We start from the raw sequence: 72,089 nt of genomic DNA, 5'->3' as shown, positions 1-72,089 counted from the left end.
TATGCTCAGAAACTTGGTCCTCACAGCCTGAATCAGAGTCACAAAGGTTCTGGGCATCACTGCAGACGATTTCCTGTTCTGTATTCACTGTAGCTTGGGAGCAGACCTCTGATTCCCAGGCTATAGTGTGACTGAACAGCTCTGCAGACTCAGCCATCTCAGTTCCACCATACTGTGCAGGGCTGATGGAGACTTCAGAGCTGGGAGAAATCAAGTGTGATTGGGATGACAACTCAGAGGACTGGTGTTTTTTGGATGCGGTACTTGAAGTGGCTGAGAGGGCACTTGTTGGACCACTTGAGATCCATTCAAGCATTTTCCTTTGTTGCCCATCATCTACCTTTCTTCCTGTTGTTCGTGTCCGTAAAAAAGGGAGCACATCGGATTGTCCACGGTAAGTAGTAGACATCTTACTTTTGCTGGTAGATGGTCTATCTTCAGCAGATGATAATGGAGCTTTGCCACTTTCCCCACAGACAAAACCTTTTTTGCCTTTTCCACCACGCCTCTTCCCCTTTCCACCAGCATCTGTCATTTTGCCACTCATGTTGATTGCGACAAGATTGTGGACTGAAAATGTGGTAGTAAAAATTGAGAGGTGGTGAAGATTGCAGTGGTGGTCTAGCTTTATTAACAGCAGAATAATAAAGAATAAATATCCCTGACAATGCAACTTATTTATAATGAGTTGGAGTGTGCAACGCAGGCAGATGCGCTCTGCAAATGTCTTGGCACTAGTGGGACTATAGCAAAGTCCAATAGCCACGTATAGGATGCCACTAGGTACACTGAGTGTTTGCTAGTATAATGGCTAAGTTAAAATTAGTTGGAGTGTGCAACGCAGGCAGATGCGCTCTGCAAATGTCTTGGCACTAGTGGGACTATAGCAAAGTCCAATAGCCACGTATAGGATGCCACTAGGTACACTGAGTGTTTGCTAGTATAATGGCTTACTTATAATTAGTTGGAGTATGCAATGCAGGCAGATGCGCTCTGCAAATGTCTTGGCACTAGTGGGACTATAGCAAAGTCCAATAGCCACGTATAGGATGCCACTAGGTACACTGAGTGTTTGCTAGAATAATGGCTAAGTTAAAATTAGTTGGAGTGTGCAACGCAGGCAGATGCGCTCTGCAAATGTCTTGGCACTAGTGGGACTATAGCAAAGTCCAATAGCCACGTATAGGATGCCACTAGGTACACTGAGTGTTTGCTAGTATAATGGCTTACTTATAATTAGTTGGAGTGTGCAACGCAGGCAGATACGCTCTGCAAATGTCTTGGCACTAGTGGGACTATAGCAAAGTCCAATAGCCACGTATAGGATGCCACTAGGTACACTGAGTGTTTGCTAGTATAATGGCTTACTTATAATTAGTTGGAGTGTGCAACGCAGGCAGATGCGCTCTGCAAATGTCTTGGCACTAGTGGGACTATAGCAAAGTCCAATAGCCACAGATAGGATGCCACTAGGTACACTGAGTGTTTGCTAGTATAATGGCTTACTTATAATTAGTTGGAGTGTGCAACGCAGGCAGATGCGCTCTGCAAATGTCTTGGCACTAGTGGGACTATAGCAAGGTCCAATAGCCACGTATAGGATGCCACTAGGTACACTGAGTGTTTGCTAGTATAATGGCTTACTTATAATTAGTTGGAGTGTGCAACGCAGGCAGATGCGCTCTGCAAATGTCTTGGCACTAGTGGGACTATAGCAAAGTCCAATAGCCACGTATAGGATGCCACTAGGTACACTGAGTGTTTACTAGTATAATGGCTTACTTATAATTAGTTGGAGTGTGCAACGCAGGCAGATGCGCTCTGCAAATGTCTTGGCACTAGTGGGACTATAGCAAGGTCCAATAGCCACGTATAGGATGCCACTAGGTACACTGAGTGCTTGCTAGTATAATGGCTTACTTATAATTAGTTGGAGTGTGCAACGCAGGCAGATGCGCTCTGCAAATGTCTTGGCACTAGTGGGACTATAGCAAAGTCCAATAGCCACGTATAGGATGCCACTAGGTACACTGAGTGTTTGCTAGTATAATGGCTTAGTTTAAAAAAGTTGGAGTGTGCAATGCAGGCAGACGTGCTCTGCAAATGTCTTTGCACTAGTGGGACTATAGCAAAGTCCAATAGCCACAGATAGGATGCCACTAGGTACACTGAGTTTTTGCTAGTATAATGGCTTACTTATAATTAGTTGGAGTGTGCAACGCAGGCAGATGCGCTCTGCAAATGTCTTGGCACTAGTGGGACTATAGCAAGGTCCAATAGCCACGTATAGGATGCCACTAGGTACACTCAGTGTTTGCTAGTATAATGGCTTACTTATAATTAGTTGGAGTGTGCAACGCAGGCAGATGCGCTCTGCAAATGTCTTGGCACTAGTGGGACTATAGCAAGGTCCAATAGCCACGTATAGGATGCCACTAGGTACACTGAGTGTTTGCTAGTATAATGGCTTACTTATAATTAGTTGGAGTGTGCAACGCAGGCAGATGCGCTCTGCAAATGTCTTGGCACTAGTGGGACTATAGCAAAGTCCAATAGCCACAGATAGGATGCCACTAGGTACACTGAGTGTTTGCTAGTATAATGGCTTACTTATAATTAGTTGGAGTGTGCAACGCAGGCAGATGCGCTCTGCAAATGTCTTGGCACTAGTGGGACTATAGCAAGGTCCAATAGCCACGTATAGGATGCCACTAGGTACACTGAGTGTTTGCTAGTATAATGGCTTACTTATAATTAGTTGGAGTGTGCAACGCAGGCAGATGCGCTCTGCAAATGTCTTGGCACTAGTGGGACTATAGCAAGGTCCAATAGCCACGTATAGGATGCCACTAGGTACACTGAGTGTTTGCTAGTATAATATAATATAATTCCCATTGTAAGGAAGTGGGTCTATTTTAGTATAGCCCTTAGGCAGGGCAGCCAAAAATTGGGAGGCTCCACGTTGTCCCTGCATAGAGACGTGCATGAGGGCCTCAAAACATTGTTCCCATTGCAAAGGAGCGGGTCTCCTGTCGTTGTAATGTCCATTCTGCAAAGAATGGGCGAAAAAATTTACCACTGGGGGTATACCTGAAACAAAGGCCTAACTCTTGTAACGGTCATCCCTGCATTATAAAACCGGACATTTTCTTCACGGACGCCATTATCTGCCTTCTGCGTCTTTGGTGTCAGACATCACTGTCGCAGCTCCGTCCTCCTGAGTCCTATAGCCGATACAGCTGTATGCGCTGCATACACAGCGTTAGACAGCATAGGGAGAGCACTTTATAGCAGTCCTTTTAAGGGCTCAAACCGGCAGGGTCAGAGAGCCATAGGTGACAGGTCCTGCAAACAGCAACAGCATCTGTGTAGCCAAGGTCAGGGATTTCCTCCCTGCATTTCACCATTAGGAGGGAATAGAAAGGCAGGCTTCCATTCCTCTACCCAGAGCACCACAATCCTGCCACTGTACCCTCCTGTCCTCTGCACACTCCAACTCATTATAACTAAGCCATTATACTAGCAAACACTCAGTGTACCTAGTGGCATCCTATCTGTGGCTATTGGACTTTGCTATAGTCCCACTAGTGCAAAGACATTTGCAGAGCACGTCTGCCTGCATTGCACACTCCAACTTTTTTAAACTAAGCAATTTTACTAGCAAACACTCAGTGTACCTAGTGGCATCCTATACGTGGCTATTGGACTTTGCTATAGTCCCACTAGTGCCAAGACATTTGCAGAGCGCATCTGCCTGCGTTGCACACTCCAACTAATTTTAACTTAGCCATTATACTAGCAAACACTCAGTGTACCTAGTGGCATCCTATACGTGCCTATTGGACTTTGCTTTAGTCCCACTAGTGCCAAGACATTTGCAGAGCGCATCTGCCTGTGTTGCACACTCCAACTAATTATAAGTAAGCCATTATACTAGCAAACACTCAGTGTACCTAGTGGCATCCTATCTGTGGCTATTGGACTTTGCTATAGTCCCACTAGTGCAAAGACATTTGCAGAGCACGTCTGCCTGCATTGCACACTCCAACTTTTTTAAACTAAGCAATTTTACTAGCAAACACTCAGTGTACCTAGTGGCATCCTATACGTGGCTATTGGACTTTGCTATAGTCCCACTAGTGCCAAGACATTTGCAGAGGGCATCTGCCTGCGTTGCACACTCCAACTAATTATAAGTAAGCCATTATACTAGCAAACACTCAGTGTACCTAGTGGCATCCTATCTGTGGCTATTGGACTTTGCTATAGTCCCACTAGTGCAAAGACATTTGCAGAGCACGTCTGCCTGCATTGCACACTCCAACTTTTTTAAACTAAGCAATTTTACTAGCAAACACTCAGTGTACCTAGTGGCATCCTATACGTGGCTATTGGACTTTGCTATAGTCCCACTAGTGCCAAGACATTTGCAGAGCGCATCTGCCTGCGTTGCACACTCCAACTAATTATAAGTAAGCCATTATACTAGCAAACACTCAGTGTACCTAGTGGCATCCTATCTGTGGCTATTGGACTTTGCTATAGTCCCACTAGTGCCAAGACATTTGCAGAGCGCATCTGCCTGCGTTGCACACTCCAACTAATTATAAGTAAGCCATTATACTAGCAAACATTCAGTGTACCTAGTGGCATCCTATACGTGGCTATTGGACCTTGCTATAGTCCCACTAGTGCCAAGACATTTGCAGAGCGCATCTGCCTGCGTTGCACACTCCAACTAATTATAAGTAAGCCATTATACTAGCAAACACTCAGTGTACCTAGTGGCATCCTATACGTGGCTATTGGACCTTGCTATAGTCCCACTAGTGCCAAGACATTTGCAGAGCGCATCTGCCTGCGTTGCACACTCCAACTAATTATAAGTAAGCCATTATACTAGCAAACACTCAGTGTACCTAGTGGCATCCTATCTGTGGCTATTGGACTTTGCTATAGTCCCACTAGTGCCAAGACATTTGCAGAGCGCATCTGCCTGCGTTGCACACTCCAACTAATTTTAACTTAGCCATTATACTAGCAAACACTCAGTGTACCTAGTGGCATCCTATACGTGGCTATTGGACTTTGCTATAGTCCCACTAGTGCCAAGACATTTGCAGAGCGCATCTGCCTGCGTTGCACACTCCAACTAATTATAAGTAAGCCATTATACCAGCAAACACTCAGTGTACCTAGTGGCATCCTATCTGTGGCTATTGGACTTTGCTATAGTCCCACTAGTGCAAAGACATTTGCAGAGCACGTCTGCCTGCATTGCACACTCCAACTTTTTTAAACTAAGCAATTTTACTAGCAAACACTCAGTGTACCTAGTGGCATCCTATACGTGGCTATTGGACTTTGCTATAGTCCCACTAGTGCCAAGACATTTGCAGAGGGCATCTGCCTGCGTTGCACACTCCAACTAATTATAAGTAAGCCATTATACTAGCAAACACTCAGTGTACCTAGTGGCATCCTATCTGTGGCTATTGGACTTTGCTATAGTCCCACTAGTGCAAAGACATTTGCAGAGCACGTCTGCCTGCATTGCACACTCCAACTAATTATAAGTAAGCCATTATACTAGCAAACACTCAGTGTACCTAGTGGCATCCTATACGTGGCTATTGGACTTTGCTATAGTCCCACTAGTGCCAAGACATTTGCAGAGCGCATCTGCCTGCGTTGCACACTCCAACTAATTATAAGTAAGCCATTATACTAGCAAACACTCAGTGTACCTAGTGGCATCCTATCTGTGGCTATTGGACTTTGCTATAGTCCCACTAGTGCAAAGACATTTGCAGAGCACGTCTGCCTGCATTGCACACTCCAACTTTTTTAAACTAAGCAATTTTACTAGCAAACACTCAGTGTACCTAGTGGCATCCTATACGTGGCTATTGGACTTTGCTATAGTCCCACTAGTGCCAAGACATTTGCAGAGGGCATCTGCCTGCGTTGCACACTCCAACTAATTATAAGTAAGCCATTATACTAGCAAACACTCAGTGTACCTAGTGGCATCCTATCTGTGGCTATTGGACTTTGCTATAGTCCCACTAGTGCAAAGACATTTGCAGAGCACGTCTGCCTGCATTGCACACTCCAACTTTTTTAAACTAAGCAATTTTACTAGCAAACACTCAGTGTACCTAGTGGCATCCTATCTGTGGCTATTGGACTTTGCTATAGTCCCACTAGTGCCAAGACATTTGCAGAGCGCATCTGCCTGCGTTGCACACTCCAACTAATTATAAGTAAGCCATTATACTAGCAAACACTCAGTGTACCTAGTGGCATCCTATACGTGGCTATTGGACTTTGCTATAGTCCCACTAGTGCCAAGACATTTGCAGAGCGCATCTGCCTGCGTTGCACACTCCAACTAATTATAAGTAAGCCATTATACTAGCAAACATTCAGTGTACCTAGTGGCATCCTATACGTGGCTATTGGACCTTGCTATAGTCCCACTAGTGCCAAGACATTTGCAGAGCGCATCTGCCTGCGTTGCACACTCCAACTAATTATAAGTAAGCCATTATACTAGCAAACACTCAGTGTACCTAGTGGCATCCTATACGTGGCTATTGGACCTTGCTATAGTCCCACTAGTGCCAAGACATTTGCAGAGCGCATCTGCCTGCATTGCACACTCCAACTAATTATAAGTAAGCCATTATACTAGCAAACACTCAGTGTACCTAGTGGCATCCTATACGTGGCTATTGGACTTTGCTATAGTCCCACTAGTGCCAAGACATTTGCAGAGCGCATCTGCCTGCGTTGCACACTCCAACTAATTTTAACTTAGCCATTATACTAGCAAACACTCAGTGTACCTAGTGGCATCCTATACGTGGCTATTGGACTTTGCTATAGTCCCACTAGTGCCAAGACATTTGCAGAGCGCATCTGCCTGCGTTGCACACTCCAACTCATTATAAATAAGTTGCATTGTCAGGGATATTTATTCTTTATTATTCTGCTGTTAATAAAGCTAGACCACCACTGCAATCTTCACCACCTCTCAATTTTTACTACCACATTTTCAGTCCACAATCTTGTCGCAATCAACATGAGTGGCAAAATGACAGATGCTGGTGGAAAGGGGAAGAGGCGTGGTGGAAAAGGCAAAAAAGGTTTTGTCTGTGGGGAAAGTGGCAAAGCTCCATTATCATCTGCTGAAGATAGACCATCTACCAGCAAAAGTAAGATGTCTACTACTTACCGTGGACAATCCGATGTGCTCCCTTTTTTACGGACACGAACAACAGGAAGAAAGGTAGATGATGGGCAAAAAAGGAAAATGCTTGAATGGATCTCAAGTGGTCCAACAAGTGCCCTCTCAGCCACTTCAAGTACCGCATCCAAAAAACACCAGTCCTCTGAGTTGTCATCCCAATCACACTTGATTTCTCCCAGCTCTGAAGTCTCCATCAGCCCTGCACAGTATGGTGGAACTGAGATGGCTGAGTCTGCAGAGCTGTTCAGTCACACTATAGCCTGGGAATCAGAGGTCTGCTCCCAAGCTACAGTGAATACAGAACAGGAAATGGTCTGCAGTGATGCCCAGAACCTTTGTGACTCTGATTCAGGCTGTGAGGACCAAGTTTCTGAGCATAATGTTGACCCTTTGTCACAAACTGTAACACCTGTGGTTATAGACAATGAGGAACATACTGATGAAGATGAGACGCAGATACCCGATTGGGATGACAACTTAAATATTCGGTCAGGGCAAGAAGAGGCTCGGTCTGAGGGGGAGGGGAGTGCAAACACAACAATTGATGATGAAGTTCTAGATCCCACCTACTGTCAACCCCCAGTCAGGCACTCGAGGAGGTCAACAGAGGCGGTGGAGGAGGATGCAACCGACGACGAAGTTACCTTGCGCCTTCCTGGACAGAGTCGGAGCACTGGTAGCACGTCTACAACTGCATCCTCAGCCACCACTCTGCCTATGAGCATTATTCGGGGTGGATCAACAGGTCGCATGGCCTCTAAGCCTTGCCTAGCCTGGTCCTTTTTTGACATAGAAAAAGATCGCCCAAATCATGTGATATGTAAAATTTGTCATGATTCTCTTAGTAGAGGTCAAAACCTCAGCACTTTGACAACTTCTTCCATGAATCGTCACATGAATAAATATCATAGGTCCCGGTAGGAAGCTCACTGTGCTGCAATGCTGCAAGAGCGAACCATCCACCGCCCGCCCCTTCCAGTGCATCCGCGCGCTCTTCATCTTCTAGGACTGTGGGGACAGCTGTCACACCTGTTTTTCCACGCCAAACTTCCACCACTGTAACCGCAACAGGCAGTTTGCTTGTAAGGTCGTCAGTTGGTTTGGAAGGGGAAACAAGTGAGTGTGTACAGCTCTCTCAGACATCGATAGCACCAACGTTGGATGAAGGCAACATCATGTCTCCGCCTGCACTTTCCTCACAAACCTGCATTTTTCCAGGGACACCCTACTCAACACCGTCTACACACAGCAGCCAGATCTCTGTCCCTCAGATGTGGTCAAATAAAAGGCCACTTCCTCCGACCCATGACAAAGCTAAGAGGTTGACTCTATCCCTCTGTAAGCTGTTGTCTACCGAAATGCTGCCTTTCCGCCTAGTGGACACACAGGATTTTAGAGACCTTATGTCTGTCGCTGTGCCCCAGTACCAGATGCCTAGTCGCCACTACTTCTCTAAGAAAGGTGTGCCCGCGCTACACCAGCATGTCGCACACAACATCACCGCTTCCTTGAGAAACTCTGTGTGTGAACGGGTGCATTTCACCACCGATACTTGGACCAGTAAGCATGGACAGGGACGTTACATGTCGCTGACTGGGCACTGGGTAACTATGGTGATAGATGGTGAAGGGTCTGCTGCACAAGTCTTGCCGTCCCCACGACTTGTGTGTCAATCCTCTGTCTGTCCAAGTTCCTCCACAGCTTCTGCATCCTCCACCTCATCTGGGTCCTCCACCTCCGCCCCAAGCCTGCCTGGTCAGGCCACCAGCGTTCTCACTGCGCAGAAGGAATCACGCACGCCTCATTACTATGCTGGCAGCAGAGCGCAACGGCATCAGGCGGTCTTTAGCTTGACATGTCTTGGGAATAAGAGTCACACAGCTGAGGAGTTGTGGTCAGCTCTGCGGTCCGAGTTTAATAAATGGTTGTCTCCACTCAACCTGCAGCCTGGTAAGGCCGTGTGCGACAATGCTGCAAACCTGGGTGCGGCACTTCGCCTGGGCATTGTGACACACGTACCTTGTATGGCTCACGTGTTGAACCTTGTCGTCCAGCAATTTTTAACACACTATCCCGGCCTAGATGGCCTTCTGAACAGGGCACGAAAACTGTCAGCTCACTTCCGCCGTTCAAGCGCCGCAGCAGAGCGACTTGCATCGCTCCAGAAGTCTTTCGGCCTGCCGGTTCATCGCCTGAAATGCGATGTGGCGACACGCTGGAATTCAACTCTCCACATGTTACAGCGACTGTGGCAGCACCGCAGAGCCCTGGTGCAATACGTCATGACGTATAGCCTGGGCCAACGAGATGCAGAGGTGGGGCAGATCACCCTGATGGAGTGGTCTCAGATCAAGGACCTATGCACCCTTCTGCACAGTTTCGACATGGCGACGAATATGTTTAGCTCTGACAATGCCATTATCAGCATGACGATTCCAGTCATTTACATGCTGGAGCACACGCTAAACACTATTCGGAGTCAGGGGGTGGGACAACATGAAGGGGAGGGACTACAGGAGGATTCATATGCGCAAGGGACAACAACATCACCAAGGTCCAGACGTTCATCATCACCAACGCAGCAGGCATGGGACCATGGGGAACAGGGATCGACAAGGGCGCATAGTAGCAGGCGAAATGTTGAGCAAGGTGCAGGAGAACATGAAGAAATGGAGGACGAACTGTCCATGGACATGGAAGACTCAGCGGATGAGGGAGACCTTAGTCAAATTTCAGTTGAAAGAGGTTGGGGGGAGATGTCAGAGGAAGAAAGAACGGGTAGCACCTCTATGCCACAAACACAGCGTGGACTTGGTCCGCATGGCTGCGCAAGACACATGAGTGCCTTTTTGTTGCACTACCTCCAACATGACAGTCGTATTTTCAAAATTAGAAGTGATGATGACTACTGGATTGCCACACTATTAGATCCCCGGTACAAGTCCAAATTTTGTGACATAATTCCAGCCATAGAAAGGGACGCACGTATGCAGGAGTATCAGCAGAAGCTGTTACTCGATCTTAGCTCGGCTTTTCCACCAAACAACCGTGCAGGTGCAGGGAGGGAATCTCCCAGTTGTAACTTGACAAACATGGGACGGTCTCGTCATCTTCAACAGTCTACCCGTACCAGTAGGACCGTATCTGGTGCCGGTAACAGCAATTTTATGGAATCTTTTCATAATTTTTTTAGACCCTCTTTTGCAAGGCCACCAGAGACAACAAGTCTGACACATACTCAACGGCTGGAGAGGATGATACAGGAGTATCTCCAAATGAACATCGATGCCATGACTGTGCAACTGGAGCCTTGCTCCTTTTGGGCTTCAAACCTAGAAAAATGGCCAGAGCTCTCCAGTTACGCCTTGGAGATTTTGTCGTGTCCAGCTGCCAGCGTTGTCTCTGAACGTGTATTCAGTGCTGCTGGGTGTGTGCTGACAGATAAGCGCACGCGTCTGTCCAGTGACAATGTCATCAAAATGAACAAGTCATGGATCCATAAGGAATTTACTACCCCTGTGTCATCCTGGGGAGAGTAAATGCTTGTTGATTTGGAATGTGCTTGATGCAAATCAAAACATCCTGTTTGCAACTAGGGCCCAAGTGCTGCCACTGATGGGGTGGGTGTCTGTGTGGCCCAATTTTTGGAAAAAAGGGAGACTCCGCTTGGAGTAACCCTTGCTTGCTGTGTTTTTAAAAGAAGCCAAGATGAACAGAGCTGGGATCAGGAAAGACTTTGCTACCTACCCCGGTGTCATCCTGGGGACGGTTAAGAATAGCGTATTTTTGAATGTGCTTGATGCAAATGTAGCTGTGAAGTGTACAACTGGGGCACAACTGCTGCCACTGAAGGGGTGGGTGTGTGTGGGGCCCAATTTTTGGAAAAAAAGGGAGACTCCGCTTGGAGTAACCCTTGCTTGCTGTGTTTTTAAAAGAAGCCAAGATGAACAGAGCTGGGATCAGGAAAGACTTTGCTACCTACCCCGGTGTCATCTTGGGGACGGTTAATTATGGCGTATTTTTGAATGTGCTTGATGCAAATCAAAACATCCTGTTTGCAACTAGGGCCCAAGTGCTGCCACTGATGGGGTGGGTGTCTGTGTGGCCCAATTTTTGGAAAAAAGGGAGACTCCGCTTGGAGTAACCCTTGCTTGCTGTGTTTTTAAAAGAAGCCAAGATGAACAGAGCTGGGATCAGGAAAGACTTTGCTACCTACCCCGGTGTCATCCTGGGGACGGTTAAGAATAGCGTATTTTTGAATGTGCTTGATGTAAATGTAGCTGTGAAGTGTACAACTGGGGCACAACTGCTGCCACTGAAGGGGTGGGTGTGTGTGGGGCCCAATTTTTGGAAAAAAGGGAGACTCCGCTTGGAGTAACCCTTGCTTGCTGTGTTTTTAAAAGAAGCCAAGATGAACAGAGCTGGGATCAGGAAAGACTTTGCTACCTACCCCGGTGTCATCCTGGGGACGGTTAATTATGGCGTATTTTTGAATGTGCTTGATGCAAATCAAAACATCCTGTTTGCAACTAGGGCCCAAGTGCTGCCACTGATGGGGTGGGTGTCTGTGTGGCCCAATTTTTGGAAAAAAGGGAGACTCCGCTTGGAGTAACCCTTGCTTGCTGTGTTTTTAAAAGAAGCCAAGATGAACAGAGCTGGGATCAGGAAAGACTTTGCTACCTACCCCGGTGTCATCCTGGGGACGGTTAAGAATAGCGTATTTTTGAATGTGCTTGATGCAAATGTAGCTGTGAAGTGTACAACTGGGGCACAACTGCTGCCACTGAAGGGGTGGGTGTGTGTGGGGCCCAATTTTTGGAAAAAAGGGAGACTCCGCTTGGAGTAACCCTTGCTTGCTGTGTTTTTAAAAGAAGCCAAGATGAACAGAGCTGGGATCAGGAAAGACTTTGCTACCTACCCCGGTGTCATCCTGGGGACGGTTAATTATGGCGTATTTTTGAATGTGCTTGATGCAAATCAAAACATCCTGTTTGCAACTAGGGCCCAAGTGCTGCCACTGATGGGGTGGGTGTCTGTGTGGCCCAATTTTTGGAAAAAAGGGAGACTCCGCTTGGAGTAACCCTTGCTTGCTGTGTTTTTAAAAGAAGCCAAGATGAACAGAGCTGGGATCAGGAAAGACTTTGCTACCTACCCCGGTGTCATCCTGGGGACGGTTAATTATGGCGTATTTTTGAATGTGCTTGATGCAAATCAAAACATCCTGTTTGCAACTAGGGCCCAAGTGCTGCCACTGATGGGGTGGGTGTCTGTGTGGCCCAATTTTTGGAAAAAAGGGAGACTCCGCTTGGAGTAACCCTTGCTTGCTGTGTTTTTAAAAGAAGCCAAGATGAACAGAGCTGGGATCAGGAAAGACTTTGCTACCTACCCCGGTGTCATCCTGGGGACGGTTAATTATGGCGAATTTTGGAATGTGCTTGATGGAAATCAAAACATCCTGTTTGCAACTAGGGCCCAAGTGCTGCCACTGATGGGGTGGGTGTCTGTGTGGCCCAATTTTTGGAAAAAAGGGAGACTCCGCTTGGAGTAACCCTTGCTTGCTGTGTTTTTAAAAGAAGCCAAGATGAACAGAGCTGGGATCAGGAAAGACTTTGCTACCTACCCCGGTGTCATCCTGGGGACGGTTAATTATGGCGTATTTTTGAATGTGCTTGATGCAAATCAAAACATCCTGTTTGCAACTAGGGCCCAAGTGCTGCCACTGATGGGGTGGGTGTCTGTGTGGCCCAATTTTTGGAAAAAAGGGAGACTCCGCTTGGAGTAACCCTTGCTTGCTGTGTTTTTAAAAGAAGCCAAGATGAACAGAGCTGGGATCAGGAAAGACTTTGCTACCTACCCCGGTGTCATCCTGGGGACGGTTAATTATGGCGTATTTTTGAATGTGCTTGATGCAAATCAAAACATCCTGTTTGCAACTAGGGCCCAAGTGCTGCCACTGATGGGGTGGGTGTCTGTGTGGCCCAATTTTTGGAAAAAAGGGAGACTCCGCTTGGAGTAACCCTTGCTTGCTGTGTTTTTAAAAGAAGCCAAGATGAACAAGTCATGGGTCAGCAAAGACTTTATCTACCTACCCCGGTGTCATCCTGGGGACGGATAAGAATGGCGTATTTTTGAATGTGCTTGATGCAAATCAAAACATCCTGTTTGCAACTAGGGCCCAAGTCCTGCCACTGATGGGGTGGGTGTCTGTGTGGCCCAATTTTTGGAAAAAAGGGAGACTCCGCTTGGAGTAACCCTTGCTTGCTGTGTTTTTAAAAGAAGCCACGATGAACAGAGCTGGGATCAGGAAAGACTTTGCTACCTACCCCGGTGTCATCCTGGGGACGGTTAATTATGGCGTATTTTTGAATTTGCTTGATGCAAATCAAAACATCCTGTTTGCAACTAGGGCCCAAGTGCTGCCACTGATGGGGTGGGTGTCTGTGTGGCCCAATTTTTGGAAAAAAGGGAGACTCCGCTTGGAGTAACCCTTGCTTGCTGTGTTTTTAAAAGAAGCCAAGATGAACAGAGCTGGGATCAGGAAAGACTTTGCTACCTACCCCGGTGTCATCCTGGGGACGGTTAAGAATAGCGTATTTTTGAATGTGCTTGATGCAAATGTAGCTGTGAAGTGTACAACTGGGGCACAACTGCTGCCACTGAAGGGGTGGGTGTGTGTGGGACCCAATTTTTGGAAAAAAGGGAGACTCCGCTTGGAGTCACCTTGCGGTGTTTTACATGATTTTAGAATGGCGTGCCATGCCTATATCTGTGTGTCCTCCTCTTTTTCCTTGTCCAGCTGTTTTGTTTTCGCATGAGTATATGTCCTTGTCACTTTCCCATGTGTTTGTGTTGTGTTGTGAGTTGTTTGTCACCTTTTGGACACCTTTGAGGGTGTTTTCTAGGTGTTTTACTGTGTTTGTGATTGCCTGCCATTGTTTCCTATTGGCTCGAGTTCGGTTCGTCGAACGTTCGACGAGCCGAACTCGAACGGGAGCTCCGTTCGGCGAACCGACCTCGAGCCGAACCGGGACCGGTTCGCTCATCTCTACTCCTGGACATAGCATTCGAATTACCAGGTCCCTGAAGGCTGAAATGCGTAGTGGCCGGAAATCATGAACAATTACAATGGGCGTATGTGCTGTAGATCCTGCGTCAGTTGTAGCTTGGAACTTTGTCTTTTCACGGATTTGCCCGTCTCTCATGGTGTTGGGCTATTTTCGGATCAAAATGGTGTGTCCCTCCTTGGCCCGTATCATGGGTTATTTCAGGGGCAAATTTAACTCTCTTAGCACTTTTCTCCTTAATTGTGGCCGTTGAATTGTGGGGTCAAGGTCTATCCAACCAGCATATTTGTTGTTTTTCAGACAATTTAGGGCTCGTGCATAGTAATAATAACACAGGTTTCCAAGGGTAAAAATTTTTGAAAGATGTGATTTTTTTCATACTTTTGATCATTGGACTCAGTAAAAATATTGAAAAAATATCATCACGTACAGTTTTTTCACAAACACTGATTCTATAGGTGTTAGGGCCAGGTGGACGGGCAGACCCAGGAGGTGGATCCACTGGGCCGAACACCTTAATGAAGGCAAGGGGTCCGGTAGCCGGAGCACTACGGGTAGCAGGACAGTCCGTGCAAAAGAGTGGAATGGAGAAGTCCCTGGGACCACGGAGTCACTGATGGTAGTCCGGGTGACGGAGCTCAGGTTCGGAGGCCGAGATGTCAGGCAGAGTCCGGAACCGATGGAGCGAGAGGACGGGTCACCACAGGGATCAGAGATGGTACGGACTGACGGGATGGCAGATAGTCAGCGTTCGGGGTTCGGGAATCGGCAGGACCGGATGGCGAGGCAGGAGCGGCTCTAGAAGAGAGATAGGTAAGTATATCACAGAGACACAAGGAGACCTGACTCCTAGCTTAGGAAACACGAAGAACAGGCCCCGCCCACTTGGACATTAAACCCCTTTATACCCTGTACCTGTGTGTTCAATTTCCTGTCAGTGGACGCTGGCCCTTTAAGAGAGGGTCAATGACCGCGCGCGCGCCCTAATGCGCATGCGCGAGGCCCGGGTGCCAGAAGCCAGGGCAGGGAGCGGTGTATAGGAAGCAGGGGAGCCGGCCTGGAGCAGGGCTGCCGACGGGCGCCGGGAGCGGGGACCGGGCCGCCTGGGGACCGCAGGTGGTGGAGGCTGGAGACCGTGGAGCGGGGGATGTCTGCCAGAGGAGCCGGGGAGCGAAGCAGGGGACCCGGAGAGCGTGACAATAGGTTTCCAAAAGGTTAGAATTCTGAAAAGATTCCCTCCATACTTTTCTGAAGATGGTGCTCTAGTGTATTCAAGCGATGTTCCTGTGCTGATGGAAAATGTAACATTAAGTACAATGTGAGCGAGTGGAGACACGTCATTGTTTCATCCAAAAAGTCTGAAAGCTGTGCTACTGCTCAATGGCAGTAAGTATTCTTCAGTGTGTGTAGGGCATGTGTCGCGGGCAGAGGGGCCACGCACGCTACGCTCGGGTTCGGGGACTTCTGCTGCTGCTGCTGCTCGGTGGCTCGAGCGGAGGGCCAGATCCGGGGACTCGAGCAGCGCTCCTCGCCCACGAGTGAAAAGGGGGTGGTTTGTTTGGGGAGATAGTTAGTGACGTCACCCACAGGTCGTGGTGATAATGGGCACCACCACTGCTGGTGACGGGGATCCCGGGAGCGATGGCAGGGAGCAGCTAGGATGTTGGTTCCCCCTCCGTGGGTAGGGGTTGGTGATCCCGGGGCCCGGTGGCGGTACGGGGAGGCTGGATGGCTGGGGTGTACGTACCGAGGGAGCCCGTTTGCCCGCAGGCGCTGGCCCTTGGATCTCTAGCCTATGGCGGTGGCTTTTTATCCTCACGGTGTGGACGGTTGCCTTCTGTCGGGTCTTGGGTGTTAGGGAACCCCTGGGATTCCGGTCACTCTCGGATTTGACCATTGTCGGCGGCTCCTAGCCTGGTCAGGGTCCAATGGCCCTGCCTTTGTGCTTGGTACAGATCCGCTCACCGGTTCAGTTCCCCTCGGGTCACCGCCCGTCCCCGGTCCTACGGTTCAGCTGACTTGTACCACCTCCTGCAGACGGCCACCACCGTCTGCCGACCTTGCTGACAGTGCCTGGGCTCCTACCCAGACACTAACAGTTTCTGTCCTCTCACTTTCCACTACAAAACTAAACTAACTGCTTTTCCCGCCTCCAGGCCTGTGAACTCCTCGGTGGGTGGGGCCAACCGCCTGGCTCCGCCCCACCTGGTGTGGACATCAGACCCTGGAGGAGGCAACAAGGATTTTGTGTGACTGATGTAGACTATCCAGGGGAGGGGGTGTGTGTGATTTTGTGTTTGTGACTACCTGGCTAGTCCAGGGCGTCACACATGCTATGCACTTGGAAGAAAGCTGTGAGAATTTAGACTTTATTCTCAAGAAACTTAACTACAAGGAGCATGGATGGTCAATATGTGGTGGTCTAAAAATGTTCTCATTGCTTCTTGGGCAGCAAGGAGGATATATTAAATACCCATGCTGTTCTGCCTCATGGCAGCCTGCTAATAGTCATTCATTGAAATTTCTGTTACAACCCCTAGAGGTCATTGTTATTCTTTTGAATTGCTGAGTTTCCCTTTAAGCTAAATGTATTCTGGGTAAGGAATGCCTCCCTGAGCTGAGAAGAAGCCTGCAGCCATTTTCTCTTTGGATTTGTCAGGAAAGGACATGCCGACTTACCTCTCTGTACATTCACCCCTGCCTAGTGTAATCCGGTGAGCAAAGCAAATTACATGTGTTAGTGATAGAATCCTAGATGGAAGAGTGTAGTAAATGCATTGTACATTGTACTTCTACACCTTTAGTGTCATCCCTGTCTTGTTTGTCTAGATAAGATTTCTATGTATTGCAGATGCAGTGACCTTTCACCTACATTCTCGTAAGAACTGCATCTCATGTACTGTTATGCTATGTTAACTCTGTATTAACACTGTACTGACTGTAATCATTTTCTTGTTATAGTTTTTACCCGTATAAAACAGTATCTTGGATATACCGTATTCTGTCTTCAACTGCATCTTGGATATTCCTATATTCACTGTATATTCCATGTATACTGCAATCAAGTTCACGTTACCAGCTAATAAATCAAGGCTATTGAACTCCACAGTCTGTTTATTTGAAATGTGAACTAGGGTTTAGCTGTATGCTAGAGATTCACAGCATTACGTAAAAGAAGGCAGAACACATGCTTTTTGTGTGAATTGGAAAGCCAGGTTAGGACTCTTCACTGGAGCAAAAAAAATTGGCCAACAAGAACATCTTTGTAACCGGGACTCAAGAACATTGTTGCATAAAGCTTAGTTGATCCCACCTAAAGTTCTCTTGCCACCACTCCACTGTAAGCTTGGACTGATGAAGCTGTTTGTGAAAGCGCTACTGAAAGAAGGAGAGATGTTTAAGTACCTGTGTACCAAGTTTCAGGGACTGTCAGAATCAAGTCTGAAGGAAGGTGTGATGCCCTGGCAAAACCAGGTAGTTACAGATAGGCCCCCGCACAACACCTTTCCTCACTTAGGAAACACACAGCCGACCTGAAACCCTAGTCACCTAGGACCCTGAAGCCAGGACCGAAACCAGCGGCCTAGCTAATTAAATGATTGAGGGCAGGATTATAGGTCCTATCCCACCTAAAGTCCCTCAAAGAAGACAACAGCCCACTGATAGGGATAAGGCCACCGCCAGGGCCCTTAGATCCCACGGGCCAGCGCCTGCGGGCACGGCTCCTTAGGCCATATCCAGCCGGGAGCGGACTCCTGAGTTCCAGACCAGGCAGTCCACCATACACAAAAACAAGTGCAGAGTAAAGGACAGCGACCACCAGCCTGGGTGGGGGACCTGAATGCAACCGGCCGGGGCGGCAGGCCACCAGCACCTTTGGTTTACCGAAAGACTCGTGTGATTCATTTACTGTGAGTAACCAAACATCCCCCTGCTTGCTCAGGCGCGCCGGCCCTTGCCATCTCCATACCCTGCACAAAGACACTGGGCCCCGGGGCAATCATCCCTACACACGGAGGGGTTAACATCCAGCTGCCACTACATCTCTCCCGGGTATCCCATAACGGCAGCGGTGGTGTCCCACCTCACCACACACCGTTGGTGGCGTCACAAACTTAATACGGCCTAGCCCATACATCTACATTCCTCCTTTTATTCGACATGTCCGCGAGACCCCCGGGTCGAGCCACTCTCTTAGAAGGTCTGGATCCGACCAACGGCGGCTGCTGGCACAGGGGCAGCACAAAAGCATTTTTGTGGGTTCGGATATTCAGAAACCCATGAATGAAGGATGACGTGTTTTAAACAATAATGAAAACTGTTGAAAAAAGGGCTTGGGACTCTTTGAAAGAAGCAATAAATACGTTTCTAGGTAACAACAAAGAATCAAAATTTAAGTCCATCGTGGAGAACATGCTGAAACGTTTCAAAGCCTTGGGTTGTCTAATGAATTTGAAGTTACATTTTTTACATTCCTATTTGGACTACTTGTCTGAAAACCTTGGTGCTGGTGGGAAGAACAAGAAGGTTTTCATCGGAATATCAAGGAGATGGAACGACGATACCAAAGTAAATGAAACGTGAACATGATTGCCGGATGCTTCACAGAGAAGATCCACAGGCCTTCTATAAGAGAAAAGGGGGATTTAGAGAAAAGGAAAAAGTGCAAGAATAAATTTCTAATAAAGTTGCAGAATGACTGTACAATAAATAAATGTATTTTATATATAAAATTGTGAATATTTTTGGTTACAATAAGTATTTTTCTTGTTCATGTCACTTGTATGTAACTTCACACATGGATTGTACAAAATCAATATTTGATGGTTAAAAAAAAATATTTATTTTTTTTTTAAATCAGGACATTAGAAAACATAATAATCAGTCACTGGATTTGAAGTTTCATAAACCAAAATTTTACATAGCTGTGTAATTTGTCGGGCACCCACCGACAATAGAATAGCGCCAGATTTAGGAAGCTGGCTGAGGTCTGCAAAGTCTGTAGCCAGGTGACAAAATTGTCCAACCTGGGTTTCTTCCTTAAGTAGTCTCTGGTATGATGATATGGCATAATCCTGGCAGCCGGAGTCGAAATCCCTAGATTGCGGTTATGATCTCCAATCGGAATTGGAGCCCCTAGATTGAAGCCATGTAGCCAAGTGATCCTCTAGTTGAAGCCAAAGTCCCTAGACCGAGTCCACAAGGCATCAAGCTGCATGGATAATGTTCATTTAAATGATGTGGATAGAAAGACTGAAGATATCTACATGTAGTCTGAAATCCATCATGAATCAATACTATTTTACACAGTCATAAGCAGCCCATGGGCATTCACCTGCATTCAAACCAATAACAGCTCATAGACCAGACAATCCATCTACCACTGGACCAAAGACAGGAAGTTAAATCCACTGCCTGCGGTAACCAACTTAATCCTATAGGCTACTCACACAACAAACCCAACAGAAAGGAAAAAAACATGGCTTCGATTATCCATCCAATGAAAACGCATAACCATTGTGAGCCATTGGACAATGCAATTGGACACTTGGTGACATGGTGCACGGCCCAATGAATCAAGTCTTTACTTCATATTCACGGTTTAAGCCCTTGGGTTCTAATATGCCCAGAGTACATATCCAGAAAGATTCTCTTTCTTTGAGCTAAACACAAGTCAACAATACATTGTAAGCAGATTCTATTACCAGTCCCACACCATTTTGTGACGCATAATCACACAGTGATCCAATTAAGATTCCAAGTCATCGAACATGTCCAAGCCATACGCAGAGGAGGCAATAGAATTAGGAAGCTCAAAGAAAGGGAATCTTTCTGGATATATACTCTGGGCACATTGGAACCCAAAGGCTTAAACCATGAATATGAAGTACAGACTTGATTCATTGGGCCATGCATGGACATAATGGACATAATTCTAATAGGCAGGACAGGTAATAAGGAGCACAAGTTATATGCTAAAATGTGTTGTGTGACAAGACAGACACAGGAAAGGACATGATAACAGGTGTAGGGACCAACAAGGTGAGACAAGGGGTATCAGGATAGGGTCAAGTAGGTATGAATGTAGTAATGGGGCAGGCATAGAGAATTGTATGTGAATGTGAATTACAATAAATCACTAAGGAAAGGAATATGTGAGTGTGTGCCTAATGTAAACTAATATTGTACTGGCAAAATTATAGATGGAAAGGGAGAAGGGGAGGGGGGAGAGAGGAGGCTGTAATTGACTACAAGGGTATGAGTTATGAGTGATCATAGGGATAGTGTTACATAAGTGGAAATACCTATGGAGGACCGGATGTGTAAGCGCATACCTTATACAAACCTATAGAGTGCTGATGGGTGAGAGTGTGATGTTAGATATAAGACATCCTATAGTGAATAGTGAGCCGTAATCAAGTGCAACAGGGATATTTCACGTGACTATGGGAACCTGGAAGGTAAAGAAAGGGGAGAAAAAACTGTTAGACAAGGTAATCAGACATAATGTAACCAGTTGATCAGACATGATCACCTGGTTTGAGACCCCCTGCCTTACACTATATAGATATCATGTTCATTCCCCATCTATCTTGCTCAGGAGAGCATCTCCCTCCCCCGGCACCAAGAGCAGCTCATACTGAATTGTTACATTGACTAGTAACACTGCACACAGAAATGCACCTTAATATTCCACTGTTAACCCTTTCCTCCCAGCAGTAACACACAACTCCTCACCTTGATATCATGGTGATTTATGGTCAGAATGACTTCAATGCGATCAGTGATTTCTATTCTAGCTCTGCTCACATAGATTTTATATCCACACTCAACTATAGGCCGTTCTTCATATTTTGGGGGCTTTTAGTCAGATATACTAGTTTGTGCCTGTATAGTATTGGTGTAGATGGGAGTGTAGGGCATGGGTTACATGGCACTGTGGTGGAATACTGATGGGAGGTATTGGTGCTGTGTTTGATGCTTCTACTGGGTATTTTCCTACAAATACTGGAACAGCTCACTGCTTAGAATGATCCTTCCCAGCTCTATAATATATTATATATACCCCACAATGCAGGCTCACACACACATTTGTCTCAAGTGTGTTGTAGGGACACAGATACAGTCTTGGTCATGTGACTAAAGGCTACTTTACACACTGCGATATCGGTCCCGATATCGCTAGTGTGGGTACCCGCCCCCATCTGTTGCGCGACACGGGCAAATCGCTGCCCATGCCGCACAACACCGACCAGACCCGTCACACATACTTACCTGCCCGGCGACGTCGCTGTGTCCGGCGAACCGCCTCCTTTCTAAGGGGGCGGTCCGTGCGGCGTCACAGCGACGTCACTGAGCGACCGCCCAATAGCAGCGGAGGGGCGGAGATGAGTGGCCGGAACATCCCGCCCACCTCCTTCCTTCCTCATAGCGGCTGGGAGGCAGGTAAGGAGAGGTTCCTCGTTTCTGCGGTGTCACACGGAGCGATGTGTGCTACCGCAGGAGCGACGAACTACATCGTTACTGCTGCAGTAACGATAATCGAGAATGGAGACCCATGTCACCGATGAGCGATTTTGCACGTTTTTGCAACGATGCAAAATCGCTCATCGGTATCACACGCAGCAACATCGCTAATGCGGCCGGATGTGCGTCACAAATTCCGTGACCCCAACGACTCCGCATTAGCGATGTCGCAGCGTGTAAAGCCCCCTTTAGTGGGAGTGGTGTACAGGGTCTTAGCAGTAAAGAGTATTCCATATTTCTGCCAGATACCCACAGAGATATTGAAATCTGAAAAAAGAGACTTCTGCTCATTGAAGGTAAGAACTACTCACATAGCGTTCAGCTCCACAGCAAACGAGTGCTCTAGCACTGGCATCTCAGCAGGGATATTCCCCTACTACACATGTGTGTCTAGGTCACTGTGACAGTTTACAGGACATAACTCAGGGCACCTAGACAGAAGGCAGAGGGACTACTTTCTATTTCTGGTGTAGAGCTTAGTACAATATATATATATTTATACTATTACATGGGACACATGTACCTTGTATTACCATTATTCGCTGTATATGAACCCCTTTTCTCCGGGCATTATTTGTCTATAGCATTTTTCACGAACCTGAGGCAACTGAGAACCCTTCAGTGAAGGAATTCCACTAACCCTCACAATACCTACCAGGGGCCTCCCTGCAGTAACTCAGGTAGTTGTACCCATTCTCTTTCCGCATTCTATGTGTTCTTCTTCTTTCTTCTTTTTTTTCTTTTTTCTTCTTTTTATTTCTATCATGTAGTTCAGGGGTTTATAGATATATGTCCTGCATCTCATATTTCCTTTAGTGGTGCTTCTTACCCATTCTCATATCATTTACCCTAGTATTTCATGATCCTGAGGCGACTGAGAACCCTTTAATAAAGGAATCCTTTTTCACCTGAATTGTCAAGTGATACTTACCAGTGACTATCACGTAATGTTACAGGTAGTTCCATTTTCTTCCTCTTCTTTCTCTCCTTTCTTCTTTGTCACACGGTCCATTGTGTTATAGCCCACGTGTCATGATAACACTTGTACCATCTTTTCATTTAGATTCCACCTACAATTATTTACCGATTCCAGTTCTGGAATAGGCTTTCATCATCTACTCACTAGAATTCTCAAGTTCATAAGGTACTGAGACATATACATGTTCACACCATTATAAAGAACAAAGTATAAACATTGAGGTTTTTCTCACACCCATGTTCCTGTGTTCTTTGATATGATATGTGTTCATTTCCTTCACTATATAGGATTGCAAGTTTTCCATTTGTACCTTAATGGCAATGACGCTATACAATTGAACACATATCATCCTGTTATCCATATAGGTGTGTATTTACCTGCTTGACTATTTTTGGCTGTTTGATCCAGAATGTTTCTCCAGATAGGTCATGTGGAAATTTTCTTTCCTCAGTACAAATGTTTTCACTATGGCTTTGGAAAATTTTTTTGTATGTGCATCATGGTCATTTGACCCATTGTACTCTCAAGTAGCAATATATTGTACTGTTATGTTGTACTATGTACTAATTACGTGTTTATATGGTTTTGTAACCCTTTATGATCTTAGATAACTTTATCCTTGATAAAGACCTAAAAACAAGCTCGAAACGTTGGATGAATTATCCTTTTGCACAAATAAAGAATTTTCAGCATTCTAAGAGTTCTTTTCTTACGTTATTGATCACTATAGTGTGCCAGAGCTATTTCTATTGAATTGACTCTTATTTTTTCTGACCACCTGCTATATACACAGTGAGCCAGACATATTCAATTTTCATTCAGAAGGCAGAGGGAAGCCTTAGCAGCTGAGCCTATATCTTGGCTTGTGAGCATTAGAACAGGCCGGCGATTACAGGGTAACATGAAAAATGTCCAGCTTGCATTATGACTAGAACATGACAATATCCTTTTAAGTACTAACCTATGATGCGTTCCTAAGCAGTTGATGTTATATGTTCTACATTTCATTTTCTGCATACTTTCCAAGTAGTAGAATTTGCAGAGCAAAAACAAGGAGAATGGTGCTTTTTGCAGCCGCCGCCCACTGCAATGAATCTGAATAACTCCTCCTTTTGGGCACAAGCACCTCCCCTCCCCCTTGCAGTCTTTCCAATTCATGATACAAAAAGACGGACGGACAGGACAGGACAGGACCATCTGCCTGACTTTCCGTCACTGCCACCCTTTGCCATCCTTGCCCGTAGAAAGCCCTTTCATCATCCCCAAACCCTAATCTTTTCCCTTCCCTTCCCAGCTGCGTCTCACTCCCTTTCATTAGGAAGTGAGCGCAGCCTTTTCTCCGTTCTGCACATGCGCGACGTTAAACACAAATGCGCAGGCGTGCGTTCCATTAGCCTCACTGCATTCCACTCCCATACAGGAAGTGGGCACAGCTATTACTACGGTCGCACATAAAAGAACCCACGGCCACCACTGCACATAGCTGACTCCACCACAGGACACCCACTTCTACACCAACGCAGGTAAGACAGGATCGGCACCTCTATGCTCCCGTTACAATCAGGCTCAGTCACCATGTGATAACGCTCTCAACTCTTTAGTTGCAGGCTCCCCTTGCTTCACCTCCACTGGCTGTGCTGCCATTTCCTCTCCCACCTGGAAGGTATACTTTATTCCACTATTTTCCTGTTTCTCTCTTCCCCCTTTTCCCATAACCTACTTTTATCTGCATTTGTGGGGTATCTATATGCTATTTACATCATAGTTTTATTCATTAATATGGAAGGGAAGAGTGCCCATGAGAGTGTTGAACTGCGGAGAGCAAAAGATTAAGCTGCTCCGATTTGCCACCATTGATAAGCTGTTCTCAGTAGATACACATGCTATCCAAACAGCAGCATCCACCATTGCTTCAGCCCACCCATTCAGTGACAGCTCACCAAGTCAGCCAGAGGAGTGGTGTAAGGAATTACACGTAGGCACTGACTCCACACCTTCACATCACAAGAAGGGGGTCTACAGGCTAGTGCAAGAATACGAGCAAGTCTTCAGCAAACATCCGCTAGACTTTTGAAAAATAAAAGGGGTCAAACACTACATCCCCACAAGTGCACACCCACCCATCAAAGAGAGATATAAGCCAAATCTACCTGCACATTACCAGTGTACCAAGGACATGTTGAGCAACATGAAGGAGGCTGGGGTTATCCGTGACAGTTGTAGCCTCTGGGCAGCTCCGTTGGTCCTGTTAAAGAAGAAGGACAGCACCACTCCCCTGTATTGAGGAATAGCTAGCTGCATTGACAACTGCAAATTATTTTTCTACCCTTGATCTCACTAGTCACTACTGGCAAGTGTCCGTTGCTGAGGCAGACCGGGAGAAGACCGCCTTTGCCACCCCGATGGGTCTCTGCGAGTTCAAAAGCATGCCCTTCGAGCTGTGCAATTTGCCAGGAACCTTCCAGAGGCTGATGGAATGCTGCTTGGGACACCGAAACTTTGAAACGGTACTGCTATACCTTTATGATGTTATTGTTTATTCTAACGCAAACAAGATTTTAGGGTGTATAAAAAGGGAGATTAGATCCGATGATCCCAACGTATTGTTACCCCTCTATAAATCACTTGTAAGGCCACATCTGGAATATGGGGTAAAGTCCTGAGCAGGTTGATAACCATTGGTTTGAGCATGGTAGGGTGTAGTACGCATCTTCCTGCATCGGTAAAAGCTGCAGAAGTCCTTGAAGATTTCCGCTTCAAAGGCAGTGCCTTGATCTGTGAGGACTCTCTCTGAGTAGCCATGAGGTCTGCATAAGTGTGCTTGGAAGACCTTCGCTGCAGTATGGGCCATTAGATCTTTGACTTGTACCACAACCATAAATCTCGAGTAGTTGTCTACCATCGTAAGTGCATACGTGAGCTCACCTCGATATTCTGCAACAAAACTCCCTTTTTCGATTTCAGTTTCAGCAAACACTCCTCTTCCTGTAGAAAATATTTATCATTACCTAAGACAGTCATTCTAATGCATGACAATATTAAGGCAATTTAGTTAAAACTTGTTTTAACTCACCTTTAAGGGGATTGATGTATTTCATGGTCAATCCAGGTTTGTCAGTGATGGCACTGACATAATGTATGGCGTCTTTTTCGGGCGTTATCCTTTGCCTTTTCATTGTGAAAATCCAGTTGCCTATATCAAAGCAAATTCTACTACTTGGAAAGTATGCAGAAAATGAAATGTAGAACATATAACATCAACTGCTTAGGAACGCATCATAGGTTAGTACTTAAAAGGATATTGTCATGTTCTAGTCATAATGCAAGCTGGACATTTTTCATGTTACCCTGTAATCGCCGGCCTGTTCTAATGCTCACAAGCCAAGATATAGGCTCAGCTGCTAAGGCTTCCCTCTGCCTTCTGAATGAAAATTGAATATGTCTGGCTCACTGTGTATATAGCAGGTGCTCAGAAAAAATAAGAGTCAATTCAATAGAAATAGCTCTGGCACACTATAGTGATCAATAACGTAAGAAAAGAACTCTTAGAATGCTGAAAATTCTTTATTTGTGCAAAAGGATAATTCATCCAACGTTTCGAGCTTGTTTTTAGGTCTTTATCAAGGATAAAGTTATCTAAGATCATAAAGGGTTACAAAACCATATAAACACGTAATTAGTACATAGTACAACATAACAGTACAATATATTGCTACTTGAGAGTACAATGGGTCAAATGACCATGATGCACATACAAAAAAATTTTCCAAAGCCATAGTGAAAACATTTGTACTGAGGAAAGAAAATTTCCACATGACCTATCTGGAGAAACATTCTGGATCAAACAACCAAAAATAGTCAAGCAGGTAAATACACACCTATATGGATAACAGGATGATATGTGTTCAATTGTATAGCGTCATTGCCATTAAGGTACAAATGGAAAACTTGCAATCCTATATAGTGAAGGAAATGAACACATATCATATCAAAGAACACAGGAACATGGGTGTGAGAAAAACCTCAATGTTTATACTTTGTTCTTTATAATGGTGTGAACATGTATATGTCTCAGTACCTTATGAACTTGAGAATTCTAGTGAGTAGATGATGAAAGCCTATTCCAGAACTGGAATCGGTAAATAATTGTAGGTGGAATCTAAATGAAAAGATGGTACAAGTGTTATCATGACACGTGGGCTATAACACAATGGACCGTGTGACAAAGAAGAAAGGAGAGAAAGAAGAGGAAGAAAATGGAACTACCTGTAACATTACGTGATAGTCACTGGTAAGTATCACTTGACAATTCAGGTGAAAAAGGATTCCTTTATTAAAGGGTTCTCAGTCGCCTCAGGATCATGAAATACTAGGGTAAATGATATGAGAATGGGTAAGAAGCACCACTAAAGGAAATATGAGATGCAGGACATATATCTATAAACCCCTGAACTACATGATAGAAATAAAAAGAAGAAAAAAGAAAAAAAAGAAGAAAGAAGAAGAACACATAGAATGCGGAAAGAGAATGGGTACAACTACCTGAGTTACTGCAGGGAGGCCCCTGGTAGGTATTGTGAGGGTTAGTGGAATTCCTTCACTGAAGGGTTCTCAGTTGCCTCAGGTTCGTGAAAAATGCTATAGACAAATAATGCCCGGAGAAAAGGGGTTCATATACAGCGAATAATGGTAATACAAGGTACATGTGTCCCATGTAATAGTATAAATATATATATATTGTACTAAGCTCTACACCAGAAATAGAAAGTAGTCCCTCTGCCTTCTGTCTAGGTGCCCTGAGTTATGTCCTGTAAACTGTCACAGTGACCTAGACACACATGTGTAGTAGGGGAATATCCCTGCTGAGATGCCAGTGCTAGAGCACTCGTTTGCTGTGGAGTTGAACGCTATGTGAGCAGTTCTTACCTTCAATGAGCAGAAGTCTCTTTTTTCAGATTTCAATATCTCTGTGGGTATCTGGCAGAAATATGGAATACTCTTTACTGCTAAGACCCTGTACACCACTCCCACTAAAGGGGGCTTTACACGCTGCGACATCGCTAATGCGGAGTCGTTGGGGTCACGGAATTTGTGACGCACATCCGGCCGCATTAGCGATGTTGCTGCGTGTGATACCGATGAGCGATTTTGCATCGTTGCAAAAACGTGCAAAATCGCTCATCGGTGACATGGGTCTCCATTCTCGATTATCGTTACTGCAGCAGTAACGATGTAGTTCGTCGCTCCTGCGGTAGCACACATCGCTCCGTGTGACACCGCAGAAACGAGGAACCTCTCCTTACCTGCCTCCCAGCCGCTATGAGGAAGGAAGGAGGTGGGCGGGATGTTCCGGCCACTCATCTCCGCCCCTCCGCTGCTATTGGGCGGTCGCTCAGTGACGTCGCTGTGACGCCGCACGGACCGCCCCCTTAGAAAGGAGGCGGTTCGCCGGACACAGCGACGTCGCCGGGCAGGTAAGTATGTGTGACGGGTCTGGTCGGTGTTGTGCGGCATGGGCAGCGATTTGCCCGTGTCGCGCAACAGATGGGGGCGGGTACCCACACTAGCGATATCGGGACCGATATCGCAGTGTGTAAAGTAGCCTTTAGTCACATGACCAAGACTGTATCTGTGTCCCTACAACACACTTGAGACAAATGTGTGTGTGAGCCTGCATTGTGGGGTATATATAATATATTATAGAGCTGGGAAGGATCATTCTAAGCAGTGAGCTGTTCCAGTATTTGTAGGAAAATACCCAGTAGAAGCATCAAACACAGCACCAATACCTCCCATCAGTATTCCACCACAGTGCCATGTAACCCATGCCCTACACTCCCATCTACACCAATACTATACAGGCACAAACTAGTATATCTGACTAAAAGCCCCCAAAATATGAAGAACGGCCTATAGTTGAGTGTGGATATAAAATCTATGTGAGCAGAGCTAGAATAGAAATCACTGATCGCATTGAAGTCATTCTGACCATAAATCACCATGATATCAAGGTGAGGAGTTGTGTGTTACTGCTGGGAGGAAAGGGTTAACAGTGGAATATTAAGGTGCATTTCTGTGTGCAGTGTTACTAGTCAATGTAACAATTCAGTATGAGCTGCTCTTGGTGCCGGGGGAGGGAGATGCTCTCCTGAGCAAGATAGATGGGGAATGAACATGATATCTATATAGTGTAAGGCAGGGGGTCTCAAACCAGGTGATCATGTCTGATCAACTGGTTACATTATGTCTGATTACCTTGTCTAACAGTTTTTTCTCCCCTTTCTTTACCTTCCAGGTTCCCATAGTCACGTGAAATATCCCTGTTGCACTTGATTACGGCTCACTATTCACTATAGGATGTCTTATATCTAACATCACACTCTCACCCATCAGCACTCTATAGGTTTGTATAAGGTATGCGCTTACACATCCGGTCCTCCATAGGTATTTCCACTTATGTAACACTATCCCTATGATCACTCATAACTCATACCCTTGTAGTCAATTACAGCCTCCTCTCTCCCCCCCTCCCCTTCTCCCTTTCCATCTATAATTTTGCCAGTACAATATTAGTTTACATTAGGCACACACTCACATATTCCTTTCCTTAGTGATTTATTGTAATTCACATTCACATACAATTCTCTATGCCTGCCCCATTACTACATTCATACCTACTTGACCCTATCCTGATACCCCTTGTCTCACCTTGTTGGTCCCTACACCTGTTATCATGTCCTTTCCTGTGTCTGTCTTGTCACACAACACATTTTAGCATATAACTTGTGCTCCTTATTACCTGTCCTGCCTATTAGAATTATGTCCATTATGTCCATGCATGGCCCAATGAATCAAGTCTGTACTTCATATTCATGGTTTAAGCCTTTGGGTTCCAATGTGCCCAGAGTATATATCCAGAAAGATTCCCTTTCTTTGAGCTTCCTAATTCTATTGCCTCCTCTGCGTATGGCTTGGACATGTTCGATGACTTGGAATGTTAATTGGATCACTGTGTGATTATGCGTCACAAAATGGTGTGGGACTGGTAATAGAATCTGCTTACAATGTATTGTTGACTTGTGTTTAGCTCAAAGAAAGAGAATCTTTCTGGATATGTACTCTGGGCACATTAGAACCCAAGGGCTTAAACCGTGAATATGAAGTAAAGACTTGATTCATTGGGCCGTGCACCATGTCACCAAGTGTCCAATTGCATTGTCCAATGGCTCACAATGGTTATGCGTTTTCATTGGATGGATAATCGAAGCCATGTTTTTTTCCTTTCTGTTGGGTTTGTTGTGTGAGTAGCCTATAGGATTAAGTTGGTTACCGCAGGCAGTGGATTTAACTTCCTGTCTTTGGTCCAGTGGTAGATGGATTGTCTGGTCTATGAGCTGTTATTGGTTTGAATGCAGGTGAATGCCCATGGGCTGCTTATGACTGTGTAAAATAGTATTGATTCATGATGGATTTCAGACTACATGTAGATATCTTCAGTCTTTCTATCCACATCATTTAAATGAACATTATCCATGCAGCTTGAAATCCATCCAATAAGAGAAGCAACCTTGTACAACCAATCTGATAAGGGCACAGTATATCCTAAGGGAAGGTTATGGCGGATGCAGGAAGATGCGCACTACACCCTACCATGCTCAAACCAATGGTTATCAACCTGCTCAGGACTTTACCCCATATTCCAGATGTGGCCTTACAAGTGATTTATAGAGGGTTAACAATACGTTGGGATCACCGGATCTAATCTCCCTTTTTATACACCCTAAAATCTTGTTTGCTTTAGAATAAACAATAACATCATAAAGGTATAAGATGACGCCATTATTAGCGTCACCATACCGCTACTCTGCCTTCTAAAACGGTCTCTGCTCAAAACCAAACATGATGCATTGCAGGCGGAGCGCGATGAGTTGCAGCAAGAAACAGTAGTGGGTGTGGGTGATAACACACAGCCCAGCCTCGTCTCATCACAACGTGCAGTGGAGGACTATGACGAGGAGGAGGATGAAGACATGGAGCAAATCTCCGGCCAAATTGAGGATATGACATGCACACCAGTCATATCCTCGGTTCAGCGTGGCTGGCCAGAGGACAGGGTAGATGAGGAGGAGGAGGAGGAGGAGGAGGAGGACAGCATGTTCAGTCAACGTGTTGGTCAGGCTACTGAAGTCCTGGCTGTTAAGAGTCTGGCGCACATGGCTGACTTTATGGTAAGCTGCCTGTCTCGTGACCCTCGCGTTAAGAACATCTTGGCCGACAATCATTACTGGTTGGTAACACTGTTAGACCCACGCTACAAGGAGAACTTTATGTCTCTTATTCCCGAGGCGGAGAGGTCAACCAAAATGCAGCAGTTCCGGAAGGCCATAGTCACGGAAGTAGGCAAAGCATTCCCCTCACAAAACGCTAGCGGCATAGGTCAGGAATCAGTGGACAACCAAGGCGTACAGCCGAGAGAGGCACAAGTCCAATCCGCCAGAGGTAGGGGAACAGTCTTTAAGATGTGGGACAGTTTTCTCAGCCCCTCACGTACCACAGCCCCTGAGGTGCGGGGTAGTGCCACAAGAAATCCTAAGTTTGCCCAGATGCTCAAGGAGTACCTTGCAGATCGAACAACTGTACTCCGACATTCCTCTGTGCCTTACAATTATTGGGTATCCAAGGTGGACACGTGGCATGAATTGGCTCTCTACGCCTTGGAAGTCCTGGCCTGCCCTGCCGCTAGCGTTTTGTCAGAGCATGTTTTTAGTGCCGCAGGTGGAATCATTACAGATAAACGCACCCGCCTGTCAACTGAAAATGCTGACAGGCTGACTCTGATCAAGATGAACAAGGGTTGGATTGGGCCAGACTTCACCACACCACCAGCAAATGAGAGCGGAATTTAAAGTTTGTAACGGGAATTTGCCATGTACCTCCAGTCACCCATGGGTACACACTTCTGGACTTTGGATAATCGCTGGACTGCTCCTCCTTCTCCTCATGCGCCACCATGATGACCGTTACAAGAGTTAGGCCTTTGTTTCAGGTATACCCCCAGTGGTAAATTTTTTCGCCCATTCTTTGCAGAATGGACATTACAACGACAGGAGACCCGCTCCTTTGCAATGGGAACAATGTTTTGAGGCCCTCATGCACGTCTCTATGCAGGGACAACGTGGAGCCTCCCAATTTTTGGCTGCCCTGCCAAAGGGCTATACTATAATACACCCACTTCCTGACAATGGACACTTAATGTTTTGAGGCCCTCATGCACGTCTCTATCCAGGGACAACGTGGAGCCTCCCAATTTTTGGCTGCCCTGCCAAAGGGCTATACTACAAAAGACCCACTTCCTGACAATGGACACTTAATGTTTTGAGGCCCTCATGCACGTCTCTATCCAGGGACAACGTGGAGCCTCCCAATTTTTGGCTGCCCTGCCTAAGGGCTATACTATAATACACCCACTTCCTGACAATGGACACTTAATGTTTTGAGGCCCTCATGCACGTCTCTATCCAGGGACAACGTGGAGCCTCCCAATTTTTGGCTGCCCTGCCAAAGGGCTATACTACAAAAGACCCACTTCCTGACAATGGACACTTAATGTTTTGAGGCCCTCATGCACGTCTCTATCCAGGGACAACGTGGAGCCTCCCAATTTTTGGCTGCCCTGCCTAAGGGCTATACTATAATACACCCACTTCCTGACAATGGACACTTAATGTTTTGAGGCCCTCATGCACGTCTCTATCCAGGGACAACGTGGAGCCTCCCAATTTTTGGCTGCCCTGCCAAAGGGCTATACTATAATACACCCACTTCCTGACAATGGACACTTAATGTTTTGAGGCCCTCATGCACGTCTCTATCCAGGGACAACGTGGAGCCTCCCAATTTTTGGCTGCCCTGCCAAAGGGCTATACTACAAAAGACCCACTTCCTTCCAATGGGCACTTCAGGTTTACAGGCCCTCATGCACGTCTCTATCCAGGGACAACGTGGAGCCTCCCAATTTTTGGCTGCCCTGCCTAAGGGCTATACTATAATACACCCACTTCCTGACAATGGACACTTAATGTTTTGAGGCCCTCATGCATGTCTCTATCCAGGGACAACGTGGAGCCTCCCAATTTTTGGCTGCCCTGCCAAAGGGCTATACTACAAAAGACCCACTTCCTTCCAATGGGCACTTCAGGTTTACAGGCCCTCATGCACGTCTCTATCCAGGGACAACGTGGAGCCTCCCAATTTTTGGCTGCCCTGCCAAAGGGCTATACTACAAAAGACCCACTTCCTTCCAATGGGCACTTCAGGTTTACAGGCCCTCATGCACGTCTCTATCCAGGGACAACGTGGAGCCTCCCAATTTATGGCTGCCCTGCCTAAGGGCTATACTATAATACACCCACTTCCTGACACTGGACACTTAATGTTTTGAGGCCCTCATGCACGTCTCTATCCAGGGACAACGTGGAGCCTCCCAATTTTTGGCTGCCCTGCCTAAGGGCTATACTACAATAGACCCACTTCCTTACAATGGGCACTTCAGGTTTACAGGCCATCATGCACGTCTGTATGCAGGGGCATTGGTGAACCTCACAATTTTGGACTGCCCTGGCAAAGGAAAATACTACAAAGACTCAGTTCCTCAAAATGGGCACATTAGACTCAGAGGCCTTTATGCACGTCTCTTCTCAGGGACATCGGAGTGCCACACAATGTTTTACGTAAAATCTTTCATGTATTGATCTCAAAAAGTAACATACATTAGCTCGATCTCACTATTGGGTATGTGCCCTTAACATTTCCGCTATGAAAAATCATTTTGGTGTCATTTTGGAAGGTTTTCTGGTGAGTCCGTAAAAATGGCGTAAAACGTGGACAAAATTATTCACAGCTGTGACTTTTGAGTGATAAATGCTTCAAGGGGTCTTCCCCATGCTGTTGCCATGTCATTTGAGCACTCTTCGGAGACTTTTGTGCCATTTTTAGGGTTTCTACATGCTGCCGGTGGTCATTTCACAAAAATACTCGGGTCTCCCATAGGATAACATTGGGCTCGGTGCTCGGGCCGAGTACACGAGTATCTTGGGAGGCTCGGCCCGAGCTTCGAGCACCCGAGCTTTTTAGTACTCGCTCATCACTACTAATAAACCTAAAAAATAAAAATAAATTGAATAAAAATCATGAATGTTGTGTTATAACAGGAAATTCGGTGTAAGAATGAATATCCGGGATGAGAGTTCAGCGAATGAGTTATAGAAATTGTTACAAAAAGGAGTGTGTACGGTTTATGCGTAAATTTTCAGAATGCGTACATGAAAATTATATGTATGTGAGAATGTCCCCCATGCTTTGTAAAAAGTTATTTATGAAAATGTAAATAAAATATATAAAAATGCCTAATTATTTATAATTTATGAGAAAGATATATATGTATGGAAGAATGTTATAAGGTGTCCAAGAACCATAAAGAAAAAGGGTGCATATATAATGTTAGAGGTCTAGAGTTCCACCAGGCTATATCACCCCTAAAGAAATAGAAAGAAGACCTTACTACCTGTGTACCCCAAAAAAAGCTATATTTCTTAGCCAGGATTATGGTGGAGATATGCACAAGTGAAATAAGAATATAAAGTAATACAATAAGATTATAAAACCAATATGTGTGCATTCATGCACCACCCGGTACGCTACCCTTGCCAAATTGTTCACTCTAGATCCCCACACGATCCATGAAGCCGTTCCCCCGGTCACACCGCCTGCTGCCGGTTCCCACTCATCCCTGGGGGAGTTAGGCGAGTGGTATCGAGAGCTACATGTCGGCACTGATGATACCCCCATACACCACAAGGAAGGGGTATACCGGGTGGTACAGGAGTATGAGCGGGTTTTTAGCAAGCACCCTCTAGATTTTGGGCAGATTAAAGGGGTTCAACACCACATCCCTACCGGTACACACTCCCCTATTAAAGAGAGATACAGGCCTATTCCCCCTGCGCACTACCAATGCGCCAAAGACATGTTGAGGAACATGAAGGAGGCAGAGGTTATTAGGGACAGCTGTAGTCCCTGGGCCGCTCCGTTGGTGCTGGTTAAGAAGAAGGATGGCACCATGCGGATGTGTGTGGATTACCGGAAGATTAACCAGATAACGCATAAGGATGCTTACCCTCTGCCCCGCATCAAAGAGTCCCTGGCCTCGCTGAGAACCGCTAACTACTTCTCCACCCTTGACCTCACCAGCGGGTACTGGCAGGTGGCCGTGGCACCGGAAGACCGAGAGAAGACTGCCTATGGGACCGTTTTGCTGTACTTGGATGATGTGATTGTGTACTCACAGACGTATGAAGCCCACCTGGAGCACCTAGCCGAGGTGTTCGCGTCCCTTGCCAAGTATGGGATGAAGTTGAAGCCCTCAAAGTGTCATCTGCTGAAACCCAGAGTGCAGTACCTAGGACATGTGGTTGGTGCGGAAGGTGTCGCCCCCAACCCCGAGAAGATCACCGCCATCCAAGACTGGCCGAGACCGACCACAGTGAGGGAAGTGAGGCAGTTTCTGGGCCTGGTGGGATATTACCGTCGCTTCATTAAGGGGTACACAAAGATGGCTGCCCCCATGCAAGACCTCCTCGTAGGACAGACCAAGGGTGGTAGATCCCTAGTAGCCCCATTGGTGTGGGAAGAAAAGCATGAGGAATCCTTCCGCCAGCTGAGAACAGCCCTGACCGGAGAGGAAATCCTAGCGTACCCTGACTACAGCCGCCCATTCATCCTCTACACCGACGCCAGCAATGTGGGCTTGGGGGCTGTTCTATCCCAGGTCCAAGACAGAAGGGAAAAGGTAATAGCTTATGCTAGCCGAAAACTCCGACCGACTGAGAGGAACCCTGAGAACTACATCTCCTTCAAGCTTGAGCTCTTGGCACTGGTGTGGGCTATCACCGAGCGTTTCCGCCATTACCTGGCAGCAGCCAAGTTCACCGCGTACACAGACAATAACCTGCTGACCCATCTAGATACGGCCAAGCTGGGCGCGTTGGAGCAGCGGTGGGTGACCAGGTTAGCCAACTACGATTTCACCATCAAGTACCGGGCCGGCCGTACCAACGTCAATGCCAATGCACTCTCCCGGATGCCCCACCTGTCGGAAGAGGGGCCAGAGGATGATGACCTCGAAGAGATCGAGTTGCCTGCATTTCACCGGCCATTCACTGAGAAGGTGCACGTCTACCAACAACGGGTGAACCTGGATCCGCTGCCCCGACAGGACTGGCAGGAAGCTCAGGACCAGGCACCTGCTGTCCGCCTGGTCAAGACTCTAGTGGAACAGGGTTCTGCTGGGATAGACCCTGCTGCCCCTGCCGAAGCCCAACGTCTGTGGCAAGAACGGACCCGGCTATACCTACACCAGGGGAAGTTGTATCGCGAGCTGATTAATCCAAAGACTCACGAGAAGATCCGCCAGCTGGTGATTCCCCAGGCTAAAGTGCCCACCGTCCTGCAAGCATACCATGATGGTGCAGTGCACTTCGGGTGGAAGAAGCTAGAGATGTTGTTAAGAGAGCGGTTCTATTGGAGTGGAATGCGGGAATCTGTGGAGGCCTGGTGCCGAGAATGTGGCCCTTGCGCATTGAGAAGGAAGGACGAGGCCAGCCAGAAGGCACCCCTACACCCGATCATTACACACCAACCGCTGGAGCTGGTTGCCCTTGACCATGTAAAGCTCACCCCCAGCCGAAGTGGGTACACCTACGCTCTGACCATCGTAGACCACTACTCGAGGTTCCTGGTGGTTGTCCCAGTTAAGGACTTAACCGGCCGCACCGCTGCTAAGGCTTTCCAGGCTTATTTCTGTTGACCGCATTGGTACCCGGAGAGGGTGCTTACCGACCAGGGTCCGGCCTTTGAAGCAGAGGTATTCCAGGAATTCTGCCAGTTGTACGGCTGCAAGAAAATCCGGACCACGCCTTACCACGCCCAAACCAATGGCATTTGTGAAAAGATGAACCACTTGGTCCTGGGCCTCCTCAAGACGTTACCACTGGAAGAGCGGAACCTGTGGCTGGAGAAGCTACCTGACCTGGTCGATATGTACAACAACATCCCTTCCAGCTCTACGAAATGCACTCCAGCATACCTGATGAGAGCTCGTCCCGGCCGGCTACCAGTGGATCTGGAAATGGGCTTGGAAGCTTCAGAAACACTCCTGTCGACAGCTGAATGGGACACTCGGCGGAGGACACAGTACCGACAGGTCCAGGAGTATGTTGAAAAGAACTTGTGCCGGAGTCGGGGACAACAGGAGCAGTGCTTCAACAAGAAGGCGCCTGCCGGTTCCTTCCAACCTGGGGATGTAGTGCTGAAGCGGAAAAGAAGGGCCCACAAGCTGGATGATCAATGGGAAAAAACCCCGTATGTAGTCCAGCCCACAGGATGGGAGAATGGGAAGGCCTACCAGATCAGCCGTGACCAGGGGGGGACTTTGGCCACGGTTTCCCGAGACCACCTGAAGAAGTGCCCACCAGCATTGAGAGTAGCGGATGAGGCTCCAGTTCCCAGTCCAGTGGAGAAGGAAAAAGAGGTAATCCACACCATGATGGGTGATTTTCCAGCAGACTGGCCTACACAGAACGGTGCGGTGATCCTTCCAGTGATACTGTTCCCACAACCCGTGGATGAAGAAATGATGGAAACGGTTAACCGCGAGCCAGTGCCCAGGGATGTACCTGTACCCAGCTCCCCTACGCCTCCGCCTGCCCCACATGATAGCAGGGAGGAGGAACTGACTGTTCCCTCTGCCCCACTGCCTGTCACCACTGACACCGGACCCCGAAGGTCCACTCGCTCCAACCTAGGTAGACCCCCACTTAGGTACAGGGAAACTACTCTTTAAAAGGGGGGGGCTTTATGTGTTGAGTGTACCAGTTTGAAAGTTTTAAATGATAAGTAAAGATGATCAACCTCTATAAATCACTTGTAAGGCTACATCTGGAATATGGGAACCAGTTTTGGGCTCCACATTTTAAAAAGGACATTCAGAAGTTAGAGTCAGTTCAAAGGTGGGCAACTAGACTACTACAAGGAATGGAAGGCCTCCCATATGATGACAAGTTGAAAAAGTTATTAAGTGATTATTGGCTGCAATGGGGCTTTCTGGATGGTGCCAGCCTCTCTTCTTAGCACACAGGAACCACAATCCCTACACCATGCTTCAATGGATTCTCTCATCCCAGCCCAGTAAAACTACATATTTTACACAGTCATAAGCAGCCCATGGGCATTCACCTGCATTCAAACCAATAACAGCTCATAGACCAGACAATCCATCTACCACTGGACCAAAGACAGGAAGTTAAATCCACTGCCTGCGGTAACCAACTTAATCCTATAGGCTACTCACACAACAAACCCAACAGAAAGGAAAAAAACATGGCTTCGATTATCCATCCAATGAAAACGCATAACCATTGTGAGCCATTGGACAATGCAATTGGACACATGGTGACATGGTGCACGGCCCAATGAATCAAGTCTTTACTTCATATTCACGGTTTAAGCCCTTGGGTTCTAATGTGCCCAGAGTACATATCCAGAAAGATTCTCTTTCTTTGAGCTAAACACAAGTCAACAATACATTGTAAGCAGATTCTATTACCAGTCCCACACCATTTTGTGACGCATAATCACACAGTGATCCAATTAAGATTCCAAGTCATCGAACATGTCCAAGCCATACGTAGAGGAGGCAATAGAATTAGGAAGCTCAAAGAAAGGGAATCTTTCTGGATATATACTCTGGGCACATTGGAACCCAAAGGCTTAAACCATGAATATGAAGTACAGACTTGATTCATTGGGCCATGCATGGACATAATGGACATAATTCTAATAGGCAGGACAGGTAATAAGGAGCACAAGGGATATGCTAAAATGTGTTGTGTGACAAGACAGACACAGGAAAGGAGATGATAACAGGTGTAGGGACCAACAAGGTGAGACAAGGGGTATCAGGATAGGGTCAAGTAGGTATGAATGTAGTAATGGGGCAGGCATAGAGAATTGTATGCGAATGTGAATTACAATAAGTCACTAAGGAAAGGAATATGTGAGTGTGTGCCTAATGTAAACTAATATTGTACTGGCAAAATTATAGATGGAAAGGGAGAAGGGGAGAGGGGAGAGAGGAGGCTGTAATTGACTACAAGGGTATGAGTTATGAGTGATCATAGGGATAGTGCTACATAAGTGGAAATACCTATGGAGGACCGGATGTGTAAGCGCATACCTTATACAAACCTATAGAGTGCTGATGGGTGAGAGTGTGATGTTAGATATAAGACATCCTATAGTGAATAGTGAGCCGTAATCAAGTGCAACAGGGATATTTCACGTGACTATGGGAACCTGGAAGGTAAAGAAAGGGGAGAAAAAACTGTTAGACAAGGTAATCAGACAAACATGACAAATAAAAAACAAGGAAGAATGGAACTCCATACATACTGGAGCCATATATAGTGTGAACACGAAAAAGAACCGGGCGTTAGAAAAAATGTGCACGGCCCAATGAATCAAGTCGGTTCTTCATATTCATGGTTTAAGCCCTTGGGTTCCAACGTGCCCAGAGTATATATCCAGAAAGATTCCCTTTCTTTGAGCTTCCTAATTCTATCGCCTCCTCTGCGTATGGCTGGGACATGTTCGATGACTTGGAATCTTAATTGGGCCACTGTGCGATTATGCGTCACAAAATGGTGTGGGACTGGTAATAGAATCTGCTTACAACGTATTGTTGACTTGTGCTTAGCACAAAGAAAGGGAATCTTTCTGGATATGTACTCTGGACACATTAGAACCCAAGGGCTTAAACCGTGAATATGAAGTACAGACTTGATTCATTGGGCCGTGCACCATGTCACCATGTGTGCAATTGCATTGTCCAATGGCTCACAATGGTTATGCGTTTTCATTGGATGGATAATCGAAGCCATGTTTTTTTCCTTTCTGTTGGGTTTGTTGTGTGAGTAGACTATAGGATTAAGTTAGTTACCGCAGGCAGTGGATTTAGCTTCCTGTCTTTGGTGCAGTGGTAGATTGATTGTTTGGTCTATGAGCTGTTATGGGTTTTAATCCAGGGGCTCATTTGAATCAGGTGAATTGAGTTCTGCTTTTGGAAACTGGGTTAAGAAGGGGTGCACCGGTCCTGGAGGTACTGCAATACCAGGTCAATGCGTGGAGTGGACAGAGCAAGATTTTTTCCATCTCCTTGTTCTAAAAATCCATTTAATATATGGTCCCCAGAGAGGGGACGTATCAGATATTAAACTGATAAGAACAGATTTAATTTTTTTTTTTTTCTGTTTATCAGTAGGACTTCAAAATAACAAAGGTGATCGCCTCCCGTTGCCTGGGAACCGTCCAGGCACAAGAGGGCTATGTGTCACCAGAAGGCGCACACACTTCCTCAAGGCCGGCAGACGTGCAATCCCAGGCACCTTCCAGTACCGACCAAGGTAGCGTCCTCCGAAACTACACTTGATCTTAGCCAAAAGGCCGAGAAGCTATAACCCGAATTGGTTACGGCCTTGAGTGGCACCCTGGCCTATACCGGACACATCTTAGGGAGAGGGAGACAAACCCACGCCTACAGAAGACATTTTGTCACCCAAGCCAACCCTTGAAAAGGCTGTTTTGCAGAGCAAAAACAAGAAGAATGATGCTTTTTGCAGCCGCCGCCCACTGCAATTAATCTGAATAACTCCTCCTCCTCCAAGCACCTCCCCTCCCCCTTGCAGTCTTTCCAATTCATGATACAAAAAGACGGACGGACAGGACAGGACAGGACAGGCTGCCTGACTTTCCGTCACTGCCACCCTTTGCCATCCTTGCCCGTAGAAAGCCCTTTCATCATCCCCAAACCCTAATCTTTTCCCTTCCCTTCCCAGCTGCGTCTCACTCCCTTTCATTAGGAAGTGAGCGCAGCCTTTTCTCCGTTCTGCACATGCGCGACGTTAAACACAAATGCGCAGGCGTGCGTTCCATTAGCCTCACTGCATTCCACTCCCATACAGGAAGTGGGCGCAGCTATTACTACGGTCGCACATAAAAGAACCCACGGCCACCACTGCACACAGCTGACTCCACCACAGGACACCCACTTCTACACCAACGCAGGTAAGACAGGATCGGCACCTCTATGCTCCCGTTACAATCAGGCTCAGTCACCATGTGATAACGCTCTCAACTCTTTAGTTGCAGGCTCCCCTTGCTTCACCTCCACTGGCTGTGCTGCCATTTCCTCTCCCACCTGGAAGGTATACTTTATTCCACTATTTTCCTGTTTCTCTCTTCCCCCTTTTCCCATAACCTACTTTTATCTGCATTTGTGGGGTATCTATATGCTATTTACATCATAGTTTTATTCATTAATATGGAAGGGAAGAGTGCCCATGAGAGTGTTGAACTGCGGAGAGCAAGAGATTAAGCTGCTCCGATTTGCCACCATTGATAAGCTGTTCTCAGTAGATACACATGCTATCCAAACAGCAGCATCCACCATTGCTTCAGCCCACCCATTCAGTGACAGCTCACCAAGTCAGCCAGAGGAGTGGTGTAAGGAATTACACGTAGGCACTGACTCCACACCTTCACATCACAAGAAGGGGGTCTACAGGCTAGTGCAAGAATACGAGCAAGTCTTCAGCAAACATCCGCTAGACTTTTGAAGAATAAAAGGGGTCAAACACTACATCCCCACAAGTGCACACCCACCCATCAAAGAGAGATATAAGCCAAAACTACCTGCACATTACCAGTGTACCAAGGACATGTTGAGCAACATGAAGGAGGCTGGGGTTATCCGTGACAGTTGTAGCCTCTGGGCAGCTCCGTTGGTCCTGTTAAAGAAGAAGGACAGCACCACTCCCCTGTATTGAGGAATAGCTAGCTGCATTGAGAACTGCAAATTATTTTTCTACCCTTGATCTCACTAGTCGCTATTGGCAAGTGTCCGTTGCTGAGGCAGACCGGGAGAAGACCGCCTTTGCCACCCCGATGGGTCTCTGCGAGTTCAAAAGCATGCCCTTCGAGCTGTGCAATTTGCCAGGAACCTTCCAGAGGCTGATGGAATGCTGCTTGGGACACCGAAACTTTGAAACGGTACTGCTATACCTTTATGATGTTATTGTTTATTCTAAAGCAAACAAGATTTTAGGGTGTATAAAAAGGGAGATTAGATCCGGTGATCCCAACGTATTGTTAACCCTCTATAAATCACTTGTAAGGCCACATCTGGAATATGGGGTAAAGTCCTGAGCAGGTTGATAACCATTGGTTTGAGCATGGTAGGGTGTAGTGCGCATCTTCCTGCATCGGTAAAAGCTGCAGAAGTCCTTGAAGATTTCCGCTTCAAAGGCAGTGCCTTGATCTGTGAGGACTCTCTCTGAGTAGCCATGAGGTCTGCATAAGTGTGCTTGGAAGACCTTCGCTGCAGTATGGGCCATTAGATCTTTGACTTGTACCACAACCATAAATCTCGAGTAGTTGTCTACCATCGTAAGTGCATACGTGAGCTCGCCTCGATATTCTGCAACAAAACTCCCTTTTTCGATTTCAGTTTCAGCAAACACTCCTCTTCCTGTAGAAAATATTTATCATTACCTAAGACAGTCATTCTAATGCATGACAATATTAAGGCAATTTAGTTAAAACTTGTTTTAACTCACCTTTAAGGGGATTGATGTATTTCATGGTCAATCCAGGTTTGTCAGTGATGGCACTGACATAATGTATGGCGTCTTTTTCGGGCGTTATCCTTTGCCTTTTCATTGTGAAAATCCAGTTGCCTATATCAAAGCAAATTCTACTACTTGTAAAGTATGCAGAAAATGAAATGTAGAACATATAACATCAACTGCTTAGGAACGCATCATAGGTTAGTACTTAAAAGGATATTGTCATGTTCTAGTCATAATGCAAGCTGGACATTTTTCATGTTACCCTGTAATCGCCGGCCTGTTCTAATGCTCACAAGCCAAGATATAGGCTCAGCTGCTAAGGCTTCCCTCTGCCTTCTGAATGAAACTTGAATATGTCTGGCTCACTGTGTATATAGCAGGTGCTCAGAAAAAATAAGAGTCAATTCAATAGAAATAGCTCTGGCACACTATAGTGATCAATAACGTAAGAAAAGAACTCTTGGAATGCTGAAAATTCTTTATTTGTGCAAAAGGATAATTCATCCAACGTTTCGACCTTGTTTTTAGGTCTTTATCAAGGATAAAGTTATCTAAGATCATAAAGGGTTACAAAACCATATAAACACGTAATTAGTACATAGTACAACATAACAGTACAATATATTGCTACTTGAGAGTACAATGGGTCAAATAACCATGATGCACATACAAAAAATTTTTCCAAAGCCATAGTGAAAACATTTGTACTGAGGAAAGAAAATTTCCACATGACCTATCTGGAGAAACATTCTGGATCAAACAACCAAAAATAGTCAAGCAGGTAAATACACACCTATATGGATAACAGGATGATATGTGTTCAATTGTATAGCGTCATTGCCATTAAGGTACAAATGGAAAACTTGCAATCCTATATAGTGAAGGAAATGAACACATATCATATCAAAGAACACAGGAACATGGGTGTGAGAAAAACCTCAATGTTTATACTTTGTTCTTTATAATGGTGTGAACATGTATATGTCTCAGTACCTTATGCACTTGAGAATTCTAGTGAGTAGATGATGAAAGCCTATTTCAGAACTGGAATCGGTAAATAATTGTAGGTGGAATCTAAATGAAAAGATGGTACAAGTGTTATCATGACACGTGGGCTATAACACAATGGACCGTGTGACAAAGAAGAAAGGAGAGAAAGAAGAGGAAGAAAATGCAACTACCTGTAACATTACGTGATAGTCACTGGTAAGTATCACTTGACAATTCAAGTGAAAAAGGATTCCTTTATTAAAGGGTTCTCAGTCGCCTCAGGATCATGAAATACTAGGGTAAATGATATGAGAATGGGTAAGAAGCACCACTAAAGGAAATATGAGATGCAGGACATATATCTATAAACCCCTGAACTACATGATAGAAATAAAAAGAAGAAAAAAGAAAAAAAAGAAGAAAGAAGAACACATAGAATGCGGAAAGAGAATGGGTACAACTACCTGAGTTACTGCAGGGAGGCCCCTGGTTGGTATTGTGAGGGTTAGTGGAATTCCTTCACTGAAGGGTTCTCAGTTGCCTCAGGTTCGTGAAAAATGCTATAGACAAATAATGCCCGGAGAAAAGGGGTTCATATACAGCGAATAATGGTAATACAAGGTACATGTGTCACATGTAATAGTATATATATATATATTGTACTAAGATCTACACCAGAAATAGAAAGTAGTCCCTCTGCCTTCTGTCTAGGTGCCCTGAGTTATGTCCTGTAAACTGTCACAGCGACCCAGACACACATGTGTAGTAGGGGAATATCCCTGCTGAGATGCCAGTGCTAGAGCACACGTTTGCTGTGGAGTTGAACGCTATGTGAGCAGTTCTTACCTTCAATGAGCAGAAGTCTCTTTTTTCAGATTTCAATATCTCTGTGGGTATCTGGCAGAAATATGGAATACTCTTTACTGCTAAGACCCTGTACACCACTCCCACTAAAGGGGGCTTTACACGCTGCGACATCGCTAATGCGGAGTCGTTGGGGTCACGGAATTTGTGACGCACATCCGGCCGCATTAGCGATGTTGCTGCGTGTGACACCGATGAGCGATTTTGCATCGTTGCAAAAACGTGCAAAATCGCTCATCGGTGACATGGGTCTCCATTCTCGATTATCGTTACTGCAGCAGTAACGATGTAGTTCGTCGCTCCTGCGGCAGCACACATTGCTCCGTGTGACACCGCAGAAACGAGGAACCTCTCCTTACCTGCCTCAAAGCCGCTATGAGGAAGGAAGGAGGTGGGCGGGATGTTCCGGCCACTCATCTCCGCCCCTCCACTGCTATTGGGCGGTCGCTCAGTGACGTTGCTGTGACGCCGCACGAACCGCCCCCTTAGAAAGGAGGCGGTTCGCCGGTCACAGCGATGTCACCGGGCAGGTAAGTATGTGTGACTGGTTCTGTTCGGTGTTGTGCAGCATGGGCAGCAATTTGCCCGTGTCGCGCAACAGATGGGGGCGGGTACCCACACTAGCGATATCAGGACCGATATCGCAGTGTGTAAAGTAGCCTTTAGTCACATGACCAAGACTGTATCTGTGTCCCTACAACACACTTGAGACAAATGTGTGTGTGAGCCTGCATTGTGGGGTATATATAATATATTATAGAGCTGGGAAGGATCATTCTAAGCAGTGAGCTGTTCCAGTATTTGTAGGAAAATACCCAGTAGAAGCCTCAAACACAGCACCAATACCTCCCATCAGTATCCCACCACAGTGCCATGTAACCCATGCCCTACACTCCCATCTACACCAATACTATACAGGCACAAACTAGTATATCTGACTAAAAACCCCCAAAATATGAAGAACGGCCTATAGTTGAGTGTGGATATAAAATCTATGTGAGCAGAGCTAGAATAGAAATCACTGATCGCATTGAAGTCATTCTGACCATAAATCACCATGATATCAAGGTGAGGAGTTGTGTGTTACTGCTGGGAGGAAAGGGTTAACAGTGGAATATTAAGGTGCATTTCTGTGTGCAGTGTTACTAGTCAATGTACAAATTGTCTCTCCAGTAAAGGAGACAAACTCTAGCACAGCGCCACCTATTGGAAGTAGCGATCCTAAAAGTCACAAGTGGATTTTCAACAATCCATTGCAATATGACTCAGGATATATAAGCCAGATCAGAATCCCAATTTGCAGACACGGTGTTTCGGGGTGCTTGCCCCTCGTCAGTGCAAAGTATGGGGGTGTCAATGTAGTCATTGTAACAATTCAGTATGAGCTGCTCTTGGTGCCGGGGGAGGGAGATGCTCTCCTGAGCAAGATAGATGGGGAATGAACATGATATCTATATAGTGTAAGGCAGGGGGTCTCAAACTCGGCTGGGTGTATGGGCCGCACAGAGGAAAAAAATAATGTGGGGGGCTGCATTCTTTGCAGGACAAAGTGACATTTTTATTGGTACCATATATATATTTTTTTTTCACACACCTTTGGATGACTGATTTTCAACATTTTTCACTTGTTTATTATAACAAATGTGCACATTCTTTGGTTAAATCTAAAAAAAAAAAATTGATGTTAAAAAAAAGTTATGCCTTATTTTGTTTTTTTTACAGTTTATCCCTTTCTTTTAACTAATAGTGTTACAATTATGACGCTAGCGTTTTGTGAAGGGAATGCTTTGCCTACTTCCGTGACTATGGCCTTCCAGAACTGCTGCATTTTGGCTGACCTCTCCGCCTCGGGAATAAGAGACATAAAGTTCTCCTTGTAGCGTGGGTCTAACAGTGTTACCAACCAGTAATGATTGTCGGCCAAGATGTTCTTAACGCGAGGGTCACGAGACAGGCAGCTTACCATAAAGTCATCCATGTGCGCCAGACTCTTAACAGCCATCACTTCAATATCCAGACCAACACGATGACTGAACATGCTGTCCTCCTCCTTCTCCTCCTCCTCCTCCTCATCTATCCTGTCCTCTGGCCAGCCACGCTGAACTGAGCATATGACTGGTATGCATGTCATATCCTCAATTTGGTCGGAGAGTTGCTCCATGTCTTCATCTTCCTCCTCGTCATAGTCCTCCACTGCACGTTGTGATGAGACGAGGCTGGGCTGTGTGTTATCACCCACACCCACTACTGTTTCTTGCTCCAACTCATCGTGTTCCGCCTGCAATGCATCATGTTTGGTTTTGAGCAGAGACCGTTTTAGAAGGCAGAGAAGCGGTATGGTGACGCTAATAATGGCGTCATCGCCGCTCACCATCTTGGTGGAGTCCTCAAAGTTTTGGAGGATGGTACATAGGTCGGACATCCATCTCCACTCCTCAGGTGTTATGTGTGGAGTTTGACCCATTTCCCGATGGCTTAGGTGATGCAGGTACTCAACAACTGCCCTCTTCTGCTCACATATCCTGATCAACATGTGCAGAGTTGAATTCCAATGCGTGGGGACATCACACACCAGTCTGTGAGCCGGAAGATGCAAATGACGCTGAAAGCCGGCAAGGCCGGCTGAAGCAGTAGGTGACTTTCGAAAATGTGCAGACAGGCGGCGAACTTTTACCAGCAGATCAGACAGCTCTGGGTATGAGTTTAGAAACCGCTGAACCACGAGGTTGAGCACATGGGCCACGCATGGAACATGTGTCAGCTGGCCTCGCCTCAAAGCCGCCACCAGGTTCCGGCCATTGTCACACACAACCTTTCCTGGCTTTAGGTTCAGAGGTGTGAGCCAGTGATCTGCATGCTGTTTTAGAGCTGTCCACACCTCTTCTGCATTGTGGGGTTTGTCACCTATGCAGATTAGCTGCAGCACAGCCTGTTGCCGCTTCGCCGAGGCAGTGCTGCAGTGCTTCCAGCTTGGGACTGGTGTGGAGGGTAAAGTGGATGAGGATGCGCAGGAGGAGGAGGAGGCTGAAGAGCATGACATTCCGGAGCTGTAGAGTGTGGGTGAAACCCTGACTGAGGTAGGGCCTGCAAACCTTGGTGTGGGAAGGACTTGTTCCGTTCCTCGCTCAAACTGGGTCCCAGCTGGGCTGGGCTGGGTCCCTACCCGGCTGGGTAGGGCGTTGTGGGGGGTTTGTCTATCTCCGTTTGAGGTGAGTTTGTTTAAGTTAGCCTTTTCTTTGGCGTTTTTTGGAGCCCTGCGGGTTGGGGAGTTGGTATCGCCCAGTAAGGCGTTCCCCGGGGGCTTGGATTGGGGTGACATTATGTCAGTGGAAAACGGAGTTGAATTTTGGATTAGGAAATCGAAAACTGATCAGAGAGGTGTGGGTAGACTAGTCCGTTTGGGGATGGTTGTGGCATCTGATATGTGCCCGTTCAAGTGTCTCGGGAATTTTCAACAGATCCGTCCGAAGGTGGATGGCCCCTTATTACATATATCTTTTTATCGAGATACCAATTTGTGAGTGTTTTTAGGGCATGTTTGAAGTCGTTGGGGTTAGATCCGAAGTCTTTCGGATTGGGGCAGCGACGGAGGCCTCTATATGCGGCCTACCGGAGGAGACAGTTAAGCAGATTGGTAGGTGGAAGTCGCAGCGCTTTAAGTCGTATGTACGTCCCCAGGTGGTTGTTGGCAATTGAGGGGAAAAGGGGGGGGGTATTAGGGTATTAGGGTAGCAATGGGGGGGGTGAGAGTGTGTGTTTTTTGTCAATTTGGTTTGGTGAGGCAATAAAATGGTGTCGTCTGTACATTTTGTATTGCAGAAGCACCCCCCCTTCCTTCCCTGGTCTGGATCCTTGGCCACTCTTATGTGTATTGGGGAGCCCGACGAGCGGACGCGAGATGGAACTGGAGACAGCTAGGTTTTGAGAAGGACCTGGCTCTCGTGCGATGGCTCGGTGTTCGGGGGTTAGGGTGCAGGAGGTGCATAGATACGCCCGGTTGGACAGACCTCCTGACATCTTAGTGTTGCATGCCGGGGGGAATGATTTGGGTGGGCGTCCTTTTCGAATCTTGATAAAGGACATCAAACATGATTTGTTACGGTTATGGGCGTCGTTTCCAGGTCTAACGATAGTCTGGTCAGAGATAGTAGCGAGAAAGAGTTGGCAGAAAGCGCGGTCAGTTGACAGGTTGAACAAGGCGCGGGCGAAGGTTAATAGGGCGATCTCGAAGTTTGTTAGTCGGAACGGGGGTATAGCAATACGGCATGTTGAGTTGGAAAGGACGGAAGAGGAATTTTGGTTGGCTGACGGGGTACACCTTAATGCGGTGGGAACTGACTTATGGGCTCTTGGCTTGCAGGGAGGTATTGAGAGGGCCCTTTGCTTGCGGGGGGTCTCAGGCACTTGAAGGGTTTCAAGGTGCCTTCGTTGTGGTGTTGTTTATTGGTGGGTCCTTGAAGTTGGTTTAAAATTGGTTCGGGGATTCATCCGGGTATGGATCCCCTCATTGGCAGAATTGATGGTCCCCTGGTGATTTTGGGGGGGAACCCCGACGGGGTATGTCGGGGCCCCTGGGGGTGTGGTTGGGGTTGACGGAGGATTAACCCTTATAATTTGGTGCTCCTGAGCCAGTGTGGGTAACGGCTGGGAGCAAGTTGAGGTTTTTTATTGCTCGGTTATGGGAATCACCAGGGTTTTGGTAGCTTCAAGGACCTTACCACATTGCAAATTTAATTGGTTATGTATTCTTGTTAATAAAATGGCTGCTATGGCCAAAATTATCCAAAGATAAATTTGTGTCTGTGTAATTACTTTTAAATAAGAAATGGGAATGGAGGTGTGGGGTATGAAAGGAAGACCGGAGTCAACAATTCCAGGGTCAAGCATGTTTATTTGCGTAAGCTTCGTTCCAGGGTAGAAAGGGTAAGAGTGCCTTTCAGAATTCGAAGTGGTCAGACTGTACGGACCACCAAGAACTGCAGGAGAGCTTGAACATCTTCCCATGGATTTGCGACATCCTCCCTCATCAGTTACGTAGGTAAGCAGGTTCTCAGCATTGCAGCCCATTTGTTGTCTTAAGTTAGTTAAGCGGGGTTAACTAACCTGTCAGTTCAGCCTCAGGTCTAAAGCAGAGGCCTGGACTCCACTCCTTACTCCTCACTCCACAACTCTCCTTAAAAACAACTGACTCCTTTTTCCTGCCCCGGGGTCTCCAGACCCCTAGGTGGGCGTTTCCTTCCGTCTGGTCCTGCCCACTGGTGTGCCTGTCTTTCCCTAGGGGAGGTGACTAGGGTTTTCTGGTTGGCTTTGTGTGACTTAGGTGAGGGAAGTTGTTATGCGGGGGCCTATGTGTGACTATCTGCAGTGTCAGGGCGTCACATATGTATGTGTGTATGTCTGCTAAAGGAATCCGCACCGTCATATTTACAAACACAAAATTTTGCAGACACCTCATGTGACTCAGGGAACGTTGTAGACTATGTTTTAACAGGAATATTTAACCTTTACAGTTACTCTCCAAAAAACCTGCCTCCATTAAACTGAATGGAGGTGGGAGCTGCAAGTTATTAATAGCAGCTGTGATTGGTTGCTATAGGAACAAAGGACATTCATAGTATAAGAAGCTTATGTGTGAGATAATATGATGTCAGTGGGGAGACAGATAGAGAGAGACAGACACAGACTGAGAGACAAACAGACAGAGACAGATAGGCATAGACAGACAGGGAAAGAGACAGAGACAAACAGACAGAGGCAGACAGGGAAAGAGACAGACAGAGATAGACAGGGAAAAAAGGCAGACAGACAGAGACAGAGAAAGAGACAGAGGCAGATAGGGAAACAGACAAAGACAAACATACAGAGACAGGCAGGAGAAAAGGCAGACCGACAGGGAAACAGACAGACAGGGGAAGAGACAGACAGAGAGAGACAGACAGATAGAGACAGACAAAGAAATACAGAGATAGACAGGGAAAGAGACAAACGGGGAATGAGTCAGACAGAGAGAGACAAAGAGAGACAGGCAGAGAGAGACAGGGAAAGAGACAGACAGGGGAAGAGACAGACAGAGACAGACAAAGAAATACAGAGACAGACAGGGGAAGAGACAGACAGGGGAAGAGACAGACAGGGGAAGAGACAGACAGACAGGGAAAGAGACAGACCTGGAAAAGAGACAGACCTGGAAAAGAGACAGACAGACATAGAAACAGACAGCCACAAAGAGAGAAAGACAGACAGACACAGAGAGACAGACAGAGATAGAGAGACAGAGAGACATGGATAGAGATAGAGACACACAGAGACAGACAGATGACAGAGACTGGGAGAGAGACAGACAGAAGCATAAATCCCTAACTAAAACTTAACATTTAATGATAGTTTTAAAAGGTAAAAAAACACAAATCATGTAAATAGCATGACTCTCTTCTGTGCATAGAGTCAAAATTTTGTGTTTGTAAATATGACGGTGCGGATTCCTTTAGCAGACATACACACATACATATGTGACGCCCTGACACTGCAGGTAGTCACACATAGGCCCCCGCATAACAACTTCCCTCACCTAAGTCACACAAAGCCAACCAGAAAACCCTAGTCACCTCCCCCAGGGAAAGACAGGCACACCAGTGGGCAGGACCAGACGGAAGGAAACGCCCACCTAAGGGTCTGGAGACCCCGGGGCAGGAAAAAGGAGTCAGTTGTTTTTAAGGAGAGTTGTGGAGTGAGGAGTAAGGAGTGGAGTCCAGGCCTCTGCTTTAGACCTGAGGCTGAACTGACAGGTTAGTTAACCCCGCTTAACTAACTTAAGACAACAAATGGGCTGCAATGCTGAGAACCTGCTTACCTACGTAACTGATGAGGGAGGATGTCGCACATCCATGGGAAGATGTTCAAGCTCTCCTGCAGTTCTTGGTGGTCCGTACAGTCCGACCACTTCGAATTCTGAAAGGCACTCTTACCCTTTCTACCCTGGAACGAAGCTTACGCAAATAAACATGCTTGACCCTGGAATTGTTGACTCCGGTCTTCCTTTCATACCCCACACCTCCATTCCCATTTCTTATTTAAAAGTAATTACACAGACACAAATTTATCTTTGGATAATTTTGGCCATAGCAGCCATTTTATTAACAAGAATACATAACCAATAAAATTTGCAATGTGGTAAGGTCCTTGAAGCTACCAAAACCCTGGTGATTCCCATAACCGAGCAATAAAAAACCTCAACTTGCTCCCAGCCGTTACCCACACTGACTCAGTAGCACCAAATGGTTAGGGTTAATCCTCCGTCAACCCCAACCACACCCCCAGGGGCCCCGACATACCCCGTCGGGGTTCCCCCCCAAAATCACTAGGGGACCATCAATTCTGCCAATGAGGGGATCCATACCCGGATGAATCCCCGAACCAATTTTAAACCAACTTCAAGGACCCACCAATAAACAACACCACAACGAAGGCACCTTGAAACCCTTCAAGTGCCTGAGACCCCCCGCAAGCAAAGGGCCCTCTCAATACCTCCCTGCAAGCCAAGAGCCCATAAGTCAGTTCCCACCGCATTAAGGTGTACCCCGTCAGCCAACCAAAATTCCTCTTCCGTCCTTTCCAACTCAACATGCCGTATTGCTATACCCCCGTTCCGACTAACAAACTTCGAGATCGCCCTATTAACCTTCGCCCGCGCCTTGTTCAACCTGTCAACTGACCGCGCTTTCTGCCAACTCTTTCTCGCTACTATCTCCGACCAGACTATCGTTAGACCTGGAAACGACACCCATAACCGTAACAAATCATGTTTGATGTCCGTTATCAAGATTCGAAAAGGACGCCCACCCAAATCATTCCCCCCGGCATGCAACACTAAGATGTCAGGAGGTCTGTCCAACCGGGCGTATCTATGCACCTCCTGCAACACCCTGTTCCACCCTAACCCCCGAACACCGAGCCATCGCACGAGAGCCAGGTCCTTCTCAAAACCTAGCTGTCTCCCGTTCCATCTCGCGTCCGCTCGTCGGGCTCCCCAATACACATAAGAGTGGCCAAGGATCCAGACCAGGGAAGGAAGGGGGGGTGCTTCTGCAATACAAAATGTACAGACGACACCATTTTATTGCCTCACCAAACCAAATTGACAAAAAACACACACTCTCACCCCCCCCATTGCTACCCTAATACCCCCCCCTTTTCCCCTCAATTGCCAACAACCACCTGGGGACGTACATACGACTTAAAGCGCTGCGACTTCCACCTACCAATCTGCTTAACTGTCTCCTCCGGTAGGCCGCATATAGAGGCCTCCTTCGCTGCCCCAATCCGAAAGACTTCGGATCTAACCCCAACGACTTCAAACATGCCCTAAAAACACTCACAAATTGGTATCTCGATAAAAAGGACCCATCCTCGTGACATAATAAGGGGCCATCCACCTTCGGACGGATCTGTTGAAAATTCCCGAGACACTTGAACGGGCACATATCAGCAATGCGTGGGGACATCACACACCAGTCTGTGAGCCGGAAGATGCAAATGACGCTGAAAGCCGGCAAGGCCGGCTGAAGCAGTAGGTGACTTTCGAAAATGTGCAGACAGGCGGCGAACTTTTACCAGCAGATCAGACAGCTCTGGGTATGAGTTTAGAAACCGCTGAACCACGAGGTTGAGCACATGGGCCACGCATGGAACATGTGTCAGCTGGCCTCGCCTCAAAGCCGCCACCAGGTTCCGGCCATTGTCACACACAACCTTTCCTGGCTTTAGGTTCAGAGGTGTGAGCCAGTGATCTGCATGCTGTTTTAGAGCTGTCCACACCTCTTCTGCATTGTGGGGTTTGTCACCTATGCAGATTAGCTGCAGCACAGCCTGTTGCCGCTTCGCCGAGGCAGTGCTGCAGTGCTTCCAGCTTGGGACTGGTGTGGAGGGTAAAGTACTGATGGGGTGGGTGTCTGTGTGGCCCAATTTTTGGAAAAAAGGGAGACTCCGCTTGGAGTAACCCTTGCTTGCTGTGTTTTTAAAAGAAGCCAAGATGAACAGAGCTGGGATCAGGAAAGACTTTGCTACCTACCCCGGTGTCATCCTGGGGACGGTTAATTATGGCGTATTTTTGAATTTGCTTGATGCAAATCAAAACATCCTGTTTGCAACTAGGGCCCAAGTGCTGCCACTGATGGGGTGGGTGTCTGTGTGGCCCAATTTTTGGAAAAAAGGGAGACTCCGCTTGGAGTAACCCTTGCTTGCTGTGTTTTTAAAATAAGCCAAGATGAACAGAGCTGGGATCAGGAAAGACTTTGCTACCTACCCCGGTGTCATCCTGGGGACGGTTAAGAATAGCGTATTTTTGAATGTGCTTGATGCAAATGTAGCTGTGAAGTGTACAACTGGGGCACAACTGCTGCCACTGAAGGGGTGGGTGTGTGTGGGGCCCAATTTTTGGAAAAAAGGGAGACTCCTCTTGGAGTCACCTTGCGGTGTTTTACATGATTTTAGAACGGCGTGCCATGCCTATATCTGTGTGTCCTCCTCTTTTTCCTTGTCCAGCTGTTTTGTTTTCGCATGAGTATATGTCCTTGTCACTTTCCCATGTGTTTGTGTTGTGTTGTGAGTTGTTTGTCACCTTTTGGACACCTTTGAGGGTGTTTTCTAGGTGTTTTACTGTGTTTGTGATTGCCTGCCATTGTTTCCTATTGGCTCGAGTTCGGTTCGTCGAACGTTCGACGAGCCGAACTCGAACGGGAGCTCCGTTCGGCGAACCGACCTCGAGCCGAACCTGGACCGGTTCGCTCATCTCTACTCCTGGACATACCTACCCCGGTGTCATCCTGGGGACGGTTAAGAATAGCGTATTTTTGAATGTGCTTGATGCAAATGTAGCTGTGAAGTGTACAACTGGGGCACAACTGCTGCCACTGAAGGGGTGGGTGTGTGTGGGGCCCAATTTTTGGAAAAAAGGGAGACTCCGCTTGGAGTAACCCTTGCTTGCTGTGTTTTTAAAAGAAGCCAAGATGAACAGAGCTGGGATCAGGAAAGACTTTGCTACCTACCCCGGTGTCATCCTGGGGACGGTTAATTATGGTGTATTTTTGAATGTGCTTGATGCAAATCAAAACATCCTGTTTGCAACTAGGGCCCAAGTGCTGCCACTGATGGGGTGGGTGTCTGTGTGGCCCAATTTTTGGAAAAAAGGGAGACTCCGCTTGGAGTAACCCTTGCTTGCTGTGTTTTTAAAAGAAGCCAAGATGAACAGAGCTGGGATCAGGAAAGACTTTGCTACCTACCCCGGTGTCATCCTGGGGACGGTTAAGAATAGCGTATTTTTGAATGTGCTTGATGCAAATGTAGCTGTGAAGTGTACAACTGGGGCACAACTGCTGCCACTGAAGGGGTGGGTGTGTGTGGGGCCCAATTTTTGGAAAAAAGGGAGACTCCGCTTGGAGTAACCCTTGCTTGCTGTGTTTTTAAAAGAAGCCAAGATGAACAGAGCTGGGATCAGGAAAGACTTTGCTACCTACCCCGGTGTCATCCTGGGGACGGTTAATTATGGCGTATTTTTGAATGTGCTTGATGCAAATCAAAACATCCTGTTTGCAACTAGGGCCCAAGTGCTGCCACTGATGGGGTGGGTGTCTGTGTGGCCCAATTTTTGGAAAAAAGGGAGACTCCGCTTGGAGTAACCCTTGCTTGCTGTGTTTTTAAAAGAAGCCAAGATGAACAGAGCTGGGATCAGGAAAGACTTTGCTACCTACCCCGGTGTCATCCTGGGGACGGTTAATTATGGCGTATTTTTGAATGTGCTTGATGCAAATCAAAACATCCTGTTTGCAACTAGGGCCCAAGTGCTGCCACTGATGGGGTGGGTGTCTGTGTGGCCCAATTTTTGGAAAAAAGGGAGACTCCGCTTGGAGTAACCCTTGCTTGCTGTGTTTTTAAAAGAAGCCAAGATGAACAGAGCTGGGATCAGGAAAGACTTTGCTACCTACCCCGGTGTCATCCTGGGGACGGTTAAGAATAGCGTATTTTTGAATGTGCTTGATGCAAATGTAGCTGTGAAGTGTACAACTGGGGCACAACTGCTGCCACTGAAGGGGTGGGTGTGTGTGGGGCCCAATTTTTGGAAAAAAGGGAGACTCCGCTTGGAGTAACCCTTGCTTGCTGTGTTTTTAAAAGAAGCCAAGATGAACAGAGCTGGGATCAGGAAAGACTTTGCTACCTACCCCGGTGTCATCCTGGGGACGGTTAATTATGGCGTATTTTTGAATGTGCTTGATGCAAATCAAAACATCCTGTTTGCAACTAGGGCCCAAGTGCTGCCACTGATGGGGTGGGTGTCTGTGTGGCCCAATTTTTGGAAAAAAGGGAGACTCCGCTTGGAGTAACCCTTGCTTGCTGTGTTTTTAAAAGAAGCCAAGATGAACAGAGCTGGGATCAGGAAAGACTTTGCTACCTACCCCGGTGTCATCCTGGGGACGGTTAATTATGGCGTAAACTAGGAATGGGGGGCGAGGGTATTCACTTTATAGAAGGGGAATGTAGTGCAGATAGGGACCAGGGCACAAGTAATGAAATTGGGGGTGGTACGGGGGGAAGGGTTAGGACAGTCAATACAGTAAGCAGGAATATAGGTACAGAGTCATACGTAACGTGCATGTACACTAATGCCCGAAGCCTCACAAATAAGGTGGAGGAATTAGAATTAATATTGTTGGAAGAAAATTATGATATAGTGGGGATATCAGAGACATGGCTGGATGAGAGCTATGACTGGGCTGTTAATTTACAGGGTTATAGCCTATTCAGGAATGACCGTACAAATAAGCGAGGGGGAGGTGTGTGTCTATATGTAAAATCATCCTTAAAACCCATCCTGCGTGACAACATATGTGAGGGTACTGAGAATGTAGAGTCCCTATGGGTGGAGATAAGGGGGGGGAGAGTGAATAATAAAATACTGATAGGGGTGTGTTATAAGACGCCGAATATTATGGAAGAGGTAGAGAATCTCCTCATAAAGCAAATTGATAAAGCAGCGAGTCTCGGAGAGGTAATTATTATGGGGGACTTTAACTATCCTGATATAAATTGGGGAACAGAAACTTGCAGTTCCAGCAAAGGAAATAGATTTTTGATAACAATGAAAGATAATTACCTTTCACAAATGGTACAGGACCCCACAAGAGGGGGAGCACTACTAGACCTTGTACTAACCAATAGGCCAGACCGCATATCAAATATACAAGTTGGGGGTTACTTGGGGAATAGTGATCACAAAATAATAAGTTTTCATGTATTCTTTAGTAAGATGTATAGTAGAGGGGCTACAAGGACACTAAACTTCAGGAAAGCAAATTTTAAACGGTTGAGAGATGATCTTAGTGCAATAAACTGGGATGATGTACTAAGTAATAAAAGTACACAAAGCAAATGGGAGACTTTTATGAGCATCCTGAATAGGGCTTGTGCAGAAAATATACCCTATGGGAACAAACATGCTAGAAATAGGAGGAAACCCCTATGGCTAAATAGAGCTGTAAGGGAAGCAATAAAAGAAAAACAGAAAGCCTTAAAAGAATTAAAGAGGGTAGGTAGTGATGAGGCATTATATAATCATAGAAAATTAAATAAAATATGTAAAAAGCAAATTAAGTTAGCTAAGTTTGAGACAGAGAGACTCATTGCGAGAGAAAGTAAAAATAATCCTAAAATATTCTTTAACTACATAAACAGTAAAAAACTGAAAAGCGATAGTGTTGGCCCCCTTAAAAATAGTCTTGGTGAAATGGTGGAAGGGGATGAGGGTAAAGCCAACCTGCTGAATGACTTTTTTTCTACAGTTTTTATACAAGAAAATGCCATGGCAGATGACATGACCAGTGATGCCATAAATTCACCCTTGAATATTACCTGCTTAACCCAGCAGGAAGTACGCCGCCGCCTCGAAATCACTAAGGTTGACAAATCTCCGGGCCCGGATGGCATACACCCCAGAGTACTACAGGAATTGAGTTCTGTGATAGATAGACCATTATTTTTAATCTTCTCAGATTCCTTAATAACAGGGTCGGTACCGCAGGACTGGCGCATAGCAAATGTGGTGCCAATATTCAAAAAGGGGACAAAAACTGAGCCGGGAAATTATAGGCCGGTAAGTTTAACCTCTACGGTTGGTAAAATCCTTGAGGGTTTCTTGAGAGATGCTATACTGGAGTATCTCAAGAAAAATAACCTTATGACAGAGTATCAACATGGGTTTATGAGGGATCGATCCTGTCAAACTAATTTGATCAGCTTCTATGAAGAGGTAAGTTCAAGCCTGGACCAGGGAAATGCAGTGGATGTTGTGTATATGGACTTTTCAAAAGCTTTTGATACGGTGCCACACAAAAGGTTGGTACATAAAATGAGAATAATGGGGATAGGGGAAAATATGTGTAACTGGGTTAAAAACTGGCTCAGTGATAGGAAACAAAGGGTGGTTATTAATGGTACGTACTCGGACTGGGTCTCAGTTCATAGTGGGGTACCACAGGGGTCAGTATTGGGCCCGCTTCTTTTCAACATATTTATAAATGACCTTGTTGGGGGCATGCGGAGTAGAATTTCAATATTTGCAGATGATACTAAACTCTGCAGGGTAATCAATACAGAGGAGGATAATTTTATATTACAGGGAGATTTATGTAAATTGGAGGATTGGGCTGAGAAGTGGCAATTGAAGTTTAATGTAGATAAATGTAAGGTCATGCACTTGGGTAGAGGAAATAACATTTATGATTATGTACTTAATTGTAGAACACTGGGTAAAACAGACACAGAAAAAGACTTGGGTGTATGGGTGGATGGTAAACTTCACTTTAGTGGACAGTGTCAGGCAGCTGCTGCCAGGGCTAATAAAATAATGGGATGTATTAAAAGAGGTATAAGTGTTCATGAAAAAAATATAGTTCTACCTCTGTACAAGTCACTAGTGCGACCGCACTTAGAATACTGTGTACAATTCTGGTCACCGATATATAAGAAGGACATAGCTGAACTGGAGAGGGTGCAAAGAAGAGCGACCAAGATTATTAGAGGAATGGGGGGGCTGCAATACGAAGACAGGTTATTAAACTTGGGGTTATTTAGTCTGGAAAAACGAAGGCTTAGGGGGGATCTAATCACAATGTATAAACATATGAGGGGACAGTACAGAGACCTTTCCAAAGATCTCTTTACACCTAGGCCTGCGACTGGAACACGGGGGCATCCGCTACGTCTTGAGGAAAGAAGGTTTAATCATAATCACAGACGAGGATTCTTTACTGTACGAGCAGTGAGACTATGGAATTCTCTGCCGCATGATGTTGTAATGAGTGATTCACTACTAACATTTAAGCAGAGCCTGGATGCCTTTCTTGAAAAATTTAATATAACCAGTTATGTATATTAGATTTTATGACAGGGTATTGATCCAGGGAACTAGTCTGATTGCCGGATGTGGAGTCAGGAAGGAAATTTTTTCCCCATTGGAACTTGTTTGCCACATTGGGGGTTTTTGCCTTCCTCTGGATCAACATGTTAGGCTACGGGTTGAACTAGATGGACTTAGAGTCTCCCTTCAACCTTAAAAACTATGATACTATGATTTTTGAATGTGCTTGATGCAAACAAAACATCCTGTTTGCAACTAGGGCCCAAGTGCTGCCACTGATGGGGTGGGTGTCTGTGTGGCCCAATTTTTGGAAAAAAGGGAGACTCCGCTTGGAGTAACCCTTGCTTGCTGTGTTTTTAAAAGAAGCCAAGATGAACAGAGCTGGGATCAGGAAAGACTTTGCTACCTACCCCGGTGTCATCCTGGGGACGGTTAATTATGGCGAATTTTGGAATGTGCTTGATGCAAATCAAAACATCCTTTTTGCAACTAGGGCCCAAGTGCTGCCACTGATGGGGTGGGTGTCTGTGTGGCCCAATTTTTGGAAAAAAGGGAGACTCCGCTTGGAGTAACCCTTGCTTGCTGTGTTTTTAAAAGAAGCCAAGATGAACAAGTCATGGGTCAGCAAAGACTTTATCTACCTACCCCGGTGTCATCCTGGGGACGGATAAGAATGGCGTATTTTTGAATGTGCTTGATGCAAATCAAAACATCCTGTTTGCAACTAGGGCCCAAGTGCTGCCACTGATGGGGTGGGTGTCTGTGTGGCCCAATTTTTGGAAAAAAGGGAGACTCCGCTTGGAGTAACCCTTGCTTGCTGTGTTTTTAAAAGAAGCCAAGATGAACAGAGCTGGGATCAGGAAAGACTTTGCTACCTACCCCGGTGTCATCCTGGGGACGGTTAATTATGGCGTATTTTTGAATGTGCTTGATGCAAATCAAAACATCCTGTTTGCAACTAGGGCCCAAGTGCTGCCACTGATGGGGTGGGTGTCTGTGTGGCCCAATTTTTGGAAAAAAGGGAGACTCCGCTTGGAGTAACCCTTGCTTGCTGTGTTTTTAAAAGAAGCCAAGATGAACAGAGCTGGGATCAGGAAAGACTTTGCTACCTACCCCGGTGTCATCCTGGGGACGGTTAATTATGGCGTATTTTTGAATGTGCTTGATGCAAATCAAAACATCCTGTTTGCAACTAGGGCCCAAGTGCTGCCACTGATGGGGTGGGTGTCTGTGTGGCCCAATTTTTGGAAAAAAGGGAGACTCCGCTTGGAGTAACCCTTGCTTGCTGTGTTTTTAAAAGAAGCCAAGATGAACAAGTCATGGTCAGCAAAAACTTTATCTACCTACCCCGGTGTCATCCTGGGGACGGATAAGAATGGCGTATTTTTGAATGTGCTTGAAGCCAAGATGAACAGAGCTGGGATCAGGAAAGACTTTGCTACCTACCCCGGTGTCATCCTGGGGACGGTTAAGAATAGCGTATTTTTGAATGTGCTTGATGCAAATGTAGCTGTGAAGTGTACAACTGGGGCACAACTGCTGCCACTGAATGGGTGGGTGTGTGTGGGGCCCAATTTTTGGAAAAAAGGGAGACTCCGCTTGGAGTCACCTTGCGGTGTTTTACATGATTTTAGAATGGCGTGCCATGCCTATATCTGTGTGTCCTCCTCTTTTTCCTTGTCCAGCTGTTTTGTTTTCGCATGAGTATATGTCCTTGTCACTTTCCCATGTGTTTGTGTTGTGTTGTGAGTTGTTTGTCACCTTTTGGACACCTTTGAAGGTGTTTTCTAGGTGTTTTACTGTGTTTGTGATTGCCTGCCATTGTTTCCTATTGGCTCGAGTTCGGTTCGTCGAACGTTCGACGAGCCGAACTCGAACGGGAGCTCCGTTCGGCGAACCGACCTCGAGCCGAACCGGGACCGGTTCGCTCATCTCTACTCCTGGACATAGCATTCGAATTACCAGGTCCCTGAAGGCTGAAATGCGTAGTGGCCGGAAATCATGAACAATTACAATGGGCGTATGTGCTGTAGATCCTGCGTCAGTTGTAGCTTGGAACTTTGTCTTTTCACGGATTTGCCCGTCTCTCATGGTGTTGGGCTATTTTCGGATCAAAATGGTGTGTCCCTCCTTGGCCCGTATCATGGGTTATTTCAGGGGCAAATTTAACTCTCTTAGCACTTTTCTCCTTAATTGTGGCCGTTGAATTGTTGGGTCAAGGTCTATCCAACCAGCATATTTGTTGTTTTTCAGACAATTTAGGGCTCGTGCATAGTAATAATAACACAGGTTTCCAAGGGTAAAAATTTTTGAAAGATGTGATTTTTTTCATACTTTTGATCATTGGACTCAGTAAAAATATTGAAAAAATATCATCACGTACAGTTTTTTCACAAACACTGATTCTATAGGTGTTAGGGCCAGGTGGACGGGCAGACCCAGGAGGTGGATCCACTGGGCCGAACACCTTAATGAAGGCAAGGGGTCCGGTAGCCGGAGCACTACGGGTAGCAGGACAGTCCGTGCAAAAGAGTGGAATGGAGAAGTCCCTGGGACCACGGAGTCACTGATGGTAGTCCGGGTGACGGAGCTCAGGTTCGGAGGCCGAGATGTCAGGCAGAGTCCGGAACCGATGGAGCGAGAGGACGGGTCACCACAGGGATCAGAGATGGTACGGACTGACGGGATGGCAGATAGTCAGCGTTCGGGGTTCGGGAATCGGCAGGACCGGATGGCGAGGCAGGAGCGGCTCTAGAAGAGAGATAGGTAAGTATATCACAGAGACACAAGGAGACCTGACTCCTAGCTTAGGAAACACGAAGAACAGGCCCCGCCCACTTGGACATTAAACCCCTTTATACCCTGTACCTGTGTGTTCAATTTCCTGTCAGTGGACGCTGGCCCTTTAAGAGAGGGTCAATGACCGCGCGCGCGCCCTAATGCGCATGCGCGAGGCCCGGGTGCCAGAAGCCAGGGCAGGGAGCGGTGTATAGGAAGCAGGGGAGCCGGCCTGGAGCAGGGCTGCCGACGGGCGCCGGGAGTGGGGACCGGGCCGCCTGGGGACCGCAGGTGGTGGAGGCTGGAGACCGTGGAGCGGGGGATGTCTGCCAGAGGAGCCGGGGAGCGAAGCAGGGAAGCCGGGGAGCGTGGCAGGTGAGCCGGGGGGCAGAGCAGGGGACCCGGAGAGCGTGACAATAGGTTTCCAAAAGGTTAGAATTCTGAAAAGATTCCCTCCATACTTTTCTGAAGATGGTGCTCTAGTGTATTCAAGCGATGTTCCTGTGCTGATGGAAAATGTAACATTAAGTACAATGTGAGCGAGTGGAGACACGTCATTGTTTCATCCAAAAAGTCTGAAAGCTGTGCTACTGCTCAATGGCAGTAAGTATTCTTCAGTGTGTGTAGGGCATGTGTCGCGGGCAGAGGGGCCACGCACGCTACGCTCGGGTTCGGGGACTTCTGCTGCTGCTGCTGCTCGGTGGCTCGAGCGGAGGGCCAGATCCGGGGACTCGAGCAGCGCTCCTCGCCCACGAGTGAAAAGGGGGTGGTTTGTTTGGGGAGATAGTTAGTGACGTCACCCACAGGTCGTGGTGATAATGGGCACCACCACTGCTGGTGACGGGGATCCCGGGAGCGATGGCAGGGAGCAGCTAGGATGTTGGTTCCCCCTCCGTGGGTAGGGGTTGGTGATCCCGGGGCCCGGTGGCGGTACGGGGAGGCTGGATGGCTGGGGTGTACGTACCGAGGGAGCCCGTTTGCCCGCAGGCGCTGGCCCTTGGATCTCTAGCCTATGGCGGTGGCTTTTTATCCTCACGGTGTGGACGGTTGCCTTCTGTCGGGTCTTGGGTGTTAGGGAACCCCTGGGATTCCGGTCACTCTCGGATTTGACCATTGTCGGCGGCTCCTAGCCTGGTCAGGGTCCAATGGCCCTGCCTTTGTGCTTGGTACAGATCCGCTCACCGGTTCAGTTCCCTTCGGGTCACCGCCCGTCCCCGGTCCTACGGTTCAGCTGACTTGTACCACCTCCTGCAGACGGCCACCACCGTCTGCCGACCTTGCTGACAGTGCCTGGGCTCCTACCCAGACACTAACAGTTTCTGTCCTCTCACTTTCCACTACAAAACTAAACTAACTGCTTTTTCCCGCCTCCAGGCCTGTGAACTCCTCGGTGGGTGGGGCCAACCGCCTGGCTCTGCCCCACCTGGTGTGGACATCAGACCCTGGAGGAGGCAACAAGGATTTTGTGTGACTGATGTAGACTATCCAGGGGAGGGGGTGTGTGTGATTTTGTGTTTGTGACTACCTGGCTAGTCCAGGGCGTCACACATGCTATGCACTTGGAAGAAAGCTGTGAGAATTTAGACTTTATTCTCAAGAAACTTAACTACAAGGAGCATGGATGGTCAATATGTGGTGGTCTAAAAATGTTCTCATTGCTTCTTGGGCAGCAAGGAGGATATATTAAATACCCATGCTGTTCTGCCTCATGGCAGCCTGCTAATAGTCATTCATTAAAATTTCTGTTACAACCCCTAGAGGTCATTGTTATTCTTTTGAATTGCTGAGTTTCCCTTTAAGCTAAATGTATTCTGGGTAAGGAATGCCTCCCTGAGCTGAGAAGAAGCCTGCAGCCATTTTCTCTTTGGATTTGTCAGGAAAGGACATGCCGACTTACCTCTCTGTACATTCACCCCTGCCTAGTGTAATCCGGTGAGCAAAGCAAATTACATGTGTTAGTGATAGAATCCTAGATGGAAGAGTGTAGTAAATGCATTGTACATTGTACTTCTACACCTTTAGTGTCATCCCTGTCTTGTTTGTCTAGATAAGATTTCTATGTATTGCAGATGCAGTGACCTTTCACCTACATTCTCGTAAGAACTGCATCTCATGTACTGTTATGCTATGTTAACTCTGTATTAACACTGTACTGACTGTAATCATTTTCTTGTTATAGTTTTTACCCGTATAAAACAGTATCTTGGATATACCGTATTCTGTCTTCAACTGCATCTTGGATATTCCTATATTCACTGTATATTCCATGTATACTGCAATCAAGTTCACGTTACCAGCTAATAAATCAAGGCTATTGAACTCCACAGTCTGTTTATTTGAAATGTGAACTAGGGTTTAGCTGTATGCTAGAGATTCACAGCATTACGTAAAAGAAGGCAGAACACATGCTTTTTGTGTGAATTGGAAAGCCAGGTTAGGACTCTTCACTGGAGCAAAAAAAATTGGCCAACAAGAACATCTTTGTAACCGGGACTCAAGAACATTGTTGCATAAAGCTTAGTTGATCCCACCTAAAGTTCTCTTGCCACCACTCCACTGTAAGCTTGGACTGATGAAGCTGTTTGTGAAAGCGCTACTGAAAGAAGGAGAGATGTTTAAGTACCTGTGTACCAAGTTTCAGGGACTGTCAGAATCAAGTCTGAAGGAAGGTGTGATGCCCTGGCAAAACCAGGTAGTTACAGATAGGCCCCCGCACAACACCTTTCCTCACTTAGGAAACACACAGCCGACCTGAAACCCTAGTCACCTAGGACCCTGAAGCCAGGACCGAAAACAGCGGCCTAGCTAATTAAATGATTGAGGGCAGGATTATAGGTCCTATCCCACCTAAAGTCCCTCAAAGAAGACAACAGCCCACTGATAGGGATAAGGCCACCGCCAGGGCCCTTAGATCCCACGGGCCAGCGCCTGCGGGCACGGCTCCTTAGGCCATATCCAGCCGGGAGCGGACTCCTGAGTTCCAGACCAGGCAGTCCACCATACACAAAAACAAGTGCAGAGTAAAGGACAGCGACCACCAGCCTGGGTGGGGGACCTGAATGCAACCGGCCGGGGCGGCAGGCCACCAGCACCTTTGGTTTACCGAAAGACTCGTGTGATTCATTTACTGTGAGTAACCAAACATCCCCCTGCTTGCTCAGGCGCGCCGGCCCTTGCCATCACCATACCCTGCACAAAGACACTGGGCCCCGGGGCAATCATCCCTACACACGGAGGGGTTAACATCCAGCTGCCACTACATCTCTCCCGGGTATCCCATAACGGCAGCGGTGGTGTCCCACCTCACCACACACCGTTGGTGGCGTCACAAACTTAATACGGCCTAGCCCATACATCTACATTCCTCCTTTTATTCGACATGTCCGCGAGACCCCCGGGTCGAGCCACTCTCTTAGAAGGTCTGGATCCGACCAACGGCGGCTGCTGGCACAGGGGCAGCACAAAAGCATTTTTGTGGGTTCGGATATTCAGAAACCCATGAATGAAGGATGACGTGTTTTAAACAATAATGAAAACTGTTGAAAAAAGGGCTTGGGACTCTTTGAAAGAAGCAATAAATACGTTTCTAGGTAACAACAAAGAATCAAAATTTAAGTCCATCGTGGAGAACATGCTGAAACGTTTCAAAGCCTTGGGTTGTCTAATGAATTTGAAGTTACATTTTTTACATTCCTATTTGGACTACTTGTCTGAAAACCTTGGTGCTGGTGGGAAGAACAAGAAGGTTTTCATCGGAATATCAAGGAGATGGAACGACGATACCAAAGTAAATGAAACGTGAACATGATTGCCGGATGCTTCACAGAGAAGATCCACAGGCCTTCTATAAGAGAAAAGGGGGATCTAGAGAAAAGGAAAAAGTGCAAGAATAAATTTCTAATAAAGTTGCAGAATGACTGTACAATAAATAAATGTATTTTATATATAAAATTGTGAATATTTTTGGTTACAATAAGTATTTTTCTTGTTCATGTCACTTGTATGTAACTTCACACATGGATTGTACAAAATCAATATTTGATGGTTAAAAAAAAATATTTATTTTTTTTTTTAAATCAGGACATTAGAAAACATAATAATCAGTCACTGGATTTGAAGTTTCATAAACCAAAATTTTACATAGCTGTGTAATTTGTCGGGCACCCACCGACAATAGAATAGCGCCAGATTTAGGAAGCTGGCTGAGGTCTGCAAAGTCTGTAGCCAGGTGACAAAATTGTCCAACCTGGGTTTCTTCCTTAAGTAGTCTCTGGTATGATGATATGGTATAATCCTGGCAGCCGGAGTCGAAATCCCTAGATTGCGGTTATGATCTCCAATCGGAATTGGAGCCCCTAGATTGAAGCCATGTAGCCAAGTGATCCTCTAGTTGAAGCCAAAGTCCCTAGACCGAGTCCACAAGGCATCCTGGTTCTGATCCCCTAGCCAGCTCCTAAGAGCTTAGACTAGATCATGCAACATCCATCAACAACCTGGTGACTCCAAGAAGTCCCCTTTTATAGCCATAACCTTCCCTTAGGATATACTGTGCCCTTATCAGATTGGTTGTACAAGGTTGCTTCTCTTATTGGATGGATTTCAAGCTGCATGGATAATGTTCATTTAAATGATGTGGATAGAAAGACTGAAGATATCTACATGTAGTCTGAAATCCATCATGAATCAATACTATTTTACACAGTCATAAGCAGCCCATGGGCATTCACCTGCATTCAAACCAATAACAGCTCATAGACCAGACAATCCATCTACCACTGGACCAAAGACAGGAAGTTAAATCCACTGCCTGCGGTAACCAACTTAATCCTATAGGCTACTCACACAACAAACCCAACAGAAAGGAAAAAAACATGGCTTCGATTATCCATCCAATGAAAACGCATAACCATTGTGAGCCATTGGACAATGCAATTGGACACTTGGTGACATGGTGCACGGCCCAATGAATCAAGTCTTTACTTCATATTCACGGTTTAAGCCCTTGGGTTCTAATATGCCCAGAGTACATATCCAGAAAGATTCTCTTTCTTTGAGCTAAACACAAGTCAACAATACATTGTAAGCAGATTCTATTACCAGTCCCACACCATTTTGTGACGCATAATCACACAGTGATCCAATTAAGATTCCAAGTCATCGAACATGTCCAAGCCATACGCAGAGGAGGCAATAGAATTAGGAAGCTCAAAGAAAGGGAATCTTTCTGGATATATACTCTGGGCACATTGGAACCCAAAGGCTTAAACCATGAATATGAAGTACAGACTTGATTCATTGGGCCATGCATGGACATAATGGACATAATTCTAATAGGCAGGACAGGTAATAAGGAGCACAAGTTATATGCTAAAATGTGTTGTGTGACAAGACAGACACAGGAAAGGACATGATAACAGGTGTAGGGACCAACAAGGTGAGACAAGGGGTATCAGGATAGGGTCAAGTAGGTATGAATGTAGTAATGGGGCAGGCATAGAGAATTGTATGTGAATGTGAATTACAATAAATCACTAAGGAAAGGAATATGTGAGTGTGTGCCTAATGTAAACTAATATTGTACTGGCAAAATTATAGATGGAAAGGGAGAAGGGGAGGGGGGAGAGAGGAGGCTGTAATTGACTACAAGGGTATGAGTTATGAGTGATCATAGGGATAGTGTTACATAAGTGGAAATACCTATGGAGGACCGGATGTGTAAGCGCATACCTTATACAAACCTATAGAGTGCTGATGGGTGAGAGTGTGATGTTAGATATAAGACATCCTATAGTGAATAGTGAGCCGTAATCAAGTGCAACAGGGATATTTCACGTGACTATGGGAACCTGGAAGGTAAAGAAAGGGGAGAAAAAACTGTTAGACAAGGTAATCAGACATAATGTAACCAGTTGATCAGACATGATCACCTGGTTTGAGACCCCCTGCCTTACACTATATAGATATCATGTTCATTCCCCATCTATCTTGCTCAGGAGAGCATCTCCCTCCCCCGGCACCAAGAGCAGCTCATACTGAATTGTTACATTGACTAGTAACACTGCACACAGAAATGCACCTTAATATTCCACTGTTAACCCTTTCCTCCCAGCAGTAACACACAACTCCTCACCTTGATATCATGGTGATTTATGGTCAGAATGACTTCAATGCGATCAGTGATTTCTATTCTAGCTCTGCTCACATAGATTTTATATCCACACTCAACTATAGGCCGTTCTTCATATTTTGGGGGCTTTTAGTCAGATATACTAGTTTGTGCCTGTATAGTATTGGTGTAGATGGGAGTGTAGGGCATGGGTTACATGGCACTGTGGTGGAATACTGATGGGAGGTATTGGTGCTGTGTTTGATGCTTCTACTGGGTATTTTCCTACAAATACTGGAACAGCTCACTGCTTAGAATGATCCTTCCCAGCTCTATAATATATTATATATACCCCACAATGCAGGCTCACACACACATTTGTCTCAAGTGTGTTGTAGGGACACAGATACAGTCTTGGTCATGTGACTAAAGGCTACTTTACACACTGCGATATCGGTCCCGATATCGCTAGTGTGGGTACCTGCCCCCATCTGTTGCGCGACACGGGCAAATCGTTGCCCATGCCGCACAACACCGACCAGACCCGTCACACATACTTACCTGCCCGGCGACGTCGCTGTGTCCGGCGAACCGCCTCCTTTCTAAGGGGGCGGTCCGTGCGGCGTCACAGCGACGTCACTGAGCGACGGCCCAATAGCAGCGGAGGGGCGGAGATGAGTGGCCGGAACATCCCGCCCACCTCCTTCCTTCCTCATAGCGGCTGGGAGGCAGGTAAGGAGAGGTTCCTCGTTTCTGCGGTGTCACACGGAGCGATGTGTGCTACCGCAGGAGCGACGAACTACATCGTTACTGCTGCAGTAACGATAATCGAGAATGGAGACCCATGTCACCGATGAGCGATTTTGCACGTTTTTGCAACGATGCAAAATCGCTCATCGGTATCACACGCAGCAACATCGCTAATGCGGCCGGATGTGCGTCACAAATTCCGTGACCCCAACGACTCCGCATTAGCGATGTCGCAGCGTGTAAAGCCCCCTTTAGTGGGAGTGGTGTACAGGGTCTTAGCAGTAAAGAGTATTCCATATTTCTGCCAGATACCCACAGAGATATTGAAATCTGAAAAAAGAGACTTCTGCTCATTGAAGGTAAGAACTACTCACATAGCGTTCAACTCCACAGCAAACGAGTGCTCTAGCACTGGCATCTCAGCAGGGATATTCCCCTACTACACATGTGTGTCTAGGTCACTGTGACAGTTTACAGGACATAACTCAGGGCACCTAGACAGAAGGCAGAGGGACTACTTTCTATTTCTGGTGTAGAGCATATATATATATTTATACTATTACATGGGACACATGTACCTTGTATTACCATTATTCGCTGTATATGAACCCCTTTTCTCCGGGCATTATTTGTCTATAGCATTTTTCACGAACCTGAGGCAACTGAGAACCCTTCAGTGAAGGAATTCCACTAACCCTCACAATACCTACCAGGGGCCTCCCTGCAGTAACTCAGGTAGTTGTACCCATTCTCTTTCCGCATTCTATGTGTTCTTCTTCTTTCTTCTTTTTTTTCTTTTTTCTTCTTTTTATTTCTATCATGTAGTTCAGGGGTTTATAGATATATGTCCTGCATCTGATATTTCCTTTAGTGGTGCTTCTTACCCATTCTCATATCATTTACCCTAGTATTTCATGATCCTGAGGCGACTGAGAACCCTTTAATAAAGGAATCCTTTTTCACCTGAATTGTCAAGTGATACTTACCAGTGACTATCACGTAATGTTACAGGTAGTTTCATTTTCTTCCTCTTCTTTCTCTCCTTTCTTCTTTGTCACACGGTCCATTGTGTTATAGCCCACGTGTCATGATAACACTTGTACCATCTTTTCATTTAGATTCCACCTACAATTATTTACCGATTCCAGTTCTGGAATAGGCTTTCATCATCTACTCACTAGAATTCTCAAGTTCATAAGGTACTGAGACATATACATGTTCACACCATTATAAAGAACAAAGTATAAACATTGAGGTTTTTCTCACACCCATGTTCCTGTGTTCTTTGATATGATATGTGTTCATTTCCTTCACTATATAGGATTGCAAGTTTTCCATTTGTACCTTAATGGCAATGACGCTATACAATTGAACACATATCATCCTGTTATCCATATAGGTGTGTATTTACCTGCTTGACTATTTTTGGTTGTTTGATCCAGAATGTTTCTCCAGATAGGTCATGTGGAAATTTTCTTTCCTCAGTACAAATGTTTTCACTATGGCTTTGGAAAATTTTTTTGTATGTGCATCATGGTCATTTGACCCATTGTACTCTCAAGTAGCAATATATTGTACTGTTATGTTGTACTATGTACTAATTACGTGTTTATATGGTTTTGTAACCCTTTATGATCTTAGATAACTTTATCCTTGATAAAGACCTAAAAACAAGCTCGAAACGTTGGATGAATTATCCTTTTGCACAAATAAAGAATTTTCAGCATTCTAAGAGTTCTTTTCTTACGTTATTGATCACTATAGTGTGCCAGAGCTATTTCTATTGAATTGACTCTTATTTTTTCTGAGCACCTGCTATATACACAGTGAGCCAGACATATTCAATTTTCATTCAGAAGGCAGAGGGAAGCCTTAGCAGCTGAGCCTATATCTTGGCTTGTGAGCATTAGAACAGGCCGGCGATTACAGGGTAACATGAAAAATGTCCAGCTTGCATTATGACTAGAACATGACAATATCCTTTTAAGTACTAACCTATGATGCGTTCCTAAGTAGTTGATGTTATATGTTCTACATTTCATTTTCTGCATACTTTACAAGTAGTAGAATTTGCTTTGATATAGGCAACTGGATTTTCACAATGAAAAGGCAAAGGATAACGCCCGAAAAAGACGCCATACATTATGTCAGTGCCATCACTGACAAACCTGGATTGACCATGAAATACATCAATCCCCTTAAAGGTGAGTTAAAACAAGTTTTAACTAAATTGCCTTAATATTGTCATGCATTAGAATGACTGTCTTAGGTAATGATAAATATTTTCTACAGGAAGAGGAGTGTTTGCTGAAACTGAAATCGAAAAAGGGAGTTTTGTTGCAGAATATCGAGGTGAGCTCACGTATGCACTTACGATGGTAGACAACTACTCGAGATTTATGGTTGTGGTACAAGTCAAAGATCTAATGGCCCATACTGCAGCGAAGGTCTTCCAAGCACACTTATGCAGACCTCATGGCTACTCAGAGAGAGTCCTCACAGATCAAGGCACTGCCTTTGAAGCGGAAATCTTCAAGTGATTTATAGAGGGTTAACAATACGTTGGGATCACCGGATCTAATCTCCCTTTTTATACACCCTAAAATCTTGTTTGCTTTAGAATAAACAATAACATCATAAAGGTATAAGATGACGCCATTATTAGCGTCACCATACCGCTACTCTGCCTTCTAAAACGGTCTCTGCTCAAAACCAAACATGATGCATTGCAGGCGGAGCGCGATGAGTTGCAGCAAGAAACAGTAGTGGGTGTGGGTGATAACACACAGCCCAGCCTCGTCTCATCACAACGTGCAGTGGAGGACTATGACGAGGAGGAGGATGAAGACATGGAGCAAATCTCCGGCCAAATTGAGGATATGACATGCACACCAGTCATATCCTCGGTTCAGCGTGGCTGGCCAGAGGACAGGGTAGATGAGGAGGAGGAGGAGGAGGAGGAGGACAGCATGTTCAGTCAACGTGTTGGTCAGGCTACTGAAGTCCTGGCTGTTAAGAGTCTGGCGCACATGGCTGACTTTATGGTAAGCTGCCTGTCTCGTGACCCTCGCTTTAAGAACATCTTGGCCGACAATCATTACTGGTTGGTAACACTGTTAGACCCACGCTACAAGGAGAACTTTATGTCTCTTATTCCCGAGGCGGAGAGGTCAACCAAAATGCAGCAGTTCCGGAAGGCCATAGTCACGGAAGTAGGCAAAGCATTCCCCTCACAAAACGCTAGCGGCATAGGTCAGGAATCAGTGGACAACCAAGGCGTACAGCCGAGAGAGGCACAAGTCCAATCCGCCAGAGGTAGGGGAACAGTCTTTAAGATGTGGGACAGTTTTCTCAGCCCCTCACGTACCACAGCCCCTGAGGTGCGGGGTAGTGCCACAAGAAATCCTAAGTTTGCCCAGATGCTCAAGGAGTACCTTGCAGATCGAACAACTGTACTCCGACATTCCTCTGTGCCTTACAATTATTGGGTATCCAAGGTGGACACGTGGCATGAATTGGCTCTCTACGCCTTGGAAGTCCTGGCCTGCCCTGCCGCTAGCGTTTTGTCAGAGCGTGTTTTTAGTGCCGCAGGTGGAATCATTACAGATAAACGCACCCGCCTGTCAACTG

The 72,089-nt window shown here is 46.3% G+C and overlaps 1 pseudogene; it reads right to left on the bottom strand.

Moving 5' to 3' along the window:
* Nucleotides 1-40,015: 40,015 nt before the first annotated feature.
* Nucleotides 40,016-40,222, bottom strand: LOC142266244 (U2 spliceosomal RNA; annotated as a pseudogene).
* Between the last annotated feature and the right edge of the window lie 31,867 nt (nucleotides 40,223-72,089).

Source organism: Anomaloglossus baeobatrachus, unplaced genomic scaffold (assembly GCF_048569485.1).
Source record: "Anomaloglossus baeobatrachus isolate aAnoBae1 unplaced genomic scaffold, aAnoBae1.hap1 Scaffold_284, whole genome shotgun sequence".
Taxonomy (NCBI): domain Eukaryota; kingdom Metazoa; phylum Chordata; class Amphibia; order Anura; family Aromobatidae; genus Anomaloglossus; species Anomaloglossus baeobatrachus.
The sequence above is the reverse complement of the archived record's forward strand: the minus strand, read 5'-3'. Positions and strand labels throughout refer to the sequence as shown.